At 40.9% G+C, this 67,600-nt stretch overlaps 1 protein-coding gene across 5 annotated transcripts; it reads right to left on the bottom strand.

The window, feature by feature from the left end:
* Positions 1 to 14,652: 14,652 nt before the first annotated feature.
* On the bottom strand, positions 14,653 to 29,905 carry C9orf72 (C9orf72-SMCR8 complex subunit). Of its 5 annotated transcripts, none has more exons than XM_054003322.1 (11): positions 29,822 to 29,905; positions 28,034 to 28,519; positions 25,078 to 25,137; positions 24,082 to 24,177; positions 23,382 to 23,446; positions 22,517 to 22,589; positions 19,440 to 19,556; positions 18,489 to 18,724; positions 17,956 to 18,013; positions 17,425 to 17,534; positions 14,653 to 17,342 (listed from the first exon to the last, which is right to left on the bottom strand). In XM_054003322.1, the coding sequence occupies exons 2-11, from the start codon at positions 28,475 to 28,477 to the stop codon at positions 17,156 to 17,158; spliced, it is 1,446 nt and encodes a 481-aa protein (XP_053859297.1). In that variant the 5' UTR covers positions 28,478 to 28,519; positions 29,822 to 29,905; the 3' UTR covers positions 14,653 to 17,155. The 5 variants fall into 5 exon arrangements, with proteins under 5 accessions (XP_053859297.1, XP_053859296.1, XP_053859300.1 ...); XM_054003321.1 differs by lacking the exon at positions 29,822 to 29,905 and adding an exon at positions 29,359 to 29,430; XM_054003325.1 differs by lacking the exon at positions 29,822 to 29,905 and adding an exon at positions 29,359 to 29,430 and having other exon boundaries at positions 28,325 to 28,519.
* Positions 29,906 to 67,600: the final 37,695 nt, after the last annotated feature.

The raw sequence follows: 67,600 nt of genomic DNA, 5'->3' as shown, positions 1-67,600 counted from the left end.
CTTTGGGTTTTTTTTGGTTTTTTTTAACCTTTGCTTCCTCTCTCCTATCAACAGCAGAATGAATGTTTTTCTAGAACTAATGCCAGAATTTTATCTCCTCCTGGGATTGCTATAACATTCATTTAACAGGGGGCCTAGGACTCTGTCAAGTCCACCAAGCACACACTGGTTCAATTTCTGACTCTACTAAGAGCTATTTGGTGAAGGATTTTGTTTTCAACCACTCAAGGCACATTAAAAAAAGGCTCAGCCAATGACTCTCTATAGCTGAAGGATATATCTCCAATGAGTGAAGACATTGTAACCTTTAGAGCACCAGACAGGAGAGCCTGGATGCTTGATTTCCCTGAGAACATCAGCTGAACTAATGAGCTCTGCACAATGATCCCTCTTCTTCAACCCTTGCTGCCAGAGTTTTGTAAGAGGACACTAATGTGCAATAACCTCTTCAGGAGAGGAAGCAACGAGATCTCCAGGTTTCATCCAATATCAAACAAGCTTATATTCTCACCTAGGCCCAACCTATTCACCAGCATTTGCTACAGTAGGAAATGAATAAGAGAAATGTTCTGTTTAACATAGGACACACAGAGGTGAAAGAAATACATAGCTACAATGCTATGGAGAGGCAAGAGGAGTATCCCCGAGAATCCAGCCTGGCTCCTTCCTAGTGTACAAGAGCTACATAAAATATATTGTTAAGCAGGGCTAATACTAGATATGCCTACAAGTTTTCTCCTAATCTATATTCCATCCACTCTTAGAAGTCCTCCATGGAACTTCTAAACTCCTACTTAAAGCTACCATGATCCCTCCTCCATCTGTGCTTACAAAAGATCATCAGAGGATCATATGCAGAGTCCTGCAAACTTCCCTCTTCACCCCAGTTCCCAGTGATCCCACTATTTATTAGGGGAGCTATATCCCTTTTCAAACATACTCTGAATTATTTTTTATGAAAAAAATCCATTCAGTCCATGTTGTATTAGTTTGGCCTGCCATTATGAAGCAAATATCTTAGGGAAGGAAGAAAAATATGAAAACTGCAGAACTTCACTACTCTTCTAATATTTCAAGAAGAGAGGCCCACCATGAATCAATGTCTGCCATGCTTTGTCACTAAATGCTTGACAATAAATAGGAGGTACAGAAAAGTTAATGGTGTCTCTTGCATGGAATCTGTTGTGAATGACACATCAGAACAGTTTGGGTATGATCATACACTTTAAAATATATCCCTTCCCACAATGATCAATATTTTTGTATTAGCACTTAACCTTACCTGATGAGTGCTGACATAGCATTTTAACACTTTCCAGAAGGTTGTACCTGCAACTAGAGAAGCTGTGGATTCATGTTGTTTCAGATTCTGGCTGGCCTATTCCCTATCTAGCCTTAATCTCTCCTTCTATTTAATGACATCACTTGGACATCAAAACTAATTTGGAACCTGGTACCTCACTTAAGTGGGACTTTGTGACAGGAGAGCATTACACTGCTGCTCAGACAGCTGCACTGGCTTTGTGGAAGTCCCCAAGGAAGATTCAAAGCTTTTAAGGCCCTAATTGTTTTGGATCTGGTTGTTTTATGATCAGTAGAGGCACTCAACATTGAGAAGCCTTGATATAGAAGAGAAGTGGATGGCAAGAGCACTTGAATTTTCATGTCTGTTCATCCCCAGATTGAACTCCCACATGTGTTATTAAAGCCTATTTTCCAGTCTATTGACTGGAAGAGGGAAGGCTTGCAGAAGCTTTTTGCAGCATATAATTAGTTTAGGAGCTCAGTGCCATAGCATCAGCTGGAAGAATATATAGATGATGAAATCCTGTAATTTTGAACAATATTATTAATTAGAAAGACTATACAGTCCTTGGAAAGGTATTTCTGGTGTTTACATCTTGTAAAACATACCTAAATAAAATATACTCTCAGAAGTTATTCTTTGAAGATTCCACAAATCCAGAATGCTAAATTAAATTTGGATTCAGAATAACAACACAGACCATAGAGCACAATGTCACATATTTCTCTTAAAAAAAAAAAAAGTGTTATTTAATTCACTCTTTTATCTAAAGATAACCCTACTGTCTTGCATACAAGGATGGTTGTGTTACACACCAAAGCATGGACAAAGTATTGATTCAGTGAAAAACATGCACTTGCTTGAGCAGCCCACAAGATGAGTGGTCTGATGTCCCCAAGAAGGGGTTCAGACCCATACATTCTGCAACGGGAGAAGAGAATATTGAGGCTCTTTCTTTACTTGCCACCTGGTTCTTTCTTTGGCCCTGGAGGCTGCAGCCTCAGTGTACTTCAGTTTTCAGCAGGCATGTGTCGACTAACCTTACGTGCGCTGTATACCAGGGCAGAGCAATTTTTTTTCTCTCTGCACTCTGTTTCACTGAGTGGATTTATAGGAACATCCAGATGAACACAATAACTCTTCATTCGCATACAGCAATATCACCTGGGTCTTACCAGTTTTGCAATGTTTTTCCAACCACAGCAATTGAAGGAAAGGCAAGGGCTCAGTATTGCCTTTAAAAATATACAAGATATTTTTCATAAACTGAAGGATTCAGGTAAATGCAACTTCAAAACACAGTTAAACCATAAGGCTGACATTTTTCAAGGTGATTGTCTCCTTCAAACAACACTAAAGACTCACTTGATAATAGACACAGATTCATAATCTAAAATCTCATCTTGAAGCATTACTTTATTTTTTAAATAAATATGCTAACTTTAGTAAAAGTCCCATCTCTTAGACCACCAATTTCTTGACCACTGGTAAAATATGATGTACTTACTCATTAAGGAGAAGGTAGCAGCACATCTCATCCCCTCCCTGAGCTGTGGAAGTATGAACTAATTCATCATAAGATAAAATTGTACATTACAGTTGGTCAAAAAGACCAAGGGAGTGGGGACTGTATTTCAAAATACGGAACTACTCTAAATATTCCTGTGGGTTATCTGCAGTGGTCCAATTTGCCTAGAAATATAATTCGTTAGTGAAAAGCAAAGGGTTCAAATAAATGAAATAAAATGTACTTAAGTGGGTCCTGCCTACATGCAGGACCATCTTCTTGGTGTAACTTCAGTGGGATTCTACAGCCTGAGCATGAAGCCATGTCCAGACACTTTCATTTGTTTCCAGGATGACTGTGTTATGAATATTTATGTAAATACATTCTCAAACTACATAAACTAATCACTGTTTGATATCCAGATGGCTGAAAAACCTTTTACAACAATCTAATGGGAAGGACTTCAAATCACACTGAACATCAAAGGAAAGTGAAGAATAAAACTCAAATTTCAGTTTCCAGTGCCATTTTGTACCTCACTTGAAAAATCTCTGTCTACACTATTCTGTCCTTGCTGATGGTGCAATACCTATACAGTAAGATAGAGGTTGTGATAATGCTTTAATTCCTTCTATACATAGAAACTGGAATCTCTCATTGGCCTCTGAGTCAGACTTTAGAAAAAAAAATTTGAAACTGAAGATAAAAAACATCAGTCTTAACAGTCCTTGTATTTAAATTCTCCATACATTTTTAATCACACACACTTGTATCAGGTTTCAGTAAACTAATGCAAGATGCTTCTGTTCCTGTTACCATGGATTATAATCTCACAATTTTAGATTCCACTATGGGACCAGTGGTTTTGGTCTCTAAGTTGCATCATAATGTTCAGATTTACACATGGTTCCCTGAGCCTACCTGAACCCGCTACATTTAAAGAGATATGTCTTGTTAATCCACTCAAACCATGCATTCAGCAAGGTCTTCTTGTCAAGTGAAGATCTTGACACAGGCTAGCTCATGACAGAACATTATTTACAGGTATCTCCAAAGTAAAGAGACAAAAGAGATACCTGAACCACCCTGAAAGTAATGTCCATTCACAAACCAGGATCAAGATTGTAAAATCTCATCTTAAACTCCTACAGGGAAGAAGAAACCGAAGGAAGAGCTGAATCCTTGACTGTTGCATCCCAGGTTTGGGTTCAGATTAGGGGTTCTGATGTTTGTTAGTTAGCCGGCTCTATGTACCCTCATGCATCCCCCGTGTTTCCCCACCCCGCGGTGGCTAGCTCCAGGCTGCCTGCCATTGGAGCTTCCCCCTGCCACTCCTGTAGCCACTCCCTGCCCACTCCTGAGGATTCTCTGTCCGTCACCCCATTCCTGCGATCCCACTCACCCCAAAGCCCTGTGTCTGCCCCTGTGCGTTCCCGTTGGTTGCCATGGTCCACAACATAGCCGCAGCACCCGCACTCATTGGGCAGGAGGGTTCCTGCCCTCCCTGTCCCACCCCCTATATCCTCCTGGTCCCCCCCAGTCTCGTCGTCATTTTGTCCATGCGAGGTTGAAAGCGGTCTGCAGCTTCTCCATCACGGCTCCTGCGACCATTGAAGCATCCAGCCACCACGCGGACAGATTTGGATGTTTTCCCTGCCTCTTTATTTCCTCCCTCGTGCCAATGGCAAAGCGCAGCCAGCCAGCCCCGGAGCGCGGCAACAGAAGCGCCCGGAAATCGCGACAAGCGCCAGCCCCAATGAGAAGCCAAGACGCCCAAGCCGGGCACTCGGGAGCTGACCAGGGCCGAGAAAAATAACGCATTGACTGAAAATACTGGAATTACTCTTGAATTACATCAGAGACAAATTTTTCCTTGTATATTTTTCAAGGTCTGTGTCATTCTGGGCTGTTTCTGATTTTATAATGACAAAATAGCTTTCATGAATTACTTGAAGTGGGAAATTATTCCATCTGGATTGCTCCACTCCAACTAGATCTGTGATCATTCTTTCTGAATGGGGTCCAAGGGTGTGATAAATTGCATGCAAAAACATGCAAGAATTCAGAATGCCTGAGATTAAAGAAGAGAGAAATTTTAGTTCATCAGTTTGTCTCTTTAGCAAGTGAGACTGCCATTTATATGGGATGTAACACACTTTGTATATAACAAATGACAAAGTATGTAAAAATGCCCTCACAAGCTTTGAAATAGTAAAAAGCCTATGAGAAGTTAATTCCATTACAACTTTCCCATTTCAGCACTTATTGTATAGACAATAAAGGGCAGACAAAAAAAATCTCAAGGCAGCATTTATGCAACTGAATCACTCAAAAAAATCAGAAATCTGCTGCATTTGGGCTGTTACTTGGGGTTTTCCTTTTTTTTCTTTTTCTCTCATGACATTTTTTAAATTTGCTTGTAGTTGTTATACAAAAACTGTTACAAATGATTTACTGCTTTTATCTCACTCTTTCTAAGCACCTTATTGAAAACTAGTCATACAGCAGATTTCCAGAAGGTAATTAGTAAAAGTTTTCCTTACTTTCTCCCTTGCTTTCTGCTTCCACTTCTGCTTCCGTTTCCCCTTCCCTTCTCCTGAAAACAATTAGGTCCAGAAAAGGGAGCAGACAAGCTTGCCATCAGAAACATACCTGTCACCTCTCATCAGGTTTCAAGATCTCATAATCTCATCATCTCATCATCATTCAAGGTCTCATCATCTCATCAAGATTCAAGAGTGTCTGAGTGAGCAATTTTGCTGTACAGCCAGCAAGGAAACCTCTGTGCATAACAGAGAGACTAAACTGCAAAAGAAAAGAACAGAGAAAGACTTAGGCTGGGGGCTGAGTTTTTTTGCCTTCCCTTACTAATTGAAGATCAGCATTGTGGAAGCACCAATATGGTTCATTGCTGGTTTGGAGCTTCCAAATGAGCAATCCTGTCAGAAGCTGATCATGAGTGTCTGCATCACCAAGGCTGTGAGATATTGCAGATATACATTACAGAGCAAAGCCTAGCTTTCTTACTGACAAGCCATAACTTGGTGCAAATTGACTTTTGGACATGTCTCTGCTTGGGGCAAAACCTAGCTGTTTTGTTAAGTAAAATTTTCTACTTTAATGAATTTTTTATGCTACCCTTTAACCCAGAACAGTTATCATATAGTCCCCAAAAAATTTAACAGCAAATATAATGTCTCCTTCAGAGAAATTGCTTAATAAAGCAAACCAGCACTAAAACCTATCAGACCTTGAGTAATTCCTCTGTTCCATTTCTAGCTGGTTTCAAGTTGCATACCACAATCACTTAGGTAGATTAATGAGGTATAAACTTCATTACTTTTATCTCTGCAGCTGCCTATTGGTAAAGTCATTTGTACTCATCAGAGTAGTCTCTTAACAAGAGAAGTGAAATTAACAACCCTGATCATCAAAAAGCTGTCTTTTTTTTTTTTGGTCACACTATCTAGATGACTGTACAATCACTGGAGCTGTTTTTTCCAGGTATGTTCAGCAGATGAAGCTAAAACCCCGAGATGCTGCCACAATATAAGCAAAATGTGGTTATACTAGCTCCTTTTAGCTTGTAGTAGATGGCATTTAGCTCTCTCCTGCCTCAAAAATCAGGGAAACACATAGATATTGCCTTTGGATGTCTTTTATTCCCCCTCACCTACAGCCTTCCCCTGCCCAGAGTCAAGGAAATTTCAAACATGAAACACTAAAAATATTCTGGTTTCGAAGTCTGTCCTAAGTTAGAAAAATCTGCATTGCTTAACACAGCCTCAAACACTATAAGAACCTGATGGGTCTTGCTCTTTTTGGAAAAAGTAACAATGCTGTTTTAAATAATGGCTTTATTTTTCTCCATCTGTTGGCAAGATCTGACATGCAGAATAGTCAGCATTCCACAATTTCTGCCCACAAGCAAGTGTGAGATGGCTCCAAGATACCTTACTTCTCTGTACTGTAGGAGTTTTTTAAATGAGAAACCAAACTCCTAATAATTGGAGATGCTGCAACACAAAAAGCCCTGGGAAAGGAACCTTGTGAAAAGCAGAAGGGAATTAAATTGGCCTACACTGGAAATACAGGAACCTATGGCAATGAACATAGTAATAATTTTCTTTCTGTATGCTCTTTCAAACAAATGGTGAAAAACTTAAAACTTACTAAATTTTTCCACAAACTTATCCCATGGCTGATATAAATAGATGTATTTCAGTCCACTTCAACTCCCTCTGAAGAGGTCACATGCTCTGAAAGGCATTTCAATGTATTGTAACAGTTTTAAAAATTCACCTTATAATAAAGCATGTACTGAAGTATTTGCTGAGGCATGCTCCTGCTTGCTTTTTCTGATGCACGCTGCTTGAATTTTCTGCTAAAAATAAAAACGTTGCCTACATTTAGTGATTAGTTGAAAAGGAGGATAAAGAAGGAAGGAATTGGATAAATGCATTTCAATGGTCTTCTACAAGAAGAAAGAAAAGTATGGTAATCCAGAACAGATGTGGTGAAGAAATAAAAGCATGTAAATCTGGTCATTCTAATATCTATTTGGTTTCCATCATTCAGATTTTTTTTTTAGTGCTGAACATTCAAATGCATTTGTGATAAAAACAGACCATTTTTCTAACAGAGATGCTGATCTTGAAGCAGATTCGTTTCTACCCCATGCCATGCTACCTTTGAAAATAAAGATCCGTAGGTAGTCCTTTTCTCCTCTTCTTTTAGAACTTTCTGGATAATTAGCCCTTTTGTTTCCCTGCTTTTTTTTTTTTTTTTTTTCCTTCTTCACATTTTCTCCTTGCTGTTACCCTTCTTCCCTCTAGTTTCATTTAAACACTCCTACCTGTTATTTGTGATCAGCAACTTAGGTCAGAGAGTACATCTGTAGTAGTGTTTCAGTTCACACTGGGAATGCTCTCCTAAAATCATTCACCTGATCATCATTTTTCTTCACTGTCGTTTGCCTCACCTAATGGTATGCATAAACTGGATTAATTCCATTAAATCGAATGGGAAGAGGTACTCCAGCCAGTGGGCAGTCAGGGTATGGGATGGAACTAAAGCTTGTCTGAAGCATGGTACTGCTGAAACACTGAAATGCACATGAATCTCAGGTCCTCAGCACCAATTGTTTTGCTCTGTGAAACTACTCCCACAGCATTTCACCAAGTGCTAACATGATGTAGCAAAACAAAACCATGCATTTGAGTGCCCTCTCACACACTGAGTGCTAATGCTGGCTTATGTCCGGTGAGTGCTAATGCTGGCTTTCATCTCAGTGCTGTGGTTGTCACACACAGCATTGACAGTTTCCCTTTGCACCCTTGACCACTGGGCTCCCCAGCACACCACTGATGGTCTCTCCCTGCTCTGGTCTTGCCAGCATTCATTTGTTCCCCTTTCTTTCCTTTCAAGAAGTCTTGACTCAGTTTCTCTGACTTCCATGGATGTTTTTTTTTCCTCCCCACTTGGGAAGAATTTCCCACCACTCCATGTCCTCCTCCTTCTACCCAAATCCTTTGTTTGCACTGGAGTAAATGCTACCCTTTCAGCATAGTCATAAGCATGCAGTTTGTTTTTGCTGTGTCATTGGGCCGTTGTTCTCAGCTTCTTCCTCAAAATATTCTGTGAATTCTTTGCAAACAGAGAGCATTTGAAATCCCACTGGCTGCTCCTTGACTGGTTCAGTCACAGGCTCCACTGACTGCAGCAAAACTGTTTCCAGCAGCTGCCTGCAGATAGACAGGAGGTCTCTGTGCACTGAGCAGGGCAGAGGATGACTTTGTGACCCCTGTTACCCAAGTTATCTAAAAGCCTTCTTTTCATAACCAAAAGAATTGATCTTTCATTGCACAGCAGAATAACACTGGCTTGTTTTGAAGGAAAGTAGTAGCCCTGTTTGGGTTTAAAAGCAAAAATGTTTTCAATCTCTGCACAGTCAGGCTCTTTGGAGTTCAGACAAATGGTCTCAAGTGAAAAATTCTTAATTCTTTCCTATGTAAACTGTTTTAGGGCTGTGTGGAGATTTCTCTATTTATTATAAAAACCTCTGTTTCCCTCACTGAACTGTAAAGGTAAAAGGCAGAATTTGAATAACAGGGACTGGTGGGAGGTGACCAGAGTTCTCATCCTGCTCCTTTTCCTTGAGTAAGGGATATTTGGTCTGGGACTCGGAACACCAAATTGTTGCCTCTTGGATTCTCTCTTCATTTTCCCCCAAAATAACTTATCTCTCTTCCTCTCTACCAGTCTCCAGCTTTTTTTCTCCCCCCACCCCCCCCCTTTTTTTTTTTTTTTTTAAAGTTCATTTGATAGTTTTTCATAGTGTTTTAAAATCAGAGCAGGCCTGGGAAGACCAGCAAACAGCTGAGACCCCCAGGCAGGAGCACCTGCCCTGCCTCCTCCCACAGAGGGCAACAACATCTTTCAGAAATGGGGCTGAAACTGTTTCAAAACTGTTACTCTCAGGTTCCTCTGTGGTTGCAGCCTGTGGCTTCAGCATCACTCTGGTAGCTCTCAGTTATCTGAGTACTGCCTCAAAATTGCTGTAGTTTCCAAATATTATCATTTGTTGAAGGGTTTTGCTGATGCAAAACACACACCTTTTGGCAAAACACACACATTTTTGTAGCATCTGACATTACTGAGCATCAGGAATTAACAAAATCAAGGGACAGTTCTGTAACTAGTTCATGAATTTGCACTCCCAGATAAAATTACCAGCAGAGAAAGCCACAAAAAATCCACATTAACAAAACCTGGAACATTAAATGCAGCCTCCACCAACACAACTCTCCACTCAAACACTATAATTTATGCGCACACTCTATTAAGAAAACTCCATAATTAAAAAATAGATACACTAATGTGTGATGCCATAGATTTGGCTACCTTTTATTGGTAATAAGCACATTTACAAGCTGACACTTCTCTGGAACTAATTAAAGACATCACATTGTCACCACATCCATGAGAATAGTCAAACAGACAGACATTTATTTTCACATGTAATAGAGTGGTAGGTTTGCTCATAAATGGACAAAGAAATCTATTGATATATGAAAGATGTGAATGAAAATTCAGTGATTAGTTTGAAGAGACATGCTGAAAGCTAATGGAGTCTATTGGCTAAGAATGTTTTTCTTAATGTTATTTTTTTTCTTAAATGCATTATCAGAATGCATTATCATTATCAGAAAGGTGATTGGAACGTTTTATTTTATTTTTGTTCCATCTTCACAGTTTACACTTTATATACGTTTTATATCTATGTGAAAATCTTGCTTTAATACAGATAGCTACAAAGACAGTTCAGGCCAATGCTCAGTCATGCTGCAACTATCCTAAAAATGTTAAAAATATAGCTGTTTTTTTGTAGAGAACTTGAGAGAAGGTGAAAGGGTCCTAAGTACAATTCACAATTTATAGAACTACCATGGCAACTATTAGCTGGCATCAAAAGGTAACTTTATTTGATGGAGTCACAGGAAGTCAAACATTCCTAAGTGCACTGCAATCAAGACATGCTGGCATCATGGCAACTCCCTGAACCATAACAAAAACCTTGTTTTGTGAAGTGCTTTTATGCCCTATAAGGAACCTTGCTAATGACTATGTTTCCCCATCCTGGAGGTCCTGGCACTGAAATCTTGTCTTCCTACATGTTCTGCAGCTCACAACCCTCTTGGCCTTGGCATACCAAAGGTCCTGTGGGACATGGCCTTACAGCAGCCAAGGTCCTATGGGAGACCTGTGACAGACCACAGCAGATGTGTGAAAAAACAAGCTACTCTGCTTCTCTGGTATGTAAACTGTAGGTGTGTACAGGGAGAACTTGCTCATGCTCAGCATGAACTAGCCAGGGCCATGGAGGATAAAATCAAGCAATTTTGTCTAGGAGTAAGTCCAACCAGGCTGAAGTGAACAATAGCAGAGAGCTTTGAGTGCAAAGCCACTCACACTGAGCTTTACTGTTGGTAAAGTTACGTATGTCCAATATGGCAAAAAAGCCACGTATGCCCAGTGTTGCCTAAGTGAACAGTATCAGAAATACCGCATTTGTGTGTGGATGTAGCAAAACTAGAACTAACGGCAAAAAATAATCAGGTGTGGGGTGCTGAGAGGAGCTTGGTGGAGTAAGATGTAAAGATGGCAAAAATGTCAGCTTAAAATAAGAAAAAATGAGGAGTAAAATTTGAAGTCAGGTAGAGAAAAAAGGAAGGTGAATCCCCTAGCAACAGCAGCATGAATATCTGCAGATAGTGATGCTGACCTGCATGCCCCCACTCACTGGGATGCTAAAGGGACCCTCCTCGGACAACTCATCATCTGGATGGTGTCCATTAGACATGACGTGGGAAGAAATCACTTTGCACCTTTGCATCTGCACACTAACAAATATGTAATTTGATGGCAATTGCATGCTTATAGGTTCCACTGGACTTCAAACCTATAATTAACAGTGTCACAGTCAAGCCTAACACCCTGGATTGTTATTTAATTAAAAGCTGGTATATCTGATTGCCTAGATCACTGAGAACTTTGCTGTCCTACACATATCCTTCTAGTGCGATCATTATTCAAAAACATGTTAGATCATGTTTGCATCAGCTACCTCTCAAGTCTCCAACCTCAAGGGAAAACATTAGACTTTGGCAGTTATGTTGCTAAAAGCAGACTGAACCCAAAATGTTCTTCTTCCTGCCAGCATCCAGTTCTCTGCCAAAAATTGGTATGAAGTTAATTAGTCATTACTTATTATCCAGATCCCTTGTGCTCTCTGTTTTGTCTGTGGACCTGCCTTTGGCTACTAAAAAACCCAAAATGCCAGAAAGTCCTTCCTCCAGATGCTAGGTTATCAGAAACTATTTTCATATACTGCTGTTACAGAGCCAAGGCAGAGAATGCGATGAAGTGACAGAGGACTAATCTCCAGTGAAGAGGCAGCCTGAGACAGACAGAAATCTCAGCAAGGACAAACTGCTTTATATTTCTGTGGATGAATGTTGAAGACCAAAACTGCAGTTTCATCAGTCAGCTGAACACTTTGGCAAAAAATATTTAATTACTCTGTGTATAGGCTACAGAACAAATTTCCCTGACCTCTAATTTCTTACATTCTTGCTTCTACTGAAAACAAAAAGTCTGTCCATTAGTCATATTTAATTGAAACTGTAAGACACTTTCATACTATAATGAGACCATTTTATAAATGGAAGAGACTGGCATTGAACTCAAAGTTTCATCCATTAGCTTTTGACTGTTGTACATTTTCAAACGTTTTGGCTTTTTGTTAGATACAGATTAGGGATGAAGCTTCAAATATTTGCCTTTGAGAATCACACTTTTACTTTGAAATTCAACCAAAAATGAACTTTACTTACTCACCCTTGCTTAGATGTGTACATTTCTCTATCTTAAGTCTTTGTTTCTTTACTATAGAGAGATGTTTCCATAGAAAGTCCTGATTAACCCTCATCTTTCAATTAGAGGACATGCTGCCTTTAATTTTAACATGTGCACTAGACCCTGTAGATGAAGTATTCCTGATACCTATACATTTCTTTTTGGGACTAATGTACTAGCATATCTCCAGTTTTACTGGTGAACCCAGAGCCACCTCAAAGCTTTTGGAATGAAGTTCTGGTCAGAACAGACCAAACATTTCTATGAGCAATGTTGATAGGAGCTGGCCTGGTCCAAACAGGGGGTTGGATCCTTACCCTCCAGAAGGTTCATTGCTCACCTGTTTTCTCTGGCCTAAGGAAAAATGGCTGCAGGTTGCCATCACAGGACACTTTGTGCTGGTAAGCATCTCAGAGGGTCTCCATTCCTATTCCTGCTCAGAGCAGGCTCAGCCCTGCGGTCAGACCAGGGCTCAGGATGTTATCCTGTAAAGCCTGGAAACACCCCAGGTAGAGAAACAGCACCACCTCTCTGAGTGCATCCCCACTGCTCAGCTGTCCTCCTGGGCCATAAGCTCACCAGGACCCAGGGCCTTCTCCCCAGAGCTGCCCATGGTCTCATGGCTTCCAGAGCTCTGCCTGCCCAGGGCAGGGCTGCCCTTCTCTGCTGTCCCAAGGATATTGGGAACCCATCCTTTCCTCCCATCCTGGTCCCTATGGACAGCTGCCCTGCCTTTGTGCATGTTGAACAGTGATCCCTATTTGGCACTATGTGCAAACCTGAAGTCACCTTCTCAGGTCATGGATAGAGACATTACACAAGACAAACCCCAGGGGAGACCCTTTGAGATCCCACAGGGTACCAGCCTCCAGTCACATATGACCCAGTGGCCAGCCCATCTAAGTCCACCCAGCCAGATACATACTGCTCTTGGAGGGCCCACACCCCCACCCCAACACCAGCTTGGCTACTGGGAGATTGTGGGAGGGTGCTGGAAGCCTTGCTGAAGTCAGCCTGTTACATCCCATTCTCTATATCCTCAAATCCAGGCATTTTATCACAAAATATAAGGAGGTGGATGAAGCATTATTCACTTTGTCAGTCTGTGCTGGTAACTCCCAATCACCTTTTCCTGCCTCATGTGGTAAGACACAAGTCTAAGAGGACACATGGCATGATTTTGTTTTATACCTAAGTAAAACTGGTTAACCTGCAATTTCTGTCTTTTGGCTCTTTTCCAGTTGTCAAAGGCCTCCTCCATCTATGTAAAAATAAAGATAGAAGTATCTAAGAGAAAGGAACAATTACCAGTTGCCATTCTGTGTTACCTAATTTTCCTCTGATCTTTTGCTTTTAAAAGCTGCCCAATGCTAATCAAGCAATACAGGGTAGCTCTATTATTTTATTTAGAACTGAAGTCAGACTTACTTGATGGCTGTTGTCAGGAATGCATCCTTTACTTCATACTTCTGAACTTTAATTGAAAGTCTTCTGTGTTTGAAACTTTTGGGCAAGCACATGAACAGCATGGCTTTGAGAAATGAGATAATTACTTAGTATAACTGAAATATCATGTGAACAACCTTGCGAATAAGTACATGCTGCCCTGGAGCTTCCTTAATGTTTTGCCCAAGTAGGAAGTGTAACAGGAGCTCTGTGTGAGGACACAGGCAAACAAGACAACCAAGTTCTACTCTTATGCAAAAGCTTGCTCTGCATACTAATGAGTATGGTTTGTGCCTCCTCGCTGCTGAAGAGGATAAAGCACTTGCTTTGTAGGCTCTGATTAGACAACAGAGGGGACCACCCTGCCTGTTTGTCCTCATGTTCTGGATCACATTCCTTTGTGCTCACAGGTCTGAGAATATGAAGAGAAAACTTTCTAACATTGTTTGCCAGTACCCAAATGAGTGCAGAAGTGGCACTTGTATTGGTGTAACAAACTGCTGGCTTAGAGATAAGAACATCAACAAAATACCTATTCTGCTCTAGAATAAAGCTGACATTACAACATACTGGTATATAGACAGGGAATATCCTCTGCGGTCCTAAAAAGTAAGACATTCCAGTGGCTATCTTTCTGTGCTGCCTTTTTAGGTGTGAAAAGACCAGGAATAATGTGCTACTAAAAATGCTTGAAAACAGTACTTCCTTTTTAAATCCAGCTGGAAGAAATAAATTTGCCATTTTCTTTTAAATATAAGGAAATAAAATGCTGAAGAAAGGTATTCACTAACTGCTAGATAAAACACTTCTAACCTCTCACCTACGGGATTTTAAAGTTTTTAAAATTCATAGTTGAGTACATCAGAGGCATAGCAAGTCCCATTGGTCTCAGCTTGAAATGACTAAGTACTTAACAGAAATGAAGGAACTAAATATCATGTGACTTTCATTAGTGACAGCAACATCCAAGCATAACTTAATTTAACAAGAAGGAAGAAATGTTTCTTCTTTAATTCAAAGCATAAAAGATAATGATGCTTTTAGATACAGAGCAGAAATTCTGTGAAAAACTCAGCAACAATTAAAGTCCAAAAACTGTGTATGAATTTTATTACTTTGTTTCTTGAGCTAGGTTTACAACACAACATGCAGATGCATTTAACAATGTACTTCACTATACAATCTGCACTTGTGACAACTGTGCAACAAAAACAGCAATTGAATTTCCAGTTTTTAGTAACTTCAAAAAGTAACAGAATCTTCAGTAAACAAAAGCTTCACTGTTAGTAGTGTCAGTGTTGATTTTCCAATGCTTATTAAGCTGAAAGGATTAATTTCAGTAGCAGATTTAAAGCTTTTATATTTTGACACAACTTCTACATTAGAGGTTTTGGCAGTGTTTATTACATTTCTTTCACTATTTATCCACTACAGTAATAACTTAAGCACATTCAGGCTCTAATGCCTTGATTGAAAATGTAGAAGGGAGCAGTAGTGGTAAAATGACAAACAGAATCTCAGCACAAGTAACTTATGTAATTCTGACAAAGTCCTCTGATGAATCACCAAGCTTAGTGCAAGAGTTATACATGCATGTACAGCAAAAAGATGGCTGCACAAACTGTCAGTTCTTTTGCAACCCAGTAACACTGATGATGCAGACTCACAAAAATGGTGTGCAGATGGGGCTCAATTTCACATCTTTTACAGGCTCTAAACATTTGATTGAGAGTCTTTTGTCTTTCAGGAAATGTAAGGGAATTTTGGGCATCTACATAAAGGACAGTATTTCTTTTAAAATCTGAGTATTAGACCTTTCAGGAAAAATGTGAATCTAACTTCTAACTTTTCTGCCACACTGCATGAAAGTAATACTAAAAAGCTATCTTGAAAACAGAAACCTATTTACAAAGGAGAGTTATAAACAAGGTAAGTTATAAATCAGCCATGGCTTCTCCAATCAGTGCAGCTCTTTCCCTTTTCCAATGAATATTGAGTTATGACTTTATCCTGAAAAATGACAGAAATAAATTCCTATACCTGTCCAAAAGGGGCAGAGATACAACAACCTGCAGTACAGATATACCTTGATTTATGGGTAAAAAAAAAGTCTAGATTCATCTGACACCTCACTGCTCTACGTACTACTGAGAAAGAAAGGTTGAGACATACCAATAGAAAATGTGTTTTGATTTTCTAGCTAAATTGGAGATATGCTAAGCTGAACTAAGAAGATAGGTAAGCTTAATGACAAGAGCTAACTTACTAAAATGTTAACTGCATTAGTTCATAGCTATGCACATCTCTAAATTAAGGATTACTAAATATACTAATGGTGAAGTAAATGAAAAGAAAATACTGTTTTATCTTTTAACTTGGCTATCACCTTGATGTTCTTTGGAAGGGTCTAATACTTTAATCTGAATATTTTGTCGAGCATTGGAACAATCTGCCCAGGAATTGATGGAATCACTGCCCCTGGAAGAGTTTAAAAAAATGTGTAGATGTGGTATTTAAGAACAAGGTTTATAAGTGGACCTGGCAGTTCTGGGTTAATGGTTGGACTCAATGATCTTGAAGGTCTTTTCCATTCTAAATGATTCTATGAGCCTCAAAGAAACTGGCAGTGCAACCACCAGTAGCAGTTTATACACAGAACGACTGACAACTGCTGTAGAATGACACGAGTCTTCTGTTTTGTGTTTTGCAAGACTTCAGTTAGCTGATGACTGACCACTCCACTGCAGGACAGTCCAGAAATACATGAAAAGAGTATCCTGGTTGGCACTTACATGCACAGAGCTGCTTGAGTAATGATATAATTCCCATGTGCAACATACTGCTATTTAAGCTGCAAATAATCAACAGTCTGCACTTAGAAATAGCACTTTGTAGAATATTAAAAACTGCAAACATGTTTAAATGCTCTAAAGGAAGAAGGCAGTAGTGTTAGAAGAGGCAGATGAGTAAAAGTCATATTCAAGATTTTCATCACATACATAAGAATAACAGTTTTAAAAACTCTACAACTCTTGGAAAGTGCAGCTTCTGCAACCTCCATGGTTAGTGAGGACATATATACTGTTTTCTGTGGAAACACTGAAAATACTGACACAGCAGAACAGGAAAAATCTGATGCACACCTGAAAGAAATTTCTGGGGAATAAAAATTAAAATGCTTCCTTTTATCATACACTAAAACATATCCACATTTATCCACTAAGCCAATATGGCCAAGGAACCTCTGGTAACATTTACAATTAAAAAAAACACACAGAAGAGACCAATTAATTAAAATCATGTTTATCTAGCTAAGCTGAAATTCACTCTAACAAAACCCCCTAATGCTTGAGATACACCTCAATGTTACTGTGCTCCTGATGCTTCACCCTCAGTTGACAATGCTTGTCACCAGTGTGGGGGTCCCACTGACAGATTTAATGCACTGCAGGACTGCAATATCAGATACAGGGAAGACTTTAAAATGTCATGAGCATGTCACGTTCTTGTACACTAGTGTAGAACGGCCTCCCAAAGATAAAGGAGTGTAGACCTGGTTTAATCTTCTCAGCCAAAGCCATTATTATGTTAAGATCGCCCTCTGCTGTCAAGTCGAGATCTATCTTTAAGCTACGAAGAGACTTAAAAGGTTTTTTGCCTTTTTGCCTGCAAGGAAATAAAAACATGTGTTTCAAAAAAGAACAAAATAAGTTTCACTAAATCTGCTTTCCTTTATCTGTTCACTTACGTGTCATCCTCTATGTACTTTATTAAAGTTAAGGCTTTTCTGTGAAGGACTAGCAGAAATTGTGCAAGAAAAGTACTCCTTAGAGACAAGCCAGGCTTCAGGTGAAAGATCTGTTAAAAATTAAGAATATTAGGTAGACATTCTTAATTATAGCAAAGCAGGCAAATAAAAGCAGATTTGTACATAGTCAGCATGCTTTTTATGTTTTCTGTCTGCTCAGATACAATAAATGAAGCTGTATTACAATTCTGTTTGGATAATTATCTGAAATTATTCCCAGTCAGGTAGTTTTTTTAATAGTGTAATTGTAGACACTGTTGCACAGCAACAGAAAATGGCCCTTGTTTTTCACACTTAAGCAGGAGTTTCAGTTTTATATCAATATTTTTCTTTTCACTAGGTAGAGAAGAATCACAGCAGTAGTATGAAGAAAAGCTACCAAACACAAATGATGTATTTGTGTTAAATTATCTGTTACTAAGGGTCAAAGTACTGAATTCTGTTTCTTTTTCTGAAAAAAGCAACAATTACCTGATCCAGGAAGGCTTTTACTAATGTATCTCTATGTACGATATCTTGAAAGACGTTTCTATAGAAAAGAAAACAAATGAACTTGTGAGTTAATGTGGCAGTAAGGGATATTAACCTTCTAGGAGTTGAGACTACAGCATTACTGCTGGTTGAAATTAAAAGTGAATTTAAAATTGTAGTAAATTACAATTCTGGTATTTTTAAAGATAAGTCAGAATTTTAAAGCACTCAGATGAAATGCAGAACTAAATGCAGGAAAGCCACTGGTCTCTGTCAAATACACTTAGCTCTATTATACCCCTAATTAAAATAGGCAATAAAATTAAAATGACATGGTCAGAATTATCACCGAAAATTAATTTCAATAGTATTTGATGTAACCAAACAACTGAAGGACCGGGAAATTCTGCCAAAACAAGTGTAACTACCAGAACTGAAGAAGTTTTTTTTGCTTTTAAGAAGCTCCATGTATTTTTATTAGCCACTCATACCCCAAATCAAGTAACTTTGTGAGATGTGAGAAGAATACATACAAATCAGGTGTGAAACTCTCATCTGTGTGGATAATATGATCTTGAGACATTTCTTCATCTGAATTAGCTCTCCAAAATGCTGTCAGCTCAGATCTCATGTATCGTCGTTGGTTATAGATGTGTTCATGACAAGGGGGCATCTGCTTCACTGTATTGATGTCCACATCTATATGCGTAGTAGGGTATGGGGCATACATTACTTGACGGAAGGGCAACACAAAGCTTCCTGTTGCATCCTGTTTTAGTGGGAAAAAAATCCCCTATTTTAGTTAAAAACACGAAGCTGTACTGGGACAAAACAATACTAAAATATCATGCCTACATTTTATAACCCATTTGTTCATATGTATTTTGTTTGGGACAACTAGTGGTTATATTGCAGTAATAAATCCTTAATACTGGATGATTTCCTTAACAAAAAGGTGAAAACAGGTACTGAGGTTACCTGTATACTACAGTATTGCGTCACCTGGTTTGAGAGCCATTAGCATTACAGTATTATAATTGCCTGCTAAGTTCAGACTGCTTACTAGAGCAAGAAGCATTATTTTTCTAGTTATCTTCACCCATTTCTGTTTAAAAAACTTGAAAACTCCAGGCCTGATATGACTTTGATATGTTCTTCCTTGGTTTTGCTAAAACACAAAAACTTAAATGACTTTTGGAATTCTAGCCTCAAGCAGACAAGACCATATTATTATTGTACCTCAAAGTACAGGAACAATCCTGAACAATCCTCAAGAAACAGATGTGCCATAAAAAAGACTGGCTTGCAATTTTAACATGAAGATAATAAAAAGGAAAGTTACAGTGCCAGAAAAAAATGACATCAAGGGACAATGACACATGTTTTTGAATATGACTGTATGTGTGTGCATATCATATGCAAAAACATACACCAAATAACATTCTTAAACTACAGAAGAACAGAACTTTCCTAAGCATACTTACTTTGAGTAAGCCTTGAACAAAAAGTCCTGACTCATATTTGAAAGAGGACTCACTTCTACAGAGTCTGGAACACTTCCGCTCAGATGGTGTGAGAAACAGGCACAATGTTCTCACAATCTGCATTAAAAAGAATAGTTTTGAAAAACATGAAAATGTAAGGAAAAAAGTCTGACTAGACTGTGTATTGAAATGCCTTGTATTAGGCATTTCAAATTATGAACAAAAGAGTTCACCATGCTTATCAGAAAAGCCAAAACTTTATAAAAGGCCACAGAACAGTGACATACTTACTTTTACTTATTTTTAAATTACTGGTGCCATAAGCCATACTACTCCAACTTCTTGTCAAATGATGAAAACATCCTACACATTCTTGCAACCAAGTTTGTTTTTTACCTGATTATGTAGAACAAATCACTTTTGTCTTATACATCTTTTTTTTAATAAATGTAAGTTACTGTGATTACTTTCCTAGCCTTTCAGGCCTCTTATTTTGTTCATTCCATATTGAAATAACAGTTATTTGTGTCTCAAATCAGGCACAGTCAATTTTGTAAATAAGCATCGATGCTTATTTCCTCAGTAATTTCCTTAAACTCTCTACTACGATGTACTTCATCACCCATCTGCAAACTTCTGAGCTGAAATAGCTACGAGTAATCACTCCAAATACCACACATATTCCACTCTGCTCATTTTTCAGTCTTAACCTGTGGTGTCTTATCAGTGTCTGCAAGATATTTGAAAAGGCTCTGTCCTTGCACAAGATGTTTCTGCAGTATCTAAAACAATGACAACATAATTTCTGACTGATGCTTTTTGTCATAATATGCCACAGTGGTTTTTTTTTTTACTTTGAGGCAAGCTGAAATATACTATTAAGAAAGCAGTTACTTCAGAAGAGCTGTACCGTGACACAAGGAACATGCTGCTGATAAGAACATGCATAGAATTAATTTATGAAATTTATTACCTGGATGTATCTTGAGACTCACATTCTTTTACACTGCTTTCTCCTATACTGTCTAGCTTATTGATATATTATTTTACATATTCATAACCATTTAGACATTAGGTCTTTTTTATTAACTATTTAATGATCCATAAGTTTTTTATAATTACATAAACTTCTAACATTTCCTCTTGTATTATATATAGCATATGTGTGTACATATATAACATATTTCTCTTAAACATATAGCATTTCCAGTAACTTAATTTTGTATAAATCTTAATCTCTGAAACAGTACATATTAACTATGGTTAGCTGTGATTGCAGCTAAGATCTGATAATTTTCTGTTCTCTGGTTTGCCTGTTGCTTGTGGGCATCCACATTTTTACTGTTGATTTGATCAGAGGTCCTTTATCACTGCTGGTAACGCACATGAAACAATGCATTCCATCTGCCCCAATTTTTATAAAACATAACGAACTATTTATTTCAAAACATAGGTTTACTAAAGGTACCTTTACATTTTTTAAAAAAACTTTTGTATTTCATTAAGAAGTCCTTTATGCCATAAAATACTTAATATATAGCATGTATAGTCTACAAGTAATATATAATTTATTCAGCAGGCCCACTGTTCATAATTTTTTTATTTCACATTGAAGAAATAGACATAGGTTCCACAAAACACAAGCAGCTCATGACACAGAAGCCTATTTACTGCCCAGTGCAGGAGAAATTATGGAGACACTAATTGTTTAAGAGCATTCAGACAATACCAAATGACATGGGTATTGTCTGTATACTCACCACTACCAGTGTTCCCCAGATATCAGTTCTGGGGTTGGTTCATGATTCAACATCTTTACTGATGATCTGGATGTGGGGATTGAGTGTACCCTCAGTCAGTTTGCAGATGACACCAAGATGGGCAGGAGTGCTGATCTGTTCAAGGGTAGGACGGCTCTTCAGAGAGACCTGATCAGACAGACTTGATCAATGGGCCAAGGACAAATTGCATAAAGTGCAAAAAGGCCAGGTGCTGGGTTTTGCCCTTGGGTTACCAACAACCGCGTGCAGCACTACAGACTGTGGACAGTCACTCAAGAGCTGTTCAGGAGAAAGGGACCTGGAGGTGCTGGTTGACAGCCAGCTTTAAATGAGCCAGCAGCGTGCCCAGGTAATGCTGAAGGCCAACGGCATCCTGGCCAGTATCAACAGGTTACTCTGGCCAGCAGGACCAGGATAGTGATTGTCCCCCTGTATTTGGTTCTCATGAGACCACAGCTCAAATGCTGTCTTTACTTCTGGGCCTCCCTCTTCAAAAAAGACAATGAAATGCTGGTGTGTGTCCAAAGAAAGGCAACAAGGCTCATTAAAGGACTAGAAAACATGTCTTAGGAGGAATGGCTATTTAGTCTTGAGAAAAGGAGGCCTAGGTGACCTTGTCACTCTCTACAGCTCCCTGAAAGGAGGGTGCAGTGAGGTAAGGAACAGTCTCTCCTGTGTCTCCAGTCTCTGCTGTGCCTGCAGTGAGAGGACAAGAGGAAACGGCCTTAAAATGAGACAGGGGAGATTCAGATTAATTATTATAAAGAAAATTTTCACTGTTAGCTGTCAGGCACTGGAATAGGTTTCCCAGGGAGGTGGTGGAGACCCTGGACATGTTTAAGAGGCGTCTGGATCCGGTGCTGGGTGATGTGGTCGAGTGGCTTAGGGGTTACAGTGGCAGTGTCAGGTGGATGGTTGGACTGGATGACCTTAAAGGTCTCTTCCAAGTTGGATCATTCTGTGATTCTGTGACATAGCTGAAATGGACAAGCCAGTCAGGTCTCTTTGATTTGTGTAATTTAGCTAAAAAAAGTCTGATTTTAAAAGCTCACACTCAGTTACTACTCATTTATGTACTATAGCAGTCAAATATATTTGTTTTCTTATAGTTGTCAGAATACAACTGGAAGGCAATTTTCTGGCAGAATTCTCTTCTGCTAGACCTGTCAACTGAAAATAGCCAGACAACAGTACTCCTTCCTTCTTCAGCCTCGAGAATATTTTTAGATTAATTTTGTTCCAAGTAACACTCCTAATAATCAGCATTTAAGTTCATTTTCTTAGAAAGTATGTTACCTTATTAACTTTTTCTGCACTGCTTCCTACAACTACAGAACAACCACAGGTCTGTAGGTGTGAACTAATAGCACTGCAAATAAAAATAGACATAGGTTAATACATTTAATCAGATTTTTCAAATGAAAGAATTGTCACCTCCACAAGAAGAGAAGTGTTTCAAGTATAAATATAGCCTACATGCCCATAACCATAGGACTTTAAACAGCAGCATAGGTTACTGCTGAAATCCAAAAGTTCAATGGTTTCTTCAGTATTCCAAGCACATGTGATGGTGTATAAATAGATGGCACCAAGCACTACATATATGAATGCAGTTACGCAGGAGATACAATGAAAGGTAACAGAACATCAACTAAAACCTATTCAATACACTATCCCACAGGAAGAGACCAAGTTGCTCTCAAGTTCAACTATTTCCACTTAAAAATTAAAAATAGGGGTAAAAAAGAAATACACAACTCAAAAATAAGCATGCTATATGCCATACCATTAAGGACTCTTATTTAGAATTTATGCACAATCCAGGTTTTTTGCTATTTTAAAAAATGCAAGACTTTGACTTACAGTCTTATAAAATTAAATGTAGCTATCAAAGAAAAACATGTATTTGATAGGATTTCTACTATCAAACAAATAATTCTGTGGCAGCTATTAGCCCAGAACCATTCTTTTAAAATGACAGAAACTTCGTAACATTTTATTGACAAAAATCTCAAAAAGCCAAATACATGTCATTATTCCCCCTCCTATAAAGAAATCTATTCCAATCCATGTCCACATGCACGTGCAGATAGATACATTTAGATGCATACACAAGTTTAAATCATTTTACTACAGCATAAATCAAAACTGAATTTCATACTTGAGGAGAAAGCTTTCATGGCAACTATCCCCAATGTCATCATCATTTAGCACTGTGTCACTTATCTGAAATGCAAGTAAATAAAAAAAGAAGTTAGACAAGAATCTGATCACCTTCCAATTAATTGACTTTCTCTTTGATACGTGGGAACTGTTTGGAATCTATTTAAGTTAAGTTGTAAGGCTTCCCCAAAAAGAATAATCTTAAGAAGACCTGTCTTCTGACAAAGCATTTTGAAAATGAAAAAGTCACTTGATTATTAAGTCTTCACCAATCACAAGTCAGGTTTCTCCTAGTGATTTTTTTTTCTGTAAAAAATGTCCAGAATACTTTAGATTAGTGCATGTCATATCACTTCAACTTCTTCCATGAGAACACTACCATGTGCTGAAACAGGTATCAACATCAAATCCATTAATCTGCTCATTCATTTTGGTTTGCATCAAAGTGCCTTTCCATTCATACAATGACATCAACCTATGCGGTCAACTTTGCTAAGTGATGACCACAAAAAATATTGCTACGCATTACACCACTTAGGAGAACTTGATGTGAACCAACAGAAGTGTACGAGAATTTAGGAAAATGGGCATTTTCTCTGGCAAAGTGAGTACCAAAGTAAAGGCCCAAAGCTATGTTTTATCCAAAGGGAGAAAGTCACCTTTCAAAAATTCAGAATAAAAATAAAACAAGAACTTACATCTATTTCTTCTGGAACACTGTGTGATTTCATAGATGAAAGGAGTTCCATTACAGGAATGACTTCTCCTGTCAGCATTGGAATGATGCTCTGACCCTGAACAATAAATAAGATGCTTGAAGTAAAAGCACATTGGGTAGTATTGGAAGTTACTACTAACATGAACTTGCAGTATTACATGCAAAACATCATAACTTCCTACTGCTTAGAAGGGTAGTATGAGCAGAAACTGATGCACAGACTTCTGGGCTTTGCTCATTAATAATTATAAACTGGAAACATATATTTGGCTTCTCAACATCACACCTAAAATGTGTATGTGGGTCTTATGCTAATTTTCAGCATCAGTTTTGATCGGCCTAGACAACAAGTATTTGATGTGAGATAATTTGAGCATACTATGTTACGTGCAATCACTGTTAAGCATTTTACATTCTAGTCTGATCTTGTAACAATTACTGGAAACCAAATCCAGGCATATTACTAATTAACATACAAAAATACTTTCCTGACTTATCTATCACAAGAAAAGGAAGCCACAGTCTCATATTTAGAGTTTCCAAAATCAAATTATTTTCACAATCTCATCCATTAGGTCTTCAAGCACATTTCAACATGATCGACTCCGTATGTCTCTGTAATTCTAAACCTAACCTAATGGAAAAACAACCTTGATAGGAGGATGGCATGACTCTATGGAAGCTGCTACCTTTACAGAACTTCAAGTTAATGAGTTTCCTTTTCTGAAAGGTAATATTCTTCACAAATTTCTACTTTATCTTTAAAGTGATGAAATATATTTTCTTTTAATTTGATCACAGATTCCATTATCCTATCTTCAGAAACTTTGCCTAGTGTGCATGTCACATTATTAGCCAGTGTAATGCATCCTCCTGGATCCCAAAAATAAGAAGCAACACCAACTTCTACAGTTACCTGAGGCAGTCAAATGGTTTTGCAATGGCGTTCCATATGCATCCACCAGATGGCCCTTACCTGAGCCTCCATTCTTTCTGTGCCTTCTAAGACAATCTTCTGGAAATGTTCTTGCCTCTCCTGAGCAAGAGAAGCAGTTAAATATAAGCGCTCTGGCATTTGTTCATGTATGTATGCACACACCAGTCACTCAGTACAGTTTCTTCCCTGCAGAGTCATGCTTCTTATACTCAAATTTGATGTTCAAGTATTTTCTCTATTATACAGTTGACTTTAAGAGGAAGTGATGTCATGCAACACAGATCAAAACTCCCTACTCTGCCCTCCACTGCACATCTCCCATGTTTGGGCAGGAAAGGAAGATTTTGATGACAATGTCAAAACATTTTTGTCATTACAGATCAAGAAAATGGCAGATGATCAGATTATGATGAAGAATTTCACTTTATTTTTGATTTTTATTTTCAGATGGATACAGTATAGATTCTGGATTCCTGACAAAACAGGAAAAAAAATAAGATCTTCAGAATGAGAAAAATTATTTGACTGGGGAGGGTGGGAAACAAAAGACTTTTTTTCCCCCACTTCTTGAGGCTTACAAGTCTTCAAAACATTGTTTTACAACCAAGTACAGGAGACATGAAACCTCAAAGTACATAAAACAATGTACAAGTGGCTGAACAAAGCTCTGAAAAGAGACTAATCAGCAGCTGAATAATAAACTGCATTTAAAATGAACTTACAATGGAATGAAGTTATTATTCACAAAGAGAATTTGGCATTAATCACTGGAGCATCAATACAAGTCACAAAAAATAGCAGACACTAGGAGAACTAATGATATCTTTTGCTAGATGCTGACAGGTTATTGTATTTTTATTGGTTAATCATTAGTTTCCAGTGACTGACCTACTCAGAGTTAATCAACTTTAAGTGTGAAAAGAGTTTGCAAGAGTTTTTTTTGAGCAGATGAATAGGGAATAAGCTAAAGTAGTTTGCCCTGAAACAGCAATGAAACTTTTCAAACCATCTAAAAGAAGCATCAGTGAAAAACAATACTGGAACAAGGTAGATTCCTTCAAAGCACCTCCACCCTTCAGTCAGAGAAGGAAGACATCCTTGACAATAATTTTTAAAAACTCAGTCTTCTTGAAGTTAAGGCTGAATAAATGGTGTAAGCCACTTCTTTTCAATAATATAACTGTTGAAATTATTAGACAAACATACAAAACATAAATTGGAGTAGGTGAATGGGGTTTTTAATCCCATATTGATGACTTGCTCAGAGTTGCCTGTTGTTCTATGCCAGTCTGAACACTACCCATGTTTCTCCTAATTCTTGAGTTCAAAAGGCTTCTTCTCATCTCAGGTCTAGCTGGAAAAGTTGTCTGGCTGTACACAGAAGTAATGAAAGCTAGTATTCACAACTATTAGAACATCCAGAACAGATACAGATAGGGCTTGATTTTTTTTTTTTTATTTGCTGTATTTAAACATAGCTGCTAAAATGCCTCAAAATGCAAACTACAGAAGGAAGCAGTTTTAATTTATTTTCATAGTTACGATTATTCTATAAATCATGCCTAAATTTTAATCTACATTTTCCAAGCAGTTTTCTCTTTTATGAATGAGACTGAAAAGCTGCAGATATATGCAGGGATCTGTGCTCTCCCTAAAAAAAAAGTAATAAAGATCTATTTCAGAATTCAGAATGTATTGCTGTCTCAGCTAATTCAACTGACCTACCTGCTCAAAGAAAAAAAAATTATCATTCTCGATGCTGCTTGAAGGTCACATCTACTGTGAAAAACATACTGGTATGGAGCAATATCTAAAAACTGAGAAAATGTATTACAGCTAAAAATTATGGATAATTCTTATTTGACACTTAAATTAGAAGTCAGTGCAGAGGACACCAAATGAAAGAAGCAATGTAATCAGGAACATGAGACAGCATTCACTTACATTAAAACCACTAACATCTAACAGAGTTTTAAAAGACTAGATAAGGAATTAAATATTTGTCTTTCTACTATATTGAGAAAGAACTTTATGTACTATCCTTCCTCTGAAAAGTAAACCCCAGAAAGTATGAAAAGTCAGTGTTTCAGAAAGCACTACCAGCCATAATCAGGCAATACAGCAAAAAGGAAACACCACCACAAAAATAGTATCAGCTTGTTATTTCTGTAGTTAGTTCAGGTAAGAGCATTCAAAGAGTAAGTTTAAAGTATGTTGACTACAGGCCTCAGAACAGAAGATACCAGACAAATGTGCATCACCATATTCATTACAGCTGCTGGGCACTCCACTACTCTAAGACAGCTTGGACTCCATGAAGATGACAAAAATATTAGTTTTTACCATCAGACTGTTATTTAAAGAAAATACATAAAATATTTCACATAATAAGGAACTATCCATGATTTACCCAAAGGTCAGAATTCCAACGCTTATGAAAAATTTAACATGTTTTCCTTTTTGAGTTTCAGGAATAGAAATATTTGGACTAAAGCAGATGTACTTTTGTAGATCTCCCTTTAGTTATACACAGTTTAAGTCCTGACAAACCGTTTGTTAACACCCTCTTTTTTTAAAATAAACCTGTAACAGGAATGAGAAGATTAATTGCATCAGTTCCCTTTTCTGGACTTCAACAAGGAAAACAACAATTTGAAACACAGTAAATTTGCAATTATACCTAGTTTAAATACACAAATTAACACAATTAAAAGCAACAATTTATATGAATTCCAGAAAGATAAAAGCTGTACAGAAAACCTTTTTCAACTCCAAGTCTTGTAGAGGCTGTATAGTATCACCATAGCTAAAAATCCCAGCCTTGAATTTGCTGACTTATAATCTGACAACCTTTAACCTTCAAAGCTGTATAGAGACCAGCCTTTTCTGAGTTTGTGTCCCTGGACTCCACATAACAGATATCACAGCATCTCAATTTTTGCTTCTGCACAAAGACAATCTAACAATTACTGAAAGTAATGAATAATAAACTTACCTTATGCATCCATATCCTTCCTTTCCTTATAATATGTGTTAACCTATCCACGCACACCCTGTGAAGTGGCAGGTAGAAACCAAGTTCACTTTGCGGAAGTATAATTGATAGTCCATATGTGCTTCTGTCTCCGTTCCAGTTTCCATCAAAGATTAATGACACAATGATTACTCTTTTTTCAGCCAAAACAAAGAACTTCACATCTATTGCGCCACTTTCTGCATTCCGAAGTATTTCTCCATTCAGGGTGTGGTTAGCAAGAAAAGTTATTTCACCATCACTGAGAAGTACCTGTTCTGTCTTTGGAGCCCAGATGTGCCGCACTCGGGGACCAAGAATATTATCCCAGTAAGCAAAAGTGGCAGCTAATAATGGTGATTCGCCATTTAAAGAGATCTCTGTCTTAGCAACTGCAGGAGACGGTGGTGGACAAAGAGCTGACATGCCTGTTTCCTCCCTCTCGTGTAACTAAAATGCTTACATTACCTAAAAAAAAGAAAAAATGGTAGGAAAAAAAAGAGCAGCCATCATAATTATCTCTTCTTCTTTTGACATGGGCACGTAGTGATAAGACTTGTTTTAAACTAAGACAGGAAATATTTAGATTAGATATTGGAAAGTAATTCTTTACTGTGACAGTGGTGATGCACTGGAAAAAGTTGCCCAGAGAAGTGGATGCCCACTCCCTAGCAATGCTCAAGGCCAGGCTGGATGGAGCACTGAGCAACACTATTTAGTGGGATGGCATGCCTGCCCAGAGCAGGGGGCATTAGAACTACATCATCTTTAAGGTCCTTTCCAATCAAAGCCTTTCTACAATTCTTTTCTTTCCAAATGACATTTTGAAGAGGCAATCTGGCTTCTTCACCCAAGATTTCATCATAGACTTCCTTCAGGAAGGAAGTTTGTATATGTATGTTTCATATAAAAAGGTGGCAGACTTTACAATCATTAGTCAGACCTCAAATGCCCTTTACTCACTAGAGAACTATGATGAACCTGCACAACATACAGCTTGTGTACAAAAACTGACACAATAAATCTATCTTTTACATCAAACACAGGGTGTTAAGATACAAGTGCTCAGCACTTAATAGAATATATGGACGTATTAACTTCTCATCTTGTGTGGACACAATCCCTGAACATCCTCCCTAGCTGTTTCCACCAACTCTACAGTTTCCCTATTCTGATGAGTCTAAAAAAGATAACAGGAAGTTCCATCTTCCCTTAAAGTTAGGCTAGAGTCCCAAGAAAATATGAAATAAAAAAGGTTCGCAAACAAATTCAACCAAGGGCAGAAAACTGTAACAGCTAGAACCCACCTATATTGAGGAACACCTCTCCTAAGCAGTTGGCAACTTTCCTTTCTGCCTGCAGCACTGCAGATGACAGCAGCAGGGAATCCCACCCGGGACCAACGGAGCAGGAACACACACCGCACTACCACAGCTTAACTCGCCAGAGCTCTGTATGTGAAGTTCTTTTTTCTTTTTTATTTATCACCTCACAGCAGAAGTGTAAAACCTCTCTCTCCAGCTTCTTCTCAGGAGGCAGCCGGTGCCCCGCCCGAGGGAAGCCGGAAAGCAAGGCCATGTGCCTTGGCCATCTGACACCATGACTTTACGATTTTCAGGGAAGACACGGCGCCAGCCACCCGCACTGACCACTTGCACCCACGGGATGACCAGAAGCTCGCTTTCACCACTGCCTCTCCACCGCGGCCGCTACAACCTCGGCGGTGGCGGCACCTCCGCGCTCCCGGCCCGGATTAGGCCTATGTCGTACCGTCCGGATATGGTCTGAACCTCTCGGGGAGGCAGCTGCGGGATGGCCCGCTCCTTTCCCCGCAAAGCAGAGTAGCCGCTAACATCAGCCCCGGTGCCAGCACAGCCTCGCCACCCCGGCCCCGCGCCCGCCTCACCTCGGCTCCGGCTGGCCTGCGCCTGCGCCGCCCCGCCCCTGCCGCACACCGCGGGCTCCGCAGGCGCGGCACCGTCTCGGGCGGGGGCAGCCGTGCCGGTGTGACCGCCCGGGCCGAGCCATGGGGAGCTGTGCCGGTGTGGCCGCCCCGGATGGGGGAAGCCGTGCCGTTGTATCCCTGGCAGGACGAGTGGCTCGCGTCTGGCGGGTCACAGTGGAAGGAAACAGGCCCAACCGAATATGGTTTGTGGAGGAAGCCAAAAGACGAAACTGCATTGTGCCGGGAGCATCCGGCACAATTTATGGAGGGGCTTTTAGGCTTAAAAGAGGAAGATGGTAATGACGGAATTGGGTTAGTATCCAAACCATAGTGCATGCCGAATGGTGAGGGTGAGAGGGATTGGTTTAGTGTTGCAGGTACGTGGTGAGTACCTACAGTCCTCTTACTTAATTAGCACTCCTGTCCGGGGGCTTACGGGGAAGCCAGAGAGGAACTCGTCATTAGGAATTTTAGTGATAGGGCAAGGAGGAATGGGTACAAATTGAAAAAGGGGAAATTTAGGTGAGACATTGGGAAGAAATGCTTTATTGTGAGGGTGGTGAGACACAGGAACAAGTTGCGCAGAGAAGCTGTGGATGCCCCATCCCTGGGAATGTTTAAAGCCAGGTTGAACAAGACCTTGAGCAACTGGTGTAGTGGGAGGTGTCCCTGGCCGTGCGGTGTGGGGTGGAACTGGATGGTCTCTAAGGTCCCTTCCAACCCCTTAATATTCTATGGTTCTATGACTGAAATAACCACAGCCACATATTAGAAGCATTTATTTATTTACAACCTAGAAAACAGGAATATCCTGAAGTACCCTGAGGTTTTATTATGAAGTACGCTGGGGACTTGTGTTTTTTGACTTTTGTTTTTGAACAGGACCATACAGGAAGTCTTAATAGGACACAAGAGACCTGAAGGGAGATTTTTTTTATTCATACTGTCCAACTTTAATCATAAAAACCACTCACCTCAACATTCACAGAATCATTAGGGTTGGAAGGGACCTCTAAAAATGATCCAACCTCCCTGCCAAGGCATGGTCATCTAAAGCAGGTTACACAGGAACATGTCCTGGTGGATCCTGTAAAAATCCCTTTAATGACAGGCTATTGAATAGCATCACACTGAAAAATGTAGTCTTCAGCCAGCTAAAATTTGCCTTTTAGATTAACTTAATTAATGGTTTTAAAAACATGCTGAACTTGAAATAACTTACATCTATGTGTTGGATTGTAATTTTAATTTCTGAGAAGCAAAGGTCCAATAAAAGTAAAAAAAAAACCAGACAAAATTTATGTAGTCATTACACAAAAGCTTTGAGGAATAATGGAATTAAACTAGTTTGAAAAGTTATTATTTGTTTAATACAAGGATTGGACATCAAACTGTGGCATTTCACTACTCACCTCTTGTCTAAATGGTAATCTATGCAGTTCATTAAAAAGGGTTTATGTCTTTAGTATAAATTGATACCATACAATTGTAGACACCAGGCTGTACAGTAAAAAAAGTGCAATTGGTATTGAATCAGTAATGGTATTGAATAAGTGGACTTCAGAAATGAAGATGCAAGGGGTTGTCATCATTTGGTAACTGGATTGTTGTGTAGCCTTGCAGAAGATACTTAGTATTGTTGTATCAGTTTTCCCATTATAAACTGCCTTGTGAATTCTACATTTATCATCACGTTCTACCCAAAGAAACATAGTAATGAATTACAAGTCCTTTATTTTTTTCCTCAAAGTTACAGATGAGTCTCTGTAAGTGCTGTGATTGTGTGTAAGTGATAGTGTTGGCAGTGTGAAATTTTGGTCTATCATAGCACTATGGTTGTTGTCTTTTTCTTTTCCTTCACTGTTGAATACTTTCTTCTTATGGAGAAGAGAGTAACAGTCTCATTTTATATAATCTGAAGAGACTTAACAGTATTTCTGCAGGTGCCTTTTGTGGACACATCAGATAAGTGACAGGCTGCAGTACAAGAAGTTATTTTTTCCCTGACAGAGAATATATCTGGCTATGAAACCTAATGCTGCACATCTGCACAGAAATTAGAGAGTATGCAACACAGAGAAGATGAAAACAAGCTCAGGCACTGAGCTCAAGTGAAAACACGTCACAATTTTATTTGTGTTTTTAGTATGGCAACCTGAATCATCATCATGACTTTTAGGCTTTAGAATAAGGGAAAGAAATAAAATATAGTGGAATTCAGTTACTCAGCCTGGTGGAGTAAGGTCAGGGAAATGTGGTATTACCTAGGTGCCCTGCTTCAGTGAAACCATGCATGCACTCAGAGAGTGCAGGCTTGCATCACTTCCTGTAAGTGATATTGAAGAAATCTAATTTTACTGTAATGGAATTCTTTTTCAGCCAGAGCAGATTGCCAAAAAATTACTGTCCATGGTAAAAGAGAACAAATGGAAAGAATTGGTTGAGGTTTAAAGAAGCAGGGGCACTCAGTGGTAGTACAGGTATCAGTGCTGATATTACACTTTATGTACACATAAGCAACATGAAGGGAAGATTTTTGAGAAAACAAAGCTTGCACTCCCTTATCCCCAGCTATTCATTCTTATAAGAGGTGAATGATGGGCTTTTTCTCACTAGTTCTGATTGATGGTTTAAGGCTCTTTCATGTTAAAACCAGTGAAGTGTGCTTCCACTCTCAGGCATATTCTTTGAATCTCTGGTTACTAGTTTTAACTTGTTCTTAGAAACACTGTCTTTAGTAAGTACTAGGACCCATGCAAATTTCAGCTTGACCTGTAAATATAAATTGATTACACAGAACTTCTGGTATTTATTCTAGCTGCTTCTCACCAGTTGTTTGTATTTGAGTGATGCTATCCCAGACTGTTGTTATTGTGTTAGTACTTTGCTGATCACAGAACGGGTCAGATTGGAAGGGACCACAGTGGGTCATCTGGTTCAGCCTCCCTGGTCAAGCAGGGTCGTCCCAAAACACATGGCACAGGATTGTGTCCAGATGGTTCCTGAATATTTCCAGTGAGGGAGAATCCACAACCTCTGGACAATCTGTTCTATTGCCATCACTAAATACACATGCATGGCAGTGTAGGGACCCATTAGTTACAGAAAGCAGTGTGAAATTATAGAGCCATTCAGCTGACGTTAACAATTTTCAAGTAGAATTTAGGGATACAGAATTTTGAAGGGCTGAGGTAGTTCATTTTAAGAGGATTCCCTCTTTCCATCCCCCACCTCTCCCTACCTCCTCATGATTCTTACACACATGGAAAGAGTGATTTGATGCCATAAAGAAAAGTGTTATATATTCAAGCCTTCATGACTTGTTAAACTGCTACAAAAGATCAATATAGATGGGTAGTGGGAGGAAGCATATATATGCTGAAAGAGCTTTTAGCAAATAGCTGTGTTGGAGCTCAGGGCACAGTGGTCTTCCTCTGAACAGATGTCACTAACTTTTACACAACAGCAGTTCAACCTTGTACAGGCTGGAGAGACAGACTATAGACATAGGCAGTAAAGATAATTAACTCTTTCTTGTGTGCTGAAGTCACATTGACAGTTCCTCTTCAGTTGCAAGAAATTTAAAAAATTGAAAATTAGTGTCTTAAAAGATGTCTACCATCAATTAGAAACATGTAAAGAAAATAGTGATGTTGTTTTATTTATGATGGATCAGTGGTCATGTGAGTTCCTAGTGTTTTCTTGATTCTAAAGTTGTTTTTTGACATGGTGGCTCAGTAAGATAATAAATTATGTCAAAGAAAACATACAATTATTCATTAATAGTTTACCTGGAAAGTAGAAAGGCATGATATTTTTGATAAATAAGAGATAAGTCATGTGGTATGTATGTCTCTCAGATATACTTTGTAAACTCAAGTATCTTGTAGCAGTAACGAAACAGGGTATTTTACAGGGTAAAGTTAACAGGGTAGAAATCCATTTGGATTTAGCTGAAATGTGCTGCTTTGAATTATTAGTAGCTTGCTTGCATAGGTAAAATACACTGTTTAGTCTGCTAGCTCTTCTGCGCTTGTAAAAACTGCCTCAGCTGAGCAGAAAGAATGTGAATTTCCAAGTGAAAAGATAAGAGAGGTCCCTTAAACTTTGAAACGAAGAAAAAAATCCAAAGCTGAGTCTGCAAGAGATGAACAAAGTGACCAGAGAGTTCTCTGTACATGGACTGTTCTCTGTACAAGGACTGTACAAGGACTAATAGCAAGCTGTAACGTGAAACCAGTAAAATGAATATTCATTAATCTATTGTGAAATTCTATGCATATGTACTAGAAGGAAGAATAAAAGAGGATCGGGAGTTATCTGGGGCTCGCATGTTCTTTGAAGGGGGAACGATCCCCACATGCACCCTGCTGCAATAAACATACCGGCTTTACAACTTTTTTTACAGAGTTGTGGAGTTTGATTTATTTTTCCACAATTCAGTAAGATCTTAACTAAAGGTAGTTTTCATTAATCAACCTCCTGTGCTGGGTGTATTTTTCAAATAAAGGCATTGTTCACATGCAGTTACGCAACAGACTTCTATAAATTCTAAATTCACAAATCTATTGAAAACAGTTGGTCTCATCTGATCTGACTTCTTCCCAACTCCAGGTGAGTATTCCCTCTTTCCTTTTTCTGCAGTATTAATATTTGTGTGACAATACAACTTAACACTATCACAGATTAGTCTTACCTGTCTAAAAGTCAGTTTCTGTTTTGTTTGGGTATGTAGGCATACCTGACCTTGGGAATAATGTTGCACAGAAGCAAGCACATGTCATTATATCCTGTTGATCTTCTAACAATGAAACAAAATTGGTTGTAATCCAAGACCATATTTTAAAATTGGAGATGTGTATTTTTGGAAATTTTCAAGTATGAAAGATGCTGGGAAAATAAGAGAAAGCTTCTTCAATACATGTCACAAAGGAAGAAGGCCAGAGAAACTATAGCTGCACTGCTTATTAGGACTACAATATAAACCACTTCCTCCTCATTTTCACTTCTTCTGTAGAGGTTTATTTCTCTTATTGGGGAAGACTCTGACATGTATTGATGAAAATTTGTGATGGCACACTGTTTTTAAAGGTAGTAGATGGTTCCTGCAGTTTGGCATGGATACGCTGATTGCCAGCAGCAAGGGGTTTTAAGGAGGAAATCTTGTCCTTTCCTCCAGAGGAAAATTGCCCAGTACTACTCTATTAGGATAGTCATATTTGGGAGATGTTTCAAAATCTTCTACATGAGTGCATTAGCCTTTATGTACCACTGAATAGGGGAGTGTAAAGTATTCTCACAGACCTTCCAGTTGCCATACAAGGCCCTCTTGAATTTTGGGCAGCAAAACATACCAAGTACTTGCCATCATTGAGCAGACTGTGCTAAAAAAATGCATGTCTTTCATAGTCAAGTATGGCTGCAGAGGATTCATCAGGAAGTGTGACATTTGATGGACACTTTTCTATTCTACTATTTGTGCATATACTCATGCTTTTATTTGATGAAGAAAGGAAGTCAGGAAAGCCAGAAAATACTTGGGTTTTTTTTGAAACTCAAAGATTTTCATAATAAAACTGAAAATAGAGACTTTAGTTTGTTCATGTTTTGAATCAAAAATCGTATCTTTTGCTATACCATGCACAGCTATTTTCATGGATGTGTAGCGTTTTCATACTCTCAAACATAAAAACTTTTGAGACATGGCATTTCTGTACTTGAAGGTCTTTTTCCACTTTCAACAGAATATTGAAGTACACACTTTTTAAAAACACTGATTTTCTACTTCATTATTTCCAAGGTTATTTCCACTTGAAAGGAGGTCACTGCTTTCAAAGGCATGTCCCTTACTGCTACCAGAGATGTTATTGTACCATGCAGCATGCAAGGAATACATTTTGTTTCTGGAGGAAATATGTAATGTATTACAAAATTACCACAATAGTCTTTCAAAATATTACTGTACACTCTTGAATAGCATGGCAAGATCATCCTGGTTCTGTTTTATCTTTGGAGTGGATCAGATGCTGGATAGTCAGCAGAAGCTGGTTGGTAGCTGAGTAACAAGTCCAACACAGATAAAAGGTCTTCCAATATAGTACCTTTGGTTAGTACTCAGAGGTTTTTCCAGGGAGAATGGTAGGAAGTTTCTGAAGTCAGTATCTGTGCTGAGGGAAAGAAGCAGGGTTCTGATGTCACTGCTATTCTGATTCAGCTTTTCTAGGTCTTCTTAGTGTCACCAAAGGACATTGCTGCAAATGCGAAGTTCTGTAAGACTTCATGTAAGCTAGAGGTCAAGGAAGGACAGGCAGGTTTCCTGAGAGGTCACTGAAGATCGGTACCAAACTTGGAAGCAGCCAGTAGGTTTCTCCTAGTGTAGTCCAGTTTGAGACCCATTGGTAAAATTTGATGTCAGCCAAGATTGCAACTGTCACCAAAATCAGGCAATACTGCTGAATTCTCCGTAATTGCAATTTTCTCTAGTCAGTCAACTTGATTAAATTGCCAACTGTTGCACATCCCCTTTTCAGTGTTTTTACAATAAACCATTTGGTTTTCAGTTGTTCCCTTGGATACACCTATATATTCTTAGTATCACAACACATCAGAGCTGGCATAACAATCTTTTGATAGCACATACATGCTTCACACAGGGTGACCACACTCATGGAATAATGAACCCCAGGGTGTAGCTTATTTCACTTTTGCCTGTTTCACCCCTGCAGTTCAGACCACCAAGCCACTGAGGAAGCCCCCTGCAAGGTCCCATAGGCACATGCCAGTGGGGGTTCCCTACCCTGTGTCCTTCACAGAAAAAGGGTGCAAGTGCCTTTCATTGAATTTGCTGTCTGCCCAGCATCAGCAGCTGCTGTCTCTTGCAGCAGCTGGAGTTGCTGTCTCCTGCTACTGCTGCAAATGTTTTTGCTGCTTTTATATTGCTTTTTAGGGGGATTTTTGTTCCCCACTAAAGACTCTGTTAATTGCCTGATTACCGTTTTATCCATCTGATTCTTATCGTAATCTTTAGCATTATCAGTCTTGGATAAACACCCCCTGAGACAGTTTTGGTTGTCCCATTCACACTCACCATTACACTGATGTCCCTATCTGATCCTTACGTGTTATCTGGCTGTTGGAACAAGAAGAGGGCCCTCACAAGCATCCCAGGACTGATTCTTGCACTCTAGCTCCTTGATATCTGAGAATGGAATTAACCTTAGAAAGATGGTTTGTAGCTGAAAGGATGAGGGTCTGGAAGAGCCAAATTGTATCCTGTCTGATTGAGTATTTATAACTTGCCGTACATTTAAATGTATTTCAATTTATAATGTAGAAGGCATTATAAGAGTAAAAACACATCATGTAACCTTAGAACCAGGACTCTATTACACTTTGGATAAAATACACTGTTGCTTTGATTTCCAGATGGAAAATGTGAAAAACGCTAATCACTTAGTTTTTAAAATTTTCAAAGTTTAATAATAATAAAATGGTTATAAAAATAGTAATACAATTAGAGTAATAAAAATTTAGAGTTAGGACAATTACAATACAATAAAAAGCAAAGAATTACGGACGTCCGGATGCTCTCAGGCACTTAAGCCACGACAAACATGCCTTGTGAATAAAGGAATAACCTTAAAAGCAATAGCCTGTTGCATATATAAAACACTTCATGATTATGCATATATTTTATTTAAAACAAGAAATTAGTCTGGTACTTGTCAAAAAGTTTCTGTTAATCCCCAGGCGCCTTCAAGTCTAAGTCAGGCTTGAAAAAGTTCATTTCTGTTGATAAGGAAAGCCATAAATTCCTATCCTCTGGAAAATTTAGGGGTTTCTGTAATTATTATCATTGTGTGAAGAATTCCTTGATTATCTCATCTCTTTCTTGAGCTAGTTAAAAAGTATCTTACATAGTATAGTTTCTATTTTCACATTGTGTTATAATCTAAAATACATTCAACACACTACTTGTGAAACAGAGATTTTTAGAGTTAACAAAATGAATTAAGCATTTATAATTTAGCTTGTAGAGTTATGTGTTGAATTTTAACCTTTTACTTAAGAAACCTCTGCCTGGTACAAAGGGCATAGGAAAATGCAAATTTCTGAAGCTTCTTGCATAAAGAACAATACCAGAAGAGGCAAAGAACCCAGATAAAGAAGCTCCTCTGTCTCCAAGCCTATCAAGACTGACAGACCTACTCAGATAAGCACCAAAGGACCAAAAGCGCACGCGCAGAGAGGAAAAGTTCAAAAGTTCAATCATGAGAAAGACCACAATCTTCAGCCTCAGGACCACCGAGAGACCCCCGTGCGACCACCACAGCAAACCACGCGTGCCCAGAAGGGCGTGGACTTATTTAGCATGAGAGGCGAGGACAGGCGGGACCAGGGGTTGAATATGCATGAAAAAGTTGTGCAATGTATTACATACGGAACATCTTTGAGAATAAAGGTGTGGGTCAGACTGAAGCTCGGGGCACAAGTTTTGGAGAGCTATCTCACTTGTGCCGGGCGCTGACATACATACCCACTTCATAACTACCCCAGGTTGTGGAGTCTATTTATTTATTCCGCGTATCGCTTCACTTGAGAGAATTAATACAGCATAACTTTCTAACATTACACATATAATATTCATTGTAACATTTGCGAAAACCCAATCACAAAATATGCATTTTTCACAGAAAACACTTCCAAACTTACTTTGTAACAGCGTGTGGCAGCAGTGTCAATCGTGTCCACGGAAACCACAACCGACAACAGGGAAAACAGACGAGAGAAGTCCCTTTGCTGTTTAGCACAAGAGTCCATTTCATTTCCACCCCCACCACCCCATGCCGGCGGGAGCAGGGGGCGGAGGCCCAGGAGCCTGAACAAAGCCCAGAGACCCTGAGAGCAGAGAGAGAGCAGACCCAGGGCCGTGGGTTTTATGAGGTGTCTCATGGGAAGAGTCTTAAAATCAGGTTACAGCCTCCTCAGAATGGGAAGGCTCCACAATTCCTCAGTTTATAAATTGGTTAAAACAAGAGGATTCTCAGGAATATGACTTAATGGTTTACAAAACTAAGATGAATATTATTAAAATGAATTAACAGTAACACAAAAGCATTTGAAACTTAATTACAGAGGATAAAGTAACAGAAATTTTGATACTGACTTAAATGAATACATGTTGGCTTAGTGGGTTCATTCTCCTTTGCTTTTGATCTTCTCACCAGAAGGGGTGCTGTTCTTGGTCGCCTCTTTCATGAGGGGCACAGTCCTTAGTGTTTGATCTAGGCTTTAGTACTGGTGTTGTAGGTGTTTCTCTGTTGGATTCTGATGATGATGACTGTGAAGCAAGGAAGGGTGAAAGCAGCAGTGGCACAGCTTGTAGCACATGGCAGGGCTCTGCCCTTTCCGAGGCTGCCCCTCTCCGGCACGCCGCCTCTGCCTCGCGTCTCCTGCAGGCACAGCGGGGCCCGGCCCTCTCAGGGCTCACCAGCCCCGCCTGACCTTACAGAGCCCCGCGGGCCTGGGGCGGAGCCGGCTGCAGCCGCGCAGCAGGAAGGGGGAAGGTAGGTGAGGGGGAAGGGCAGGCACGGGACCGGAAAAGAAGGACTCAGTGGGAAAAAGGGGAGCTCAAAACCGTGTTGTCGCGCCATTTTTGAGAAGGAGCGCCTGGGACAGCGTGGCCAGTGCCTTCCCAGACAGGGAAAGGGGGATATGGAAAGAGGCGGGGGTGAAAGAGGACACAGGGCGGCGAGAAGACGGTAGCACTCCCGTGTCAGATCTGGACGGTTTCTCATCGTCTTTCAGGAAAAGGGGGGATGGGGTGGCAGACAGGCAGAAAGTGACAGACAAGATGGTAGCAACTCTCAGCCATCCTGGCAGTTTTCACTCCTTGCCGTGCCCTTAGGAACAAAGGGTAAGGAAAGATACAGGCAGCTTCACAGAAACTGAAAAACGTGGGGATTCACAGGAGGGAGGACCACAGATCTAGGGCATCGACATGCTGCATGCAATCGTCCATCACTGTCCATAAGTACCCTCCAGGGCTTTAGTGTCCATCAGCTGCAGCAGACGTGTTGGGAAAGTTGGCAAGAGTCTGTGGAATGGTCTTTTTTGCAGGCAAAAACTCCCTTCCATGAAAAAACCGTTCATAAGCATCTTGCTGAGTGATAGTAGATGTTAGTCCCATCGCTCGGTCTAGTAAGCTGGTGCCCTTACTGGGAATTCCCGTTCCCGTAAGCTTTTTACCTCCACAGGAGATGGGGGTCACACAGGGTGTATCAATCTGCAGGTGACTCACAGGGGTGCCGGTTGGCGTGTCTTCGCTGGTTGCCTGCATTCTCCACCATTTGTAGCAGTGTGTGGCAGCAGTGTCGATTGTGTTCAGGGAAGCCACAACCTTCGGCAGGAAAAACAGAAGACTAGTCCCTTTTGCTGTTTAGCACAAGAGTCCATTTTATCTCCTCCCCCTCCCCCACACCCCCCATGCCAGGGGTAGCAGGGGGTGGAGGCCTGGGAGCCTGAGCAAAGCCCAGAGACCCTGAGAGCAGAGAGAGAGCAGACCCAGGGCCGTGGGGTTTTATGAGGTGTCCCATGGGAGGAGTCTTAAAATGAGATTACAGCCTCCTCAGAACAGGAAGGCTCCACAATACTTAAGAGTTTTAGTCATTCCTCCTTTTCAGGTGTGTGACAGAGCATTCTTTATTAAACAACCCAAAACTGATTGAAGATGGCCTTACTGCTACCCATGCTGTATAGCTAAGTCAGGTTGTCTGTGTCTGCTAGTGATTTCAGTGCTCCTACATCTAGAACAAAACAAACTGGAACCAGGATGTCCTGTTCAGAATGTTCCACAAGCTAGATAATGTCTTTTTGTTGCTCTGATAGTGTTTTGAGCATGTAATTCTTTGGTTGAAATACTTCAAAAGAGTATCAGTGATACTGGTGGTGTTCTGCGCCTGAAATGGCAGCAGCTGAAGGGTGATCACAAGTTCATGAAGTTGTAAATGTTGAGCTAGTCTATCAAGCTGTTTATTTGGCTTTATTGTCTTATTTCTAGCTCATTTTAATCTCCATAATTCTCTTGTCATTATTGAGACCTTCACAGCTGTTGAAGAATCTGATTTTTAATTCCGACAAAAATACGGTACCCAGAATTTGTGTGTTGTTAGAGCAGCATGCTTATCTCTCTGCTACTTTTTCATCTGTGTGTCAGAAGACTCTTCAACTGGATTTCATGCAGAGCATTTATATGGACTCTTAGATATGTAAACTTCTTTGTTCGTCCCCTTGAGCAGAACAAAATTACTACAGCTATTTTCCTACATCTCCAAGGCCAAAGAAATATATTCCACTACTTAGCCAGACTCAAAGTGTTTATCCAAGTCTTCCTAGATCCGCAAGATATGTAGCACCTTCTCCTTAAACAGAGGCCTGGCAGTTATTTGTAAGCAGAAAATGGTAGCAGTTCTTCACTGAGAGATAGTTGTATATTCAGCTAGGCAACAAGGTAGTGAAGAATAGCCATCTTTGGCATTCCCTGGTGGCTCACTTGCTTGCGTACTTGATCATCCAGCAACCCTGTCCTATCATCCAGCAACCCTGTCCTATCACCTTGCTACCATCACTGTGTGCAACTCCAGCACAAATACTACCTTTGAATTTCCCAGAGCTGCATGTAACAGAGGAGCCAGTCCTACACACACGTGAACTGAGCAGTAAAGAGGCACAGTGGTTTCTTAGGATCATGGTAGTTGCTGAGTGACATAGCTTTTCCATATGGGAAAGTAGTTAAAACCCAAATACAACTCAGCACTTTATTATAGTCAGCTAGAAGGAGAGTCTCTCTTTCTGGATGGTAAGTGGAAGGCACACATGATGAAGGGTCTGCAGACTGCATAGATTCTAAGACAATTGAAAGTGAGTAAGTTTCTTCAAGCACCCACAGAAGTGGCTAGCAATCACATCAAATGCATTTAGCAAGCCCTCTGAGCTATGTGTAAAGACTTCTGAGTATGTGTGCATGGTGTCGGTTTAGAAATACAAATAGGATATCATGATGCTTAAATGATTCCAGATACTCATTCATCTTGTACAGTTAAACAAAATGGTGACAGAGTATGCAGGCAAACCTTGAGCATCAATAAGGGATGCAGAAATATATGAGTGTTGGAGATGTGTTGTAGATGCCGGTGAACCCAATGGGAAGAAGGATGATGTCTGACTCCAGTTCAGAAGGCTGAATGATTTCTTTATTATAATTATGCTATAATACATTGATATACTATATAAAAGAGGATACTAAAAACTAGATGCTACTTTCTCTAACTACCATATCTAACTAACACACAACTCATGACCTTCTCGCGAGAGTCCAGACACAGGTGAATCTGATTGGCCATCAGGCCCAAACAATCCACCATGACCAAGCGATCAGTCCAGGTAAACAATTCTCCAAACACATTCCACAAGAGAAAAACAAGGAGCAGAAATAGAAATTGCTTTCTCTTTCATTTCTCTCTGTGTACCTTTATGAAAAATCCTGAGAGAGAGAGAAATGTGCTTGCCACAGAGATGTTTTTATTTTGGTGTATCTTTTTTCATTCTCTGCATTTGCTTTTTACTTCCACTGGGATCAATGGCAAAATTGACTGTAGATTTGCAGGAGCAGACAACCTTGCCTTGAGGCAGTGCAGGATGTTGACTGCAGCTGTCAATGACAACTTTATCTTAGAACAACAGTGTGCATACAATTCAACACTGCCTCATAATGTGTACAATTATTTTCACTGGAGAAAAGATTTGGAATCTTTCTGCACCTCGTTTAATTGATCCTGCACTGAAATGTTGCAAGCAAAGCTTGGTAACAGACACTTCTCTGGCATTCCATCTTGACCTCAATATTTATTTTCTCTGTCCTTATATTTCAGGCATGATTAGCTTGTTTGGTCTGTTCAAATATTAGAGAGTCTTTCTAAGAGATTCTGAAAAAATGTGATTCATCAAATATTTGTTTTAATTGTTGCTTGACTGGTTAAACTTTGAGTGGTTTATGGTAGATTTGTGTCTTACAGAAGCTTCTGTCTACATAACCTAGCATTTTTATTAGACGTTTTATTTCTGCTTTACTTTCATGTATTTAATGTACTATATTCATGTATTTTCATCATAAGCATGATGAAAAAAGCACTGTGTGTTGTGATAAAAACTGGTGGTAGTGGCACCATTATCATCCTTAATAACTTCACATATACACTCATTCCGAATGAAACATTCACCCAGTCTTGACTTCTTTCTTCTCTTGGGAAGATTGCTATTGATCCTGGAGAGCTGGGGGTAAAGTGTTGATTTTGTGCTATTCTGGTGCTTGCAGTTACTGATCTTGAGTGTCAATGGCCAAATCCCCAAACACCTCTGAGCGCTTTTTTTGGGTGCATTTTCAAGGAATTTCCCCTTTTTCCTATTTTATAAACCGGCTTTTCTTCATCTAAATATATGTAGAAACACATGTGATCTGCCTCTAAAGTTGAGGGCTTTGCCTTATGGTATGGCACATGCCTTTTATTATTGCAGGATTTAGTCATGTCACTTCTGTTTAATCCAGAGTATTTCCATGTTTTACAACAACCCTATACAGGTTGTAGCTAGAAAATAGCAGACCTGTGCTTGAGAATTCAGAAGCTCAGTTTTGGACATTCATCCTTTATATCTATGGTTATCTGCTGCCTGGTGATGTTAACAATCTAAGGTATTGTCCACGACAGTTAAAAATACCAACATTTAAAAGCTGTAAAGAACACAAATTATTCTATGGTCTGGTCTCTGTTTTTCTAGTCTTGAACTGAAGAATCTTATACTTAACTTTCTTGTCCATTTTTGTGATAGCATGCCATTAATTTTCTGCTTGGATTATTAAATTCTTATCAGGCATTTTAAAGCTATTCTGCTATGTACTGTGTTGAAAGGGGACTGATGTGTCCTTGTGTTGTTGCCTTGTTGAAAAAAGCAATTGTACTTTTAGATGATGCTGTAAACAATCAACAGTTTCAGACTAAGCCCTAATTCCCTTTTAAAGGCTGGTTATAGTTGTGAGGGACCACATCAAGTATAACAAATGTTTATATTTAGGAAATATAAGAAAATACTGAGATTGAAACACCAAAGAACATATAGTATTGCTTCCTCTTCAAAAACAGAGAAACACATATCAAAACCAGGGTCTCTGTTCTCTCCTTTTGGCAGAATTATAAAACTTACAGAGGGAGTTTTACCTGAGAGAGTAGCTTGGATTAATAGCTAAAAATAAGAATGCATCCAGGGAGGAATAAAATTGGCAGGCAAGAAATATGGCACTAAGAGTGCTTAGTGACATGAATTTGTCATTTCTGCAACACTTAACTCCACAGTAATTTTTCCCATACATGTCTTAAATCTTCAAGCAAAGTGTAAGATCTGTACACCTTCACTGAAGAGGTTAATATTTGCTTTCTTTCCAAATGCAGGACAAAGTAGCTAGCCTCCAGGGCAGAAATGCATAAGAGAAATATGAGATATTAGAACCAAAGCTCAGGTGCTGAAGAATAAGCTCTTTCCAGAGAAGTAATGAGGGGAAAATGGAGTAATTTTTATTTTCATAACATTAAAAGCTAAAAATACTGAAAGAAGCACTGAATTTGATGAAGGAAAAAGGCAACACATTTCCCCCACTACTAGCTGATTTTTTTTTTCAGGATTTATTAATGCCAGAGGAAGGAAACTCAAATATTGGAAGCAAGGATTGCATTTTCCATTTTTTATTTAAAATTGGCATGTAAGATTACAAATATTGCTTAAAAACAATTAATAAATCTTGAAAGTTGTTTCCTTTTTCACACTCAGATATAAGGAATCTATCAATCATCATGGCTACTGTTACAGGACAGGAGAATTGCTCTGTATTTGTTGTCCTGTTATAATGCACTTTACAAGAAACTTAATGCACTGCAGGGTTGAATCTTCAATCCTCATGCTATTCTAGTACTTGTGAAAGACACCTTTTCATATTCTTTACTGTGTTCTATCAAGAAACCAAAAGTGGCAAGGAATGAGCTCATCTCTTACTGAAATAAATATTTGAGATCAAAACCTGTAACCGGAGTTAACAGTCTTTGCATATAACATGCCTGTCACTAATGAGTTTGAAGGAGCACTGCTGCTAAGATGAAGGAGCACTGCTGCTAAGATGATGTATGGGAGGTGGGTAAGCGACAGCTCTTTAGGACAGTTTGTGTTGGGTTTGCACAGTTAGGGTTTGGTGCCACAGGGGCTACAGGGGTGGTGGCTTCTGTGAGAAAATTCCTCTGTAGCCCATTGTGAAGACTGTGGTTAGATGTATAAAATTAGTCCTCCGGGGGTTCCCTGGGTTCCCAGCCAGTCCGGGGAGTGATCCTCGGCTGACCGGTCCACAGGGAGGGGTAGATGAAACCCGGAAAGCTCCACCAAACAAAGACGAGACGTCTCCCGAGCAGCAGGATCCGAGAGGTTTATTGTAGGAGAGAGAAGGAGCAGGAGGAGAAGGCAAGGAACAGCAACACTCTCGAAGGGAAAGCTGACTCCGGGGAGCCCAGTACAAGGGCGGGACCGAGAATATAAGGGCAGAGGGATAGGAGTGGCTAGGGGACAAATCAACCAATGGGTAAAGGATAGAGGGGAGGAGACGGGATGGGGTGATATGTAATGAACCAATCAGGATACAGGAGAGGAGTGGCATTCTAACAGGGTCCAATGGGATTAACAGAACAGAAGAACTTTCTAGAACCGGGGAGTGTGTTAAGCTTTGACAGACAGCCTCAACTGGGGAGGGAAACAGCATGTGATTGACAACTTTTTGCTATATTGAAGTTGCCTCCCAAGGGAGGGCGGGGACCCCTCCCACAACTCCCCCTTTTTGGTTTATTAAAAAAACATTTCCCATTGTCCTAGTTAACAATTTCTTAAAGATGGTTAACGCAACAGAAATTAAGAAAATTATGATTAAAACCCAAACTAAACTTTTAACAATTGGAATGGCCCACCCAGGAACACCCCATTGAGAAAAGATCTTGTTCACAGCGTCCACAGCCCCAGTTTCAGTCTTTAAGTCCTTTACTAACACCTGGATCCGCTGGATGCTGGCTTGGATGGATGTGCTCTTTGATGACAAATTGAAGCAGCACATCCCCTCAAAGTCCTCGCAACTGTGGCCATGGGCGAGCAGCAGAAAGTCGATGGCCGCTCTATTTTGTAAGGTGGCATGCCTGGTGGTCTCTTCTTCCGCCAAGAGATCTGATAAGGCGGTAGAAGTAGCATTGGCCTGCTTACTCACCCAACACCCTAGGTGAGAAATCTCACCGAGGGCCTTTGCTGCTGCATACCACGGTAGAAAAATGGACGCGGCGACCCTCTTTCCTTTGCCCCAATCATAAATTTCCGAGTCGCAATTTGGGTCGAATTCCCCATAAGATCTTTTTTGGCGTGCCGATTGACTTCCCCTTTTCCAATCAAGAATTTGTGTTTTGTTGGGGGTTAGGGTAGTAAGCCTGCCAAGGCTACAGGGACCCCCTTTGATCTTAGAGGGGATCCCAGCCCACACCCTGTCCCCACAGATCAAAAACACACCCCGAGGGAGCTCCTTAGGGTATGGGTAGGACTTGGTCAGTATCAGGCTAGTATAGTTGCACCACTCATTAATATATCTTTTATCAGTTGGTGTGACCTCTTTTATGTTATACACTATTTTTCCTTGAGGGGCCTTAGTGTAGAACCTAATGCATAAATGAGCCCTCGTGGACCCCAGTAGGTCCAATTCCTGGGGTTCCTGTGGTGCCTGCAGTAGTGTCCTTATCCAACTCCCTAAGGAGTCCGCCGGGTTGGGTTTCATCGCTGTGAATGGAAAATCGTTTTCCGACAGGGGGACTCCCACCAGGCATGTAGACAACGGGTTGTCTACACCTCCCATGGCCATGCAGAGTTGTTCCTGCCCGATGGACTTTGCCAGCGTGACCCAGACGTTCTCTTTGGGCTGTGGTACGATCCAGCTTCCTGCTAGGTGAAGCCACACGATGATGAAAACTGCTGCTGCAGGAAGCCGGTCACTGCAGGGTGTTCTGGCTGCTGCGACTGCCATTCTGGGTGGACCAAAGTCTAATAAATAGACATATAACGGAAATAAGAATAGTGACCCCTTTGAATCCCCATCCTCCCCCGTGTAAATCGAAATAGTAACAAAACAGGAAAACAAAATCAGGTCAGGTATGAGGGAAGAAGGGGTGAGGAAAGTGGTAGGACGGAAAAGGGTGAGGGATGGTAGGGGATGGGGTCAGAGGATAAACAGTCCAAGCCGGCGGGAAATGTCGGTTAGTTATTAAGGTCCTGACGGCGATACTGGCTGGTCTAGTCTTCTTCCTTTTCCTTTGACTCCACGCAACGGTGGTTCCTGATGGAGCTGGCGTCTCGGGGGAGTGTTCCGGGGGTTGGCTTTCTGTAGAGATGTCTTCCCGGTATGGTTTGATGAATTTTCCGGGGATCCACCTGGGGCCCTGTTCTGTTGAAACACATCCATACCCTCTCCCCCACGTTATTAGAGGGTATGGACCTTTGATAACTTTAGACTCAGGGTCTTTTATGAGCACAGGAGGCCTCTCCTTCAACTGCGCCCGGGTGTTATTATGGAAATGGTGCAGGATCGGGGGGTTTGGCTCGCGGTCTGAACAGTTCATGAAATTGAGAACATACAGGGCCTTGCACAACCTCTCTACAGGGCTCGTGGTGATGGCCGAATCGTTTTGTTGTTCTAATAATTTCTTAATCTCTTGGTGTTTCCGTTCCACAATTGACTGCCCTGTAGGGTTGTGTGGAATTCCAGTAACATGGTCAATGCACCATAGTTGCACAAATTCCATGAACTGTTTGGACACAAACCCTGGTCCGTTATCAGTCTTTATAGTTTTTGGGACACCCAGAGTGGAGAAAGCCATATATAGATGTTTTATAATGTCTTTGGTTTTTTCCCCCGTATGTGTGGAGGCGAACACTGCCCCCGAGAAAGTGTCCACCGACACGTGGAGATATTTGAGCCGCCCAAAGGAAGGAAAATGAGTAATGTCTGTCTGCCAGATGTCCAATGCCCCCAGTCCCCGGGGGTTAACCCCCGTCGCTACTGATGGTAATGCGTGGGACTGGCAGTTGGGGCAGGTGGCTAAGATGGCTCGCGCCTGCTCCTTAGAGATCTTAAATTGGCGGCATAGAGCTGGAGCATTCTGATGGTAAAAGGCGTGGCTCATCTTAGCCTGCATATGGACATCTGGCAGGGTGGGTGCTAAAGCTGCTGAGTTTGCGGTGTTCACCAGCATGGCCAAAGTGTCCGCTCTCCGGTTGCCCTCGGTGATATCTCCCGGCAGGTCTGTGTGTGACCTAACATGCAAAATATGATAAGGTTGCTCTCTGTGGGAGATCAGCCAAATTAGTTCTGAGAGCAAGCTATAGAGCGTTTTGTTTTGAATTTCTTTGAGCAGGGCATGTTCGGCCCGCTCTGCTATCCCGGCTACATATGCCGAATCAGTTACCAAATTGAAAGGTTGTTGGAATTTTCTGAAGGCTCTCACGACCGCTGCAAGTTCAGCGATTTGGGGGGAACCCTGAACTATTTGGACGTCAGATTCCCACTTCTGACTGTCCGGGTCTTTCCAAGTGATCACTGATTTGTGGGATCTTCCTGACCCATCAGTGAACACTGTGAGAGCACTTTTTAGTGGTACTTTGCTTTTAAAAATTTTTGGGGCCAGATATAAAGTGTCTTTAAATAATTTGTGCTTGGGATAATGTATCAGGATTTGACCAGGATAGCTGTCTACTGAAATCTGTAAATTTTCATTTGTTTGTAAGAGAAAATCCAATTGGTCCAAATTTAATGGTAAATAGATGCATGCTGGGTCACACCCTGCGAGGGTCCGGAGGCGCTGGCGGGCCTTAATGATTAGTTTAGACATGAGTTCAGAATATGTTGTTACTGTTTTGGCGGGTTGGTGGGGAAGGAACAGCCACTCGATGATAAGGAGTGGGTCTCTCTGGCTGTCGTCCCACTGGAATAGCAGGGCATGTAAGTTGGGAGACTTACCCAGGATGGCACACTGGATTGGGAGGGACCGCGCGACCCGATGCGCCTGGCGGGACTTGATAGCAGCTGCGACTCTCTCCAAGGCCTTACGGGCATCCGGTGTGAGATGTCGTGGGGATGCCAGGTCGCCGTCGCCTTTCAGGAGGTGGAAAAGTGGCGACAGCTCCTCTGTGGTGAGTCCCAGGAGAGGTCGAATCCAGGTGATGGTACCGCAAAGCTGCTGCAAATCCCTCAGGGTCCGTGGGTCGTCCTTGATGACAAGAGACTGGGGCGCGACGGTCCTTCCCGTAATCAGGAAGCCCAGGTATTTCCAGGGGGACGACAGCTGGATCTTGTCCTCTGCGATTTGAAACCCTGCATCTTTAATGGCTTTAACTGTCCTGTCCAAGGCTGCTTGTAGATATGTTGAGCTAGCAGCACAAATCAAAATATCATCCATATAATGAAGGATGATGGCCTCTGGAAAAAGGCGACGAATTGGGGAAAGGACCTGTGCCACAAAGGTTTGGCAGAGCACCGGCAATTCTTCATTCCCTGGGGCAGAGTGGTCCATTGATACCGTTTGTATGGCTCACCTCGGTTGATAGACGGAACCGAAAACGCGAACCTGGGAGCATCTCCGGGGTATAACGGGATGTTGAAGAAACAATCCTTGATATCAAGGATTGCGAGCTGCCAATCCCGGGGCAGCATAGAGGGAGAGGGAAGGCCTGGTTGCAAGGGTCCCATATCCTCAATAACATCATTAACCCTGCGTAGGTCTTGGAGCAGGCGCCACCTGTCTTTGCCGGGCTTTTTAATAACAAAGACAGGTGTGTTCCAGGGGCTGGTGGAAGGTATTAAATGCCCCAGGCGCACCTGCTCCTCTACTAGTTCGTTGAGCGCATTAAGTTTTTCGATTGGCAAGGGCCACTGGTCCACCCACACCGGTGTATCAGTTTTCCAATTAAGCGGTGGGGAGGTGCGCTCCGCAGTGGCCCAGACTAAAAATCCCACGCAGGGCTAGGGATGTCGAGACGGGCACCCCATTGGGACAATACGTCCCTGCCTAATAATTTGATGTTAGATGCAACTACGAAAGGCCGAATTGTGGCAACCTGGCCCTCCGGCCCCTCTACACACACGAGGTGCTTACTGCGTCGGGAATTGACGGCTCCTCCCACGCCGGAGATTGTGCCACAAGGGGACACTAATTCCCAGTCGCGCGGCCACTCTGCCTGAGGGACGATGGTAACGTCCGCACCGGTGTCTGCCATCAGGTCCAACGAAATGTTTTTCCCCTGAAAGATAAAAGTAGTTTTAATAATTGGTCTTTGTCTGCTAACGTTCTGAATGAAGAAAGCAGAAGGGTCTTGATTCGTAGGAAAGTCTGATAGAATGTTGCAGCCAGTGTCATTGAAGTGCATATGATCGGTAGGAAAGTCCGATAGAATGTTGCAGCCAGTGTCCCTGAAGTGCATGTGTAAGATGTAGCACAGAGCTAAAGGAGACCCTCTCGGCAGAGAGAACGGAGGATGATGGCACACCACGGAGACGTTGAGCTCTGCCCCTGGCTCGAAGTAGACAACCTCCGGGATGATGGTGAGGTCGTCCGGCGTGCTGATAGGAGTCCCCGATGAACAGCACTGTGACGGGGTGGTCGCAGTATGGTGGCGGCAGGAATCCTACCGGGACACAGACTAGGTCCTCATCCGGAAACATGATGTGGATAGAACTCCGGAGGACTTGGCGGCGGGCACTGTTCAGTTGTTGAGTCCGTCTGAGGAGCCGGAGCTCGTCCTCCTGGCTGCGGATGTCCGGAGAAACGTGCCGTTGGGGCAGTGGTTCTCCGGGAGCGATGGCAGCACAGGGCGTTGGGACGGGCCATTTGTTGTCGTAGCGCGGCCCCTCAGCGCGCTCCGCCTCCCATTTCCCGGCCGATGATAACGAGGATTCCTGTAAGGTGGTCTCGGGGAGGGGTTATAATGAGGGTAGGACCTCTCTGGTGGCCAGTGTGGGCAATTGGCTTGTATATGGCCCAGCTGGCCGCAGCCAAAGCAGCGCGTGTTCATGAGGTCCACCATTGCCTCCCCCCACACCCCTGCTCACTGCAAACGCCACAGTCTGCTCCATCGATGCCGCTTTTGTGCATGCCTCGACCATCTTGGCGATGGTCGGTTCCGGATCCTGGGGGAGAGCTCGCAGGATCTTCTTTGTCTCCGGGTTAGCATTGGTCAAGGCCATCTTGCGCAGCAGCTCTTCTCTAGCCTCGACGTTCTCAATCTGCCGGTTTATAGCCTCCTTTAACCTGTCAATATACTTAATAAAAGTCTCATCAGGGCCCTGGAGGATGGATGTGAAGTTCTGGAGAGGGGTGGTTCCATCAGGTATTTTTAGTAGGGCCTCCTTCCCAGCTTCTCGGATGTCAGTTAGCAGGTTGTCGGGAAGGAGGATCTGATCTTCTGGTTTACTAAATTCCCCTTCCCCTGCCAGTGCCTCCAGGCCCTCGGCGCCATCTCCCAGCACCTCCTTAAGGTTGTATTTAGTTAGAATGGGTTTTAATAGCTTTTTCCAATGTATTTCCCACAGAAGAAATTCTGTGGGGGACAGCAGAGCCTTCGCTATATAGCGAATGTCATGCTGCACCAAAGTATGTCCAGTAAAAGTAAGGTCCAATATGTTTTTAAAAAACGGGGAATTTCTCCCATAGTCCTTGGCTGCCTTCCTCAATTCCTTCACCTCTGTATATGGCAGCTGTTCCCACCGCGGTTCCTTCCCCCTCTTGAGCCTAACCGGTGCCGCGATTGGGCCTAGATCCCTGGCGAGATCTAGGTCCCCATCCCTAATGGCCTTGGTCCTTATCCGGGCCCAGCCCTCCCCTGGCTTGGTTGTTGGCCGGGGGTCGTCACTGTCCTCATCCTCTTCTGAAGATGAGGCAGGACAGGCTCGGGCCCGAAGCCTCTCCCTTGCCGGTGGGTCCTGGTTATGAGAGACCCTGCAGGCCAAGATGGCCTGCTTCCAGCAAGGCCTACTTCCGGTTCCGGTAGCGTGGGAACCGGAAGTGGCAGGAGAGGGGGCATGGCCTGACCCACCCACTGGGGCGTGGCCTTCTGGTAGGCCTGTCCCACCCACCAGGGGCCCGCCCAGGGGTGTGGCTAGGGAGGCAGGGTGGGAGGGTCCCGACGTCATCGAGATCGACGCGTGATGGGGGGCGGGACCCGACGCGGGGGCGGCAACCGACGAAGGGGGCGGAGATGGTAAAGTGGCGGGAACCGGAGGGGTTGGGGAGGAGGAGGAGGCGCCATTTTGTGTCTCAGGGCGATCGGCCACGAGGCCGCCGCCATTTTGAGGTGTTATTATAATAGAACTGGAACTGGGAGTAAAACTGGGGTTGGGGGCATGAGGATCGAGGGAATGGATAGGGCTCGTGCTGGGGTGGCCAGTCCCAGCACAAGAGAAGGACAGAGTGGAACGGGAGGCAGCAGGGAGACGGTGGCAACCCTGTGCCTTATTTTGGCAGGATCTATCTCCCGATCCACCCTTAGGGGAAATGGGGTTAGGAGCGAGGGGGGCGGAATAAGGGGTAGGAAAACTGGGGCCCGAACTTTCCCCTTTTGTTTAACTAAATTAAAAATAATACCATAAATAGGAAAAAATCTCCCGACCCGAAAATTCCCAGAAACTTGTAGGTCATAAATATAACGCCCAACTTTTCCCCAGAATGAAATAGAAAGAACGTCCTCAGTAGAGGCATCTGGAAAATGATCAAAAATAAAAATAACAAAAGATTTAAGGACCCGCTTATTAAAAGAAACATTCCCCAATTGAAGGGTAGCTTTAACTTGGCAATAAAAGTCTCGTCTTGCAGGGGAGAGGCGGTTACCCATCTCCTCGCTGCGAAAGAGAATCCCCACCCGAGCAAAGGAGAAAAGGAAAAGATAAGAGCCTGCGACGGCTGCTCTCCTCGGGCAGCTGCACTCACCCAACTACGACGCGGCGAAAGAAAAGGCTGAGGTGGGGTAGTGGAGCTCTGCTGGTGTCGTGAAATCCGGGGCTTCCCTTGAAGCTGCAGGATCGGATGTCCACGACTTGTCAGCAGATCCAGGAGACAGGAGTCTTCTTAGAACAGAAGAACAGCTACTCCTGGGATTGGCGGCGAACGGCGCTTGTAGTCCCACAGCGCAGGGTCACGGATCCTCACGCGGCAGGAGACGCTCGTCGGAAACCGGGGCAGCGATCACCGTGTTCACGGCGCCAATTGTATAAAATTAGTCCTCCGGGGGTTCCCTGGGTTCCCAGCCAGTCCGGGGAGTGATCCTCGGCTGACCGGTCCACAGGGAGGGGTAGATGAAACCCGGAAAGCTCCACCAAACAAAGACGAGACGTCTCCCGAGCAGCAGGATCCGAGAGGTTTATTGTAGGAGAGAGAAGGAGCAGGAGGAGAAGGCAAAGAACAGCAACACTCTCGAAGGGAAAGCTGACTCCGGGGAGCCCAGTACAAGGGCGGACCGAGAATATAAGGGCAGAGGGATAGGAGTGGCTAGGGGACAAATCAACCAATGGGTAAAGGATAGAGGGGAGGAGACGGGATGGGGTGATATGTAATGAACCAATCGGGATACAGGAGAGGAGTGGCATTCTAACAGGGTCCAATGGGATTAACAGAACAGAAGAACTTTCTAGAACCGGGGAGTGTGTTAAGCTTTGACAGACAGCCTCAACTGGGGAGGGAAACAGCATGTGATTGACAACTTTTTGCTATATTGAAGTTGCCTCCCAAGGGAGGGCGGGGATCCCTCCCACAGTTAGACAGCTGCCTCTAGCCTGTGGAGATCCATGGTGGAGCAGAGATCCATCCACCTGCAGCCCATGGAGACCTCCAGGCCTGAGCAGGTGGATGTCCACAGAAGACTGTGATCTGATGGAGGCCCCATGTTGGGGCAGGCTTCTGGCAGGACCTGTGGCCCCATGGACAGAGGACCCCACACTGGAGCAGGTTTCCTGGCAGTACTTGAGACCCCATGGGGAATCCAGGCTGGACCAGTCTTCCTGAGGGACTGCACCCCATAGAAGGCATCCATGATAGAGCAGTTCATGAAGAGCTGCAGCCTGTGGGAGGGGAAGTTCATGCAGTTTTCACTCCCATAGGAGGGACCTATGCTGGAGCAGGGGAACAGTGTGAGTAGACCTCTCCCTGAAGAAGAAGACAACATGTGATGAACTGTCTGCTGCCCCCATTCCCCATCTCCCTGTGCTGCTGGTGAGCAGGAAGTAGATAAGGGGGGTGAAGTGAAGAAGGGAGAGCTGTGGGAAATGGCTTTTGGACTTTTTTACTTCTCATTACCCTACTCTGATCTGATTAGTAAAAAGTTCAATTAGTTGCCCCAAGTTGAGTCTGTTTTGCCTGTAACACTAACTGAGTAATCTCTCCCTGTCCTTAGCTCGATTAACAAGCCTTTTGTTTATTTTCTCTCCTCAGTCCAGCTGAGGGGAGTAGTGCTAGAGCAGCTTTGGTGGTACTTGGTGTCCAGCCAAGGTCAACCCATTGTGCAGTTGCTAGCTGACATTCAAGATTTTGTTTCAAATTTATTTTTAAAGGTTTTCAAATTGAATGCACTCTCTTTTGTGCCACAGTGCAGCTAAAGAAACAGGGAACAGTATGTTGTGACCTATTGGTTGCAGTGTGCTTTTCACCTAGGGAAGGAAAAAACACCATCCTTCTGGATTCTTTTTTTTGCTAGCAAGCCCTAGAGCACTTCCATCTTTCCTTGCTGCTCAAAGTCCCTTACAATTTCCCTTACTTTTTTAGTACCTTTTTTGAATTCATGGAAGTGAAGATACTCATTGGTCAAATATATATTCAGTAATATTGCCACTGTCAGTTGTTTAAATCTGTTCTTGTAATTACTGTTCAGATGCCATGGAAGCTTATATGCAGCAGAAGAAATTACTTCAGAGACCTAGGCCCTCTGCCCCAGAAGTTCATATATGAGCCAAAAACTTGTCACACACTGATGTCATTATAGTAAATGAATTTGCATTTTAGCAGGTCCCATGTACTTGAAATGTCTATGACGGGAAAGTAATTTAGAAAAAATAGTGGTTTCATTTGATATCCCCTTTATGCAGTTTGCTGAGCAGAAATTTGCAATCTCCGGTGGAGTACTGCTGACCTTCAGGGCTACCAGGAAAAAGGCCATGAGTATTCCATTTGCTTTCATCTTCTCCTTTGATACTGTTTGGGAGCAGGTTTTCATAGCTTAGCATGTGACAAATCATGATTTTCCAATGTCTAGATGTCTAACATCAACACCCATGGCCACTAGATGTCTAACATCAACACCCATGGCCACTAGACAACCAAAAATGTGACCAAGTTGCATGCTTTCACTCTGAGATGATATTTCAAACACTGTTTAGATATACTTCAGTTAGATAAACTGAACTTTTCTGAAGATAAATGTTCTGTTTCCAAAGCATCTTTCAGAATGTGTATCCAAAATAAAGACCAAGAAACCCCCACTATATTACCTAGCTTCTACTTTCTGAAAGGGAATTTAAAAAAAATCCAGTTATTTTAGTTTGTTCAAAAGATCCAAGAATTTGGATCAATCCAACACAATACCATTTAGAATACTATTGAATAAAGGGAGGTAGGTCCTTCTTGGCCTGTGTTCTAGTGTGTTACAGCTAAAGTCTGTCACAGTAACTTTGGGTATGATATGAACACACAAGTTCATTGATTGCTGCTTGCAACTTCAAATGTAAATTGTTGTCCTGAATGTGGGTTCATTACTCAGTGCCAATTCTTGCACCAAGTTGAGGTATCTTTAGTTTTTATCCTAGAGTGCACAAAGGAGGGAGCTGGGTGGTAGCACACAAAAGCCTGACTCCCTGATCATCTAAACTTTACACTGTTTATACATTTTAACGCAGGCATCAGCATTCATTGGTCACAGTTTCCACAGTTTTTTCATCAGTTAGTACTCAACTGCCAATGTGCTCATTATATCTCTCAATTCTTGTGCTAATTAGCCCTCAGGTGTAGTTGTTTCCTCTATTTGAGTCTGTGGTCAACGAGTTGGTGGTCAGGATCTGCCACTGCTAGAATTACCTTTCCCTCAGTTACCGCTCAGTCCTGATTTCACTCCTGGTGACTCTCATTCTACTTGGAATTGTCTTCACTTTTTCTTGAAACAAAATGTTAGAATACATAGAATACAAATGCCAAGAATACAAATCCATGGTGCAATTACTTAATTGTAGTTGTCCAGCTATGCTACTCATAAATAACTAAAAAAAAATTAAATTGCAAAATTTTATTCAAATCTTGAGGGTCTCAAGTCTTGAAGGGCTTGATATCAAATGAGTTTTATGTGCTATAGTTCTGAAGATTGCTCTGACAACCCTTGCTCCGTAAATTTTCACTAATGAGCAGTTTTCCAGGTATTTTCATGTAAAGCATGAATCCAATCTTGATATGAATATCTGAGAAAACTAATTTGTACAAAGAGGACACATGCAAAAGCCAATTAAGCTTTTCTGCTGATAGAAGAAATGGTATAAAATTGTAAACAATGCTAAAATTGAAGAACACAACTGAGGAAGCTACACCATGCTGTTATCTATGTTTGGTAGCTGTTAAACTTTCTCAAACACTGTGGAAGAGATCAGCCACATGAAGCGTAATGTCACCCTGCAGTGATTTAATTATGGTTATGTCTGGTTTCAGTCAAGAGCTGGTAATGAGCCACTTTAATTTTCCTATTCAAATATTTCTGTGGAGCATTTGTCAGTGTACAAACTATTTAAAATATTTTATTTAACAGGCGAAGACACTTCACTCTGCAAAAGCATCACCCTTAGTCACCCAGGTGGTAGGAAGTAGTTTTATGTAACAGAAGTTGCATAGGCAGATGGAGTGAAGGTCTAGTGGTCCAATCACAGAACATGTCCAAAGAAACTAATAAAGCTGCTTACGAGCAGAAAGCTCTTCCATCAGGAGACTGTCTGTAATGTATCTAAGGATGATTATGATGCAAGTATGTTCAGTATCCACTCTAACGACCTTCTGCCCTGCTTGCTAATTTTATTAAGAACATTTGTAATGATGCTATTGGAAGTTATAATGTTGCTTTGCCTTTCACTGAAAGCTTGTTTGAAGGATGTTTTTGAAAATGAGCCATATACAAAGAGAAGTATTTCTTATATGAAGGAATGGTATGGTGAATTTGTGAACTGAAAAAGTGAGCTATCTTAGCAATGGGTATAAACCCCAGAAAATGTAGTAGGTAACAGGGCAAGCATGGTATCAGAGACCTGGTATCCCTGGGATCAGAAAAAGAAGTAGCTGTCAAGGTCTCAGTTGCCTGCCCTGGCATACAATGGGATATCAAGCATGTATGTGAATCCTCAGGGATTGTCTTGATTCTGAAAGACAGGTGTCTGCTAAGGAAGGCAGGAGCCTCCTCTGAAATGGAAAAATATAGACCCCAGACTCCCTCCCTCCGAACTGTTATAAATTTGAAATTAAGGGGGGCTCTCAGGCAGAAATATGGGAGCAGGAATAACAGTTCTTTATTAGGGAAGAAAATAAAAAGATAAAATAAACAATGCAGTAAACTAAAACAACACTGACAGAGTCAGAATACAACTTGACACCCTGTTGGACAGGGTATTGGTAGTAGTTTAATTGGAATTGTGGCTGCAGTCCGCCTGGAGTGTCAGGTGTGATTTTGTTGGAACAGTGACCCTGTGGAAAAGGGTGTAGTCTTCCTCTGAAGAGGCAGTGGAAGAGGCTCTGGGAAATCCAGGACAGAAAAAAAGCTGTGTTGGTGGGCCAGAATCTCAAGATTATATGCAGGTAGGAATGCTTGGCTCTTCTCTCTGGGTGGAGGATCTCATGATGGATGTGATAGTTTTTATCAGTCATGCAGTGACATTCAATAGCCCATTATCAGCAGATGTTTCCCCGGAGGGAGGATTGATTGTGGAAGAGATAAGGAAAAAACTGCTCACTTAACACAAGACAACTGCCATACACATGGCAAATAGAATGCTTTTTAATCTGGGACAGGGATTTAAATGATGTAGTGTTATTGCCTAGGCCTTCTCTTGTATGTTACAATACACAGGATTGTCCAAAAATCACAGGAGGCTTTAAGAAGACAGTAGTCAGGAATCCTAGTGAGTCCCTAACTCCCTCTGGGACCAAGGATCAGACAAAACGTCAAATGTCTGTCAAAGTCATAAGTTCTAGATCCACAAATACCTATCAAGTCTCACAGAAATTTTGATCAATTAATGATCAGATATGCTAAGTGTCATCCTAATTGAACATATACTAATATGTTATTTTAGGAGTTGAAAATTTACTACATTATAGTGGAGTTTGAAATGGTTCAACCACAGCACTTTAGTCTAAACAAGGAAGCAGTGTAATCAACTTATAGATTCACACAATCTCCCTTTTGCCTACTATTGTGTAAATGGTTATTATCTCTACTTCAAGAAACTTTATTTTGTGATCTTCTAGAACAACATTCTGTTTCTGCCAGCCAAGTCACATGTGTACTTTTAACTGAACCTTGAGTACATTATTAAATACTCTAAGATATTGTCAAACTCCTAATACCTAGTGAAGTATAATTTTAATTTTTAGTTTTTTTAAAAAGGAAAATTACAAAAGCCATTAATTGTATGCAGTGTTAGAGGCATGCTTGAGCAATTTTTCAGGTAAGCACACAAAAATGGTAAGCCCAACATTCAGGCACAGAAGGTTTTCAGTTACAGCATCAGCCCACAAATGTAACACCAATGGCATCTGATGCAGACTAGCAGGATTATATCCTTCTGGTGTCATATTGAGGAAGATGTGGCATCTGACTAAAGAATATGCAAATCAAATGCTTAGGGCTAATGGGCAGCACTGCTGATTAAACACAAGGCTCCTGTATTCAGTCACTACTGTTTCTGTATGAAGTTTATGAACAGAAGTTAAAAGAAAAATGTCTTCCGACAAATCACAGTGGAAGGGGAAGAGGAGGTGAAATTCTAGTTATTGAAGGACAGTGAGATGTGTACATTTTCTAATATACAAAGAGTACTTTTGCAAAATGAGAGCTGATTAAGAATAGAGTGTATGTTGGCAGCAGCAAAAGATTCCATACTGGATCTGTAAGCAGTGACACCTTAAAAATGGCAGACAGAAAATTAGTTGCTAAGGTTTTCAGGGAGTACATTTTGCTAGCAAGTATTTGAGAGGTGATCAAATTGCAAAACAGTAACTTTCATGCATGGGATTGGCACCTCTGCTGGGTCCGATGGACTGCCATGGAGCTTGGCCACTTACACCAGAGAAGGACATGTCCTGCAAACAACATGTCAGCAGTCAGATTACACTGAAAATTTATATGTTTGGTTACTGCAGTGGTAATATCATAAGCCTTGGTCAGCTTTCCACTTTTTGGTCATTAAAATGCTTGGGCTGATATATGAATTACCTCTACTTGACAACTTTCACTGAGTAAGAGGCACATGACCTGAAAGGATTCAGGCACACTACCCTCACAGCAATGAGTTAAATTTAATTGGAGTGCTCTAGCATGCGAAAAAATAATTGTCATATTCTTACTTTGTGATCATTAAAGCTAAAAAGAGCATAATCTTGTAACTATGTGTTTACATGTAGGGAATTAGAGATCATTATGATTGGAGTTTTTAGCAGACTGATAAAGCAGGCCAATTTTAAACTCAAAAGCCTTTATTAAATACATTCATTAACAATTCATTTTGTGCTAATGGTTAATGCTTAAACAGTATTAGTCATCTTCACTACGTATGCAAAATTATTTGTCCTTAGCATAGATATCTGAAATCACTGCTGTGTATGTGGAGCCATGACGCTGATGCCATGAAGTCTGATGGCTATGTCCTTGGTAGTCTTGGTTATGGACGTGGCGACAATAAGGCTAGATAGCTCTTCCATAGGGGAAGTCTGGTCAAATGTGAGCCTGTCCTCTTCATTCACTGTCCTTCCTCTTTGTGCCTGATGTTAATATGCTCTTTGCCTGCCTTCTGAAGGAGAGGTATCATCTACTTCTCTTACTGCTTACCTGGTCAGTCATTCTTCATTTGTATGCATCAAGATGACCTGCCCCCTGCAACCTTTTGTATCTATCTTTGTATTTATCAATATTTTCCTTGCATCAATGCTTCCCATGTGTTGCTGTATGTGTACTTGTTTCCCTTGCTGGTGGTCACATTACTCAGATACATACATAAAATATATGTAAGAAGCTTAAGTTTTTATTGGTTACACTTTTAATTACATTTATATTGGGTTCAAGGCAATTTGATGTTAGTTATACCCTAAATAGTGCATGCTCAGTTTCTAGGTTTCACAAACCTCTGCTTTAGCTAAAACGAGCTTAATCTTTCTCTGCAACAGGAGTAGTAAAACATGACGGTTTATTTTGGCGTAAGAAAAGCTGCTTTGACTTCATGCTTGTCAGTCCTTACAGGAGAAAACTGGCTTTAAAAGCAGTGTTCTTGAAAAGGTATTCTGGAATCCAGGGGAGGTCCTTGCCTGCCTTGAGGCTAGATCCTGGTTTTGTTTGTACTGAGATTTGTTGAAGCTGAGTGGGGAGGGCAGCTAAAAAGATGGCATAGTTTTCATATGTTCAATGCTGGGTGTGCCTGAAATACCTAAGGAAGACAGAGACATTTAAAAGAGGATGCAAATATTACACACATGTGCAAATCAGGGCCAGATATGTCTCATCCAAGATCAGATTAATAATTTTCCATAACAGTTAAGAGAATGAAAATACAGAAATACCCCAAAATGTGGATGAATTTTTGTATTTTTCAAAAGGTATTAGATTTAATGCAATTCAGTCATCCTTAGATATTGTTTTGGAACACTATTTTATGTGGACAAAATGCCATCTGAGGTCACACTGTCATTTTCTAGTTGCGTCAGTTTTGTGCCTAATTCAGGCAAGAACTGGATGTATGGCTTATTTATTTCTATGAATTTATACCAAAGGCATATCACTGAATACCAGTGCTATTCAGTACCATTCCTATGCTGCACTCTCTTTTTAATGCAGGCCCCTATATGAAATGAACAGGGCTAATGCCTTTATTAATGTTCAGCTCTTTATTAAAAAGATCAGCTGGGCAGGGGGCTCGACGCAGAGCTCGCCCCCGCGGTCGTAGCTTTCCCAGGCAGCCGAAAGGAAGGCGGCGTGCAGAGTCGGTCACTGGAGTCCCGAGCAGCAGCTGTCCTTTCTCCTTTCCTTGTGGCACACCAGTGGCCCGAGGATGAGGAGGCGTGGTGTGCAGAGTCTGTTGCTGAAGTCCAGAACAACAGCTGTCCCCGCTCCTTCCATGGTGGCAGCACCAGGGCTCTCTGTCTCTATCTCCCTGCTTCTCAGAGCCTAATATAGTCTGTTCTCTCTTAGGTGATGGCGACGGTTAAAAGCCAGTCAGGGGATGTGTTTCCCTCTTCCTCAGCTAGGGCATTTATCTAGACTCCTCTATTGTGTTCAGTTTTTGATTTATATTCATTTTTATCTCCTAAAAATACTCCCATGATCCTAAGGGGTTTTTATTTGCATGTTAGTCCCAGAATGGCAGCGTGGAGGGGTGGGAGGCCAGGTAGTTTAGAGAAAACAAACAGAGCAATTAGCTAATTAGCATTTCAATATCGGTACTTAGCTAGAGTTAGTTGTTTTCTTTTAGTGTTGCTATGGGAACTAGGAAAGCCCTGCCCGTGTCTCTGGGGAACACCTGGAAACTGTTCATAACACTATATAGCTAGAAAATGCACATCCTTTCCCTGCTCTGAAGGAGAACTCAGCATCTGTACATCTGGAAACTTCTCATCATGGAGACTGATTCACAGTGCACATGATTTGCAATGACTTAGGTTTTAATTTTAGCTAGTTCTAAAGAATGAACATTACTCTTCTGAAGCCAGTTGAAAGAACTTCAAGTGATAAAACCTCCTGAGTATCTAATTGGGCATAAATGCTCTCAATGAGCAACATGTGAAACTAAAGATCACCTTAAATGAAATTAATAACTTTAATCTTCTTATACCATAATATAATAGAGGAAAAAGACATGGATTCTTTCCAGAGTGATGTGACTGAAGGCAGCAGCATGGTATGGTTCAGAGAAATAACCAGTTTCTCAGGATGGCAGTAAAAAAAGAAATATTTTCTTTTCTCAAAGAGTAAACAATGGTCTTCTTAATAGACCCAACTAGAGATATAGAAAGAATACAGGAGCCGATAGTGTTATCCGTCTCACAGGTGTTGTAAGAGAAGGTTATGAGTGTTATATGTATTCTGTGGAAACTCCTTAGAGAAAACAAAAATGAAGGAAAACAAAATCCTCTCTGCTATGTCAGCACAACTGAAATTAAAACAGATGCCAAAGCATGTCGTTAAGGGAGACATTTTCCAAGACAGCAGTAGTTCAATGCCCAAGTTACTCCAAAAGTTGTCCTTTTAGAAGCGTTTGCAGCTATTGCAGTAACTCGTCCCCTCACTCAAAGGGGAAAAAAGGTCTTTAGGACAAGTGCCCTAATAGCTGCAGAGAAAAATAGGTGGAAATAAAACAGTGATTCTAGACCAAAACTTTTAAAAAGTGAACTTTTTGTGTCACAAATTAATGCCTAATTTACTCAGGGAAAAAAAAAAATTTCGCCCCTTTGAGGAAAGGCTGCAGAGACACTACTACAGAGACAGTATTGTCTGATCTATAAAATATGCTGCATCAGTAGTGAAGTGTTGTCATGATACAGTCAGCTGGAGGTTTCAGGATGAAGGATATGGTGCAGTAATAATATGCTATGTTGAAAGCAGAGGATTTTGAGGAGTGAGAGTGCTGTCTGGAGAGTTGCATGTCACTGCCCAGGAGATTACTTCACTCTATCTATAGACACCCAAACCAGCCAGTCTGTCTGTCTATAAGTGATCAGCATTGGAGTGCTTTCTTTATCCCTACTGAGCAGCAGCTCTAGTAGAATCACAGCTTCCTTATTTACAATCCTTACTCCTTAACTGCTTGCACATACAGGGTATGAGTTAGTAGTTCCCTTGTTATTTGCTTGCTGACCTGACTTTTTTCTTGGATTTGGTGCGTATGTGCCCAGGTATATATGACAGCAACCATTTAAGAATGAAGCTGGTGTCCTTTCTTTTTGAAATCATAGAGATTGGACAACTGAGAAAAAAATTGCTGCAGCAAGAAATGGTTATTTCTACAGTGAAGGTTTCCCTTACTGCTCTTGCAATGGATCCATGGTGAATGGTGTTAAAAATTATATCATGTATGTGTCTGAAATTGAACAGAATAAAGAAAGGATAGCAGTGAAGGGGTTATATCTATTTAAAAAAAAATGGTGGAAAGATTTAAATGAAACCAGTAATTTTTTAATGAAACTAGTGATGATACATCTTTTTGAAACAACTTGAGAATTCAATACTGTGCTGAAGAGGCAAGGTACAATTTTTTATTATATCTTCCATTTTACAGTGAAGAAAGAAAAATGTGGTATAGCCAACTGTGCTCTTTTGTGCACCCTGTCTCCTGCATTAGATATTTGCATTTTTTTCCAGAAATATTTGTGGACCTTAACAAAAAAACCCAGCATTTTTTTAAAAATAAAAGCTGTTTGATGTCCTTCCTGTCTAATCTGCTGTGATGCCTCTTGTTTTGTGGCAGCAAACACAGAAGCATCTTTCAGAGGCCTAGGTAGTCAGTGATGGGGCACAAAAGCCAGGAAAGGAAGTTATTCCTGATTGAGATGTGGGGGAGAGAATATCAGTGAGAGCTGCTTCCCCTACCTGTGTCTTCAGATCTGGGAAGTGATGCGGCTACATTCCTTACTCCTGTTTGCCAGAAAAGTGAGCCTCCTTCAGTCATCCTTTTAGTACTAAGTGAGCTCTAAGTGCTGCCATTCTGGGAATGTAAAGAACCCTCTACAGAGTCATTTTATGATACTGATGTACCTTTTAATGCCTTCTTTCTCCTTGTTTGATTTATCCCAATGGTTTCAAATGATGCTGTTGGAGGTGAACTACTCCAAGTGAATAGTAGTTCAAGCTTACAGGCTCAGTCAAAGCCTTGGGGTTTAAGAAGGCTCTAAATATATGATTCTGCTTATACTGGATGTGAAAAACTCCAATCACTTGGTTTTTAAAATTTTTAAAGTTTAATAATAATAAAATGGTTATAAAAATAGTAATACAATTAGAGTAATAAAAATTTAGAGTTAGGACAATTACAAGACAATAAAAAGCAAAGAATTACGGATGTCCAGATGCTCTTGGGCACTTAAGCCACGACAAACATGCTTTGTGAACAAAGGAATAACCTTAAAAGCAATAGCCTGTTGCATATACAAAACACTTCATGATTATGCATATATTTTATTTAAAACAAGAAATTTGTCTGGTACTTGTCAAAAAGTTTCTGTTAATCCCCAGGCGCCTTTGAGTCTAAGTCAGGCTTGAAGAAGTTCGTTTCTGTTGATAAGGAAAGCCATAAATTCCTCCCCTCTGGAAAATTTAGGGGTTTCTGTAATTGTTATCTTTGTGTGAAGAATTCCTTGGTTATCTCATCTCTGTCTTGAGCTAGTTAAAAAGTATCTTACATAGTATAGTTTCTATTTTCACATTGTGTTATAACCTAAAATACATTCAACACACTACTTGAGAGAATTAATACAGCATAACTTTCTAACATTACACATATAAATTTGCGAAAAGCCAATCATAAAATATGCATTTTTCACACTGGAGGACCGATTGCAACACCCTCTTTAAAGGCATGCCTGTTAAGGAACATATACAAATCATTAAAGCTGTTTTTCTATGAAGTTTTAGGTTATATCTCCTCTTTAACACAATAAAAAAATAGCACTTCCGTTGACAGAATGTATTTTCTCCTCCCCTTTTCTTTAGCACAATGTTCTATACCTGATCTATATGTGAAGGAGGTAACCCTAAATTTAAAAAATTAATATTGGATTGCTGAACTGTGGATGATCAGCCATGGTTATTGTTCTGTGCAATCAGACATGCAAATGTCTTCAGCCTGAGTTCTTGTTCTTTGTGAAACTTGTGAGTACCTTCCTTTCACTGTCTATTGCAGTCTAGACCTAAACTTACAGAGGAATGATAGTGGCTAGCTAGAGGTCCACCAGCATGCACTTAACCTGTGTACTAAAACAGAGCACAACCTCTTAATGTCACTAATGTCAACCGGCAAGTGGTGAGGGTGTGGGTGCTTGGGGAAGGCAGGGCTGGCCCTTGTCAGAAGTAGGTTGCTGCCACATACTCCAGTGAGGGCCTCAAGCACACTTTACCAAAAGAGCCGTGTATGACAGCACACTGACAACCTGAAAGGCATTTACAAAGACAGTTCATGCTCTGCTTGCAATATTCTTCAGAAAGAGAAAATATGCATCATCCACTTCTAAGAAAAGTCAGAAAAAACATCAGACACATTTCAGCTGATTACAAAATTCCAATAATATGTGGAGCATAAAGAAAATTAGTAGTCTTAGAACACCATATTCCTCTCTCATTGTCAGCAATTGTTCCCTTTATTACTCTTGTTAAGCTGAAAGCAAACAGTGTTAATAAAAGATAGGTAGTTGTCTGTAAGAATGAAGCTTAATGTATCACAGAATATATGAATATGTCTGTAAATCAATACAGAAAATATTAATAATTTCCTTAGGAAACTAATGGAAAAGGAATTTTTTAAAATTTAATGTTGGAAGGCATAGCTGAGTGAAAGAAGGAGGGTAGGCTGTTTTCATGGTGTCAGATCTGAATGCACATTGTATGTCTGAGATTGGGAGAGGAAGAGGAAAGTTTCATAATACATGCTGAAGCTAGTGAGGCATTACTTAGGAACAAACTGAATTAATTTGTAGACCACAGCAAGGCTTGTAGTTTTTAAACTCTAAAGTACTAACAACTGTTGGCTGGTATCTGGAATAGCACTTTGTACTGAACAGATATGAAAACATCATATTTTTTTCCAAAGTCCAGTTTGTGATACTGACCAAGCAAATGTGAACCCCTAAACAGTCATAATGGAATCTGTGTATCCATATAGTGTTCTGCTGCTTTTCCTCACAAAGGGGTAAATAAGCTTCAGCATAATATTTAATCTATATGTAAATTAGGTATTAGTATATCATCTGTAGCAAAAAGCAGCAAACAAGTAAGGACAGGCAACTTTTGCAGAGAAACAATACAAATAGAAGACAAATTGTTGTATGACAATTAGATATTAATGAAGAAGGAAGATTTTATTTGCTTAAAGGACTATTCTGAGTTAGTTGTGAAGTGGTTTATTTTTTCAGTACTTACTGTTCTTGCTTAACAGGAGGGTGCCGTTTCTCTCCTCTGAGACCTGTAGGTAAATGTATGTTTATGTTCTTAATGTTGTCTGTGATAAGCCCAGGAACCACCCTCACCATAACCACAGAAAGCAATGAACATGCCATGGTGCCCTGCAGAGATCTGGGAACTGCTCTGCCCTTGTCTCTATTCCAGTGTGATTCTGGCCAAGCCACCCCGTTGCCCAAAGGACAGCTCAGTGGCACCAGATGTCAGCCAGAACTGGAGTTCTGTGTGTGTATGGCACCATTCATGTGAGGTGGCAGCTCAGTTCAGATGTAAAAGAAGCACTTTCTGTCTTCAATCCTGCTGCAATTGAGTGGTTTAAGAAGTACTCAGAAGTCTTTGATTGTTTGCTTTTTGACATGATAGTGGTAATGGGCAGTTATAAGAGTAACACAGTATTTTCTAAATATTGTCGAACTTGGGGGAGGAATGTGATGCATATCCTGGTATAACACATGAAAAGGAGAACTGGCCTGGAAGAATAACAAATGAGCAACCTTCACCACTAACCACCAGGGAGAGGTGAACAATTAGGGCCACAGCAGACAGCACCCAGCTTGATTTAGATTCTCTCTGCAAACCCACCTCCATCCTATACTGCAGGGGGGCAATGAGAGCCAACATAAACAGCTGTTGTCTTCTACCAGTGAGCTATTCTGGAGTTTATTTCCCTCTAGATTACCTGGCCTATAGCTCTCTGTCATACCAAGATTTTGGTATGAAGCACAAGGCCATTATGGCTTCCCAGAGGCACAACAGCAGTGGGAGAATAAGCACTGGTGATTTAAGTGCGTTACAAATTTTCATGGGTTAAAAAGATCTACACATCTGATCTGCAGAATGACTCGGATTAATAATTCTCTTAATTCTGCAGTTATTCCAATTGCTGCATTGGCCACCTGCTACAAAACTGCGTAGAGTACTGGAATCTTCCATTTGAGAAAAAGAAATAAAAGGATAATTTGTAATACCATGCTGACAAAGAAATCCTTCCAAAAAAGGGAAAGTAATTACGAGGATCTATTGGGATGGTTTTCCATAAGTCTGCAAACAGA

Source organism: Vidua macroura, chromosome Z, assembly GCF_024509145.1.
Source record: "Vidua macroura isolate BioBank_ID:100142 chromosome Z, ASM2450914v1, whole genome shotgun sequence".
Taxonomy (NCBI): Eukaryota; Metazoa; Chordata; class Aves; order Passeriformes; family Viduidae; genus Vidua; species Vidua macroura.
The sequence above is the reverse complement of the archived record's forward strand: the minus strand, read 5'-3'. Positions and strand labels throughout refer to the sequence as shown.

Coding starts and splice junctions, on each gene's coding strand:
- C9orf72 (XM_054003322.1), bottom strand. CDS start 28,477: ATGTCAGCTCTTTGTCCACCACCGTCTCCTGCAGTTGCTAAGACAGAG. Junction 18,725..19,439: donor TTGTTCAAGGCTTACTCAAA/GTAAGTATGCTT, acceptor CCACTAAAACAG/GATGCAACAGGAAGCTTTGT. Junction 17,343..17,424: donor AAGTACATAGAGGATGACAC/GTAAGTGAACAG, acceptor ATTTCCTTGCAG/GCAAAAAGGCAAAAAACCTT.